At 37.4% G+C, this 72,089-nt stretch overlaps 1 protein-coding gene and 1 pseudogene across 1 annotated transcript; both read right to left on the bottom strand.

The window, feature by feature from the left end:
• Positions 1 to 13,194: 13,194 nt before the first annotated feature.
• LOC106982475 (cyclin-dependent kinase inhibitor 3-like) lies at positions 13,195 to 15,659 on the bottom strand (annotated as a pseudogene).
• A 22,641-nt stretch (positions 15,660 to 38,300) lies between these two features.
• Positions 38,301 to 46,708, bottom strand: NPY2R (neuropeptide Y receptor Y2). Its single transcript, XM_015080652.3, has 2 exons — positions 46,571 to 46,708; positions 38,301 to 41,441 (listed from the first exon to the last, which is right to left on the bottom strand). Exon 2 carries the CDS (start codon positions 41,430 to 41,432, stop codon positions 40,284 to 40,286), a length of 1,149 nt encoding a protein of 382 aa, XP_014936138.1. The 5' UTR covers positions 41,433 to 41,441; positions 46,571 to 46,708; the 3' UTR covers positions 38,301 to 40,283.
• Positions 46,709 to 72,089: the final 25,381 nt, after the last annotated feature.

Here is a 72,089-nt window from a genome sequence, read left to right on the forward strand (position 1 = left end):
TTACTGCTTTGATAAATTGAAAATTAAGAATATAAATGATTGAGCCTATACTTTAATGTTCTCTTGGTTTAAATAATTGGCAGGTAGCTTGAGGGCTGAAAAGCTCACTCACTGATAATAAACCAGTATTGTAAAACATATCGGAGATGAAACATAGATTTTCTATAGCATTGTGTAACTTTAATACTATACTGTTCATTTATCTATCATATAAAAACTAAAACATTACCTTTCTACTTTTTTCACTTTATACTGGGATAATGAATAAAACCTATTAAAATTAATATATTATGCTAAGCGAAATAAGTCAAAGACAAATATCATATGATTTACCTCATGTGTAATTTAAGAAACAAAACAGATGAGCATAGGGGAAGGGAAGGAAAAATAAAATAAAAACAGGGGAGCAAACCATAAGAGACTCTCAGAGAGTACAAACTAAAGGTTGCTGGAGAGGTGTTGGGTGGGGGATGGACTAAATGGGCGATGAGCATTAAGAAGGGCACTTGTTAGGATGAGCACTGAGCACTGGGGGTTATATGTAAGTGATGAATCACTAAATTCTAGTCTGAAAAAAAAATAAGTGGTAGCAAAAACACTAATGGTTTTCTGGCTTTTATTTCATTTAGTCTAAATATTCTATCATAGAAATAGATGTACAGAATAAAGATGTATTCTAACACAAACAAAAATCCAGAATACCATTTATTTTTGCCAAGAAGGATGTATGCATCTTTTGAAAATAGTATGTCCCTGAAACATGTACCTATAAAGCAAATTATTTTGAGCTAATCAGGCATATTTCACAAGTTGAAGTCTTTTCCAGACAAACATAACTCTATTAGACTGAAAGGCAGAATCAAAAGCATCAAATGAGCAAGTTGGTAAAAGCACAATTCAGAGTAGTTAAGGGCACATGCTTTAGAGTCAGATCTGTCTGGCTTACATATCAGCTGCATAAATTTGGAGAATTTACATAACATCTTCAAGACTCAAAGTCTTCACATGAATAGACATTTTTTCAAAGAGAAGACATGCAAATGGCCAACAGACACATGCAAAGATGTTCAACATCACTGATCATCAGGGAACTATAAATCAGAACTACAATGAGGTATTACCTCACACCTGTCAGAATGACTAATACCAACAACCCAAGAAACAACAGATGTTGATGAGGATGTGGAGAAAGGGGAACCCTTTTACACGGTTGGGAATGCAACAGTGTGAATGGAAATAAGTCAATGTACATTTATGAAATGACTATGTAAAAGCAACTAACCACTTGGGAAATGTGGACTGAGGTTATTTAGCCAAGACCTATCATTACAGCTAATGCAATATCCCTGTGGCTTCATTCACTCAAAAATCCAGCAACTGCACTAGTAGCTATTTACCCAAAGAATACAAAAAGAATACAAAAGAATAAAAAAAAAGGGATACATGCACCCTGATGTTTATATCAGCATTATCTACAATAGCTTAATTATGGAAACAGCCCAAGTGCCCATCAACTGATGAATGGGTAAAGAAAAGAAGATGTGTTGTGTAGATATCTATATAGATAGATATAGATATAGATATAGGTATAGATATATAGATATATAGATATAGATGATATAGATGATATAAATATAGTATGGTATATTTATGTGGTGTATATAATGGTATATATACACATGCTGTGTGTGTGTATATATATACACACACCCATCTTCTTTTCTTTATCCATATATATGATTATATATTACATATAATGGAATATTACTTAGCCATAAAAAGAATGAAATCTTGCTACTTTCAGTGACATGGATGGAGCTAGAAAATATGCTAAGTGAGTCAGTCAGAGAAAGACAAATACCATAAGATTTCACTCATATGTGGAATTTAGGCAACAAAAAAAATGAGCGAAAGGAAGACAGAGGGAGAGAGAGAGAAAGAGGGAGGCAAATCAAGAATCAGACTCTTAACTATAGAGAACAAACTGATGGTTACCAGAAGGGAGGTGGGGAGGGGGGATGGGTGAAATCGGTGATGGGGATTAAGGAGTGGACTTGTGATAAGCACCAGGTGATGTATGGAAGTGGCGAATCACTATATTGCACACCTGAAACTAATATTATACTGTATGTTAACTAACTGGAATTTAAATGTTTATTTATTGTGGAGAGAAAGAGAGCATGAACCAGGGAGGGGCAGAGAAAGGGGGGACAGAGGAGCTGAAGTGAGCTCTGCACTGACAGCAGCAAGTTCCATGTGGGGCTTGAACTCAGGAACCATGAGATCATGCCTGAACTGAAGTCATACACCCAACCCACCCAGGTGCCCCTAAACAAAAACTTTTTAAAAAGACTCAATGTCTTTATCTTTAAAGTTAGATAATAATTCTTACTTTATAGGTTTTTATAAAGAGTAAATTAATTTTATAAAGAACATAGCTTTGGGGGCACCAGACTGACTCAGTCCGTAGAGCATGCAACTCTTGATCTCGGGATGGTGAGTTTAAACCCCATACTGGGCATAGATCTTGATTTAAAATGAAAAACAGAACACAGCTTAGAGTTTTACACATAGTATATTTTTAATAATAAGTACCCATTAGAGGGCGCCTGGGTGACTCGGTTAAGCATGTGACTTGGACTCAGGTCATGATCTCACAGTTTATGAGTTCGAGCCTGACATTGGGCTCTGTGCTGACAGCTCAGAGCCTGAAGCCTGCTTCAGATTCTGTGTCTCCCTCTCTCTCTTTGCTCCTCCCCTGCTTGCACCTGTCTTTCCCTCTCTCTCTCTCTCCTTCTCTCTCTAAAATAAATAATAAGCATTAAAAAGAAAAATTTTTAAATTTTTTTAAATAATTAGTATCCATTATTTTATGCAGTCAAATTCACTAGACAAATACTTATTGAGGTCTTTTGTATGCTAGATAATATGTGCTAACTATTGAGGGGTAAACTGGTTAACAAAAGCAAGCATACTTTGTATTTTTTTAAAAAATGGCAAACATTGCTAACCCTCCTAGAGCTTCACAGTCTAATAGGGAACATGATCAATCAAATAATTCCACAAATAAATTTAAAATTATGATTGGAAACTACATGGCACTATACAAGTGTATAACAAGGAATATAAATGAAAGAATGGGCACACTTTCTTGGCGAAAGTGATGATTCAATTGAAATATGAAGAAAAAGTAGGAATCAAATAAGTAAGGCAAGAAGAGAAGGATTTTTCAGGCAGCGTTCATGACACCCTGCTGGATGAGGAATCACTGCTCTTTAGAGGAACTGAGAAAAGCTATTGTTACACAACTGCTAAGAGTGAGGCAGGAACAAGTAGCTGAGGTGAGGCTGCCCTAGGAAGGGTTGTTTCTACCCAAAGGTCTTGGAAGCCTTTAAACAGAGTGGCACCATAAACAAACTCGCATTCGAAAAGATCGTCCCAGCTGCAATGCTAAGAACGCACTGGTGAGGAGGAAGAGGGAACATGTATAAGCCAATTAGGAAGCCAATGAATGCGGTAGTTTAAGCAAGAGGCGGTGGTAATTTGGACAAGGGTTGTAGTGGAACGGAAAGAAGTGGATGGATTTGGGAATGATTTATTAGTTAAAATTGACGGATATATGCTTTCTTGCTAAAGGTTTATAATATAAATCATTCCTGGTCCGTTCACTCTTGTTCTTTTCTAGATGTCTATTTTATACCTTTTCCTTTATTTTCATGCCCTCTATACCTATCCCCTGTATCCTTATTCTCAATTGATATCCTTGTTCCTGAGTCACTAAGGAAATGGAAGTAATCAGAAGATAAGTTCTAGGGCCCCCAGACGGCACTCTCCTAGTCACCCACATACTCTGTGCATCAGCACCACATACTCTGTTCCCCTGCTGTCAGCCTGACTATACTATCCAAGCTCTGTCTCAAGCTGGTCTGTCCACATGTGTATCTGACTCTATCTGCTCTCAACTTCAGTAACTCTCCTCTTTCTGTCCTCCATCATCTCTCTCCTTGTGGGATCGTTCTCATTAGTGTGCCAAGATGCTCTTTCTTCTCCCATCTTTAGAAAAACTCTCTTGACTATGTTTTCCCCCATAGCTACTACTCTACTACTCTCTTTTTCAACCCACTGCAATCAGACCTGCACCATTCCACCAAAACTACGAGTTACCATAACCAATAAGGTTTAGTTATGCACAGCTATGGATGGTGGGCCCAGGAAAACACAAGAACAGGCTTAGAAGAAATGGAAAAGCATGGCCACATAAACTCATTGTTATTACAAACTAGCCCCCTAAACCTTTCATGTAAATTCACATTGACTGACCTTCTATCTGAAATATTTGGGGCATTAGGTGTTATGAACCAGGACCAACGTGAACATTTATTACCTGTTGCTGTGCCCCTTCTCTGTTGGCTTACTTCAGGCCTTTCTGTGATTCATAGCTATCTCAAAAATTTAATTGGTTGATTTTTCAATTATATTGCATTTAGGGTTATTTGTGAAATAACCATGCATGTAATTGTCATCATAGGATCATTGCAAATATGAAAAGTAAAAAAGATGCCATTATTAACCACCAGAACAGCAGAATTTAGAACATATCATAGGGGTGGGGGGAAGAGAGAGAGAACGCCTTGGAACTGATTTCTTGAAACTGTTTTTCTCAATCGATTTCTCTCATACTGAAAGAGCTGAAGGCAGAAAACAGTACCGTACATGAAGTGAAATCAACAAAACTTTTTTTAAATAAATGGGTTTGAAGATCAGAGTTATACATGTCACATAAATAAGTAGGCTGAAAGTGTACTTTACCTGTAAAATAATGCATTTAATAAAAGAAACTGTAAGACATCTTACATTTCTTCTATATAGACTCCCTCAGCATTTTCATTTGAATTCTGCATTAGACATTCAAGTTCTTATTTATACATCTGGCACAAATCAAAATTGATGCATTTGTAAAAACATTTTTCATTAGTGTTGCTATTTGAGCAAATGAGTTGATTCATAATACCTTATAACTTGCTTCGGATGGACGAAAAGCAATATTGTTATTTTGGCATTGAAGACTAATGAGGATCTCAGCATGAGAAACTGAAGATGTTTATATATCATTCAAAAAAACACTTCAACATAGCAACTAAGTTAGACTGAAAGATACGTACCAAAATATGTGCTAGAAAATGTTCTGTTGATCAAATTTTTATCGCATCTATGTACAGTTAACACTACAAATATGTTCAGGTTTATAAAAAAGTAATGGAGGTAAAGTATACATTTAGGATAATATGACATTTGCTTGACTTTTGCACACATAGAAAATACTAAGAACAATAACAAAAAACCTGAAAAAAATCTAAATATTTCACAACTTGTAAAATGAAGTATAATAATATCAGTTTAGGGCTGTCCAAAATGGAAGCCACCAACCGTATGTGGCTGTTGTGGTCTTAGGAAGTCCAGTTAATCCAAATCGAGATATTGTATAAGTGAAAAATTCACATCAGATTTTGAAGAACTGTTATTAAAAATATATGCAGATAAAATATTATATATATATATATATATATATATATATAATCTCCTTTCTTTTTGAAAGGTATGTTTTACTGATGGTAGACTCTTGGATTGATAATTTTGTTTTGTTCTTCAGTACATTAAAGATATTATTGCATTATTTCATGGTTCCTCATAAAAATTGAGCTACAATTTTCAACTGTTTCTCTGTAGCTAATGTGCCTTTTATTTCTGTTACCAAAATGTTCATTCTGACTTTTGTTTCCACTCATTTGAATATGATATACCTATGTATGTGGCTATGTTTTGTTTTGTTTGTCTTTTGGTATTTTCCTGCTGTTGTTCTTAGAGTTTTTGGATCCGCTGTTTGGCGTGTGTCAATTTTAGAAAATTCTTGGCCATGATTTTAAAAAATATTTCTTTTTGTTAATGTTTATTTATTTTGTTAATGTTTATTCTTTGAGAGAGAGAGAGAGAGAAAGAGCACGAGCAGGGGAGGGGCAGAGAGAGGGAGACAGAATCTGAAGCAGGCTCCAGGCTCTGAGCTGTCAGCACAGAGCCCAACTTGGGGCTCAAACTCCTCAACTGCAAGATCATGACCTGAGCCAAAGTCAGACGCTTAACCGACTGAGCCACCCCGGCGCGCCCCTAAAAAATATTCCTTCTGCCAAATTCTCTCTTTTCCTTCTGTGTTTCCAAATACACATATGTTATACTGTTTGATGTCTTAGCGCGTAGATCCTCTGTTCTATTTTTGTTTCACTCTTTTTTTTTGGGTAATTTCTATTGCCTTGCCTTAAGGTTCACTTATGTCTTCCTTGGATGTGTTGAGTGTACTTATGATCACATGAAAAGTGTTCATCTTTTTTGCTATTTTTCTCATTTGTAGTATTTCCATTTAATCATTTCTTAATGTCCCATCCCTGTTGAAGTTAACCATTTGATTTTGCATGCCATCTACCATTTTCATTAAAGACACAATAAACATTTTAAATACGCTGTCACACAGTCCCAACATCTGTGTCATTTCTGGGTGTGGTTCTGGTGATGACTTCATTTCCTGGGAGTGCATTTTCTCATAAGTATTTGTTTGGCCTGGAAATGCACACACATCCATCTGCTGGGTCTGCATGCGCATCTACATCTCAAGAGAGGGTCTCTGTACACACTATTGTTCCTCGAGGCTTGTTTGCTTGTTGGTTGTGAGTGGTGGTGGCTGTTGTCTGTTCTGATTCTCAGCCGTGGGCAGGAACCTTATCCCTGGGTGTCAGAGGTGTGGCCTTCTCAGTCCTTCTGCCCATATTCTGGCTGGATGGGCCCCACACGCTTTCTTACCTCTTTCTAAGAGTTTGGTTTCTCTGTTCCCTTCCCTCACCAATGTTCTAAAGGTGAAAGTGTTTGGTTTCTTCCCTCCTGCAGACATTTCTTTCTTATGAGGAGATGGGGGAAAGGGTCAGTGGAGCTCCCTGGCCTTCCGACAGAGGTGCTATTCCCCACCCCAGGGGTCTGCACCCAAACAATAATTTTTCGTCTCTCTGATCTTTTTTTGTGATTATATGTGGGATTCGTGGAGAAAATCTTGCAAGAGGGCATGCACTCCTCTAATTTCTAATGTCCCATGGGTTCTACACTCTCCTGCAAGTCAGCCCTGGACCTTCACCAATATGTCAACTATTATGGCTAGGTTCCTCTTATTAGTGTCTACTAATCTGGTAAGTATATGTTCATGTCTCTTCTCTCCTCGAAGGTGCTGGTCTCTCCTTAGTGTTTGGACAAGTGGTTGTTCTGGAACCTCAGTTCTCTAACAGATTGTTAACAGTCATGAATTTGAAGTTATGCCAGCTATTTTTTTTAGTATGTATTTATTTTTGAGAGAGAGATAGACAGAGTCAAGAAGGGGAGAGGCAGAGAGTGGGAAACAGAGAATCCAAAGCAGGCTCCAGGCTCTGAGCTGTCAGCACAGAGACCGATGCGGGCCTCAAACTCAACACACTGTGAGATCGTGACCTGAGCTGAAGTTGGATGCTTAACTGACTGAGCCACCCAGGCACCCCTCAAGTCTGTTTTTTTTTTTAATTTTTTTTAATGTTTATTTATTTTTGGGAGAGAGAGAGACAGAGCATGAGCGGGGGGGCAGAGACAGAGAGAGACACAGAATCCGAAGCAGGCTCCAGGGTCTGAGTTGTCAGCACAGAGCCCGACGTGGGGCTCGAACCCACGAGCTGTGAGATCATGACCTGAGCTGAAGTCGGATGCCTAACCGACTGAGCCACCCAGGTTCCCCTCAAGTCTGTTTTTTTTTTTTTTTTTTACATAAAGGTGGGAGTGATGTTCTTTCCTGCTCTTTACACTCTAGGAGAGTACAAGAAGTCCTCAATGAGATATTTTATATTCTTTTTTAAAATAACAGGTCTTCAAACTCTCATGTGAACTTTTCAGTTATAGCATATCTCAATTTGGATTAACTGTTTTACAAGATCACAATAGTCAATAGTTTCCATATTGGATATATATTTAAACTTATAATATATATGTATATATATGGGAATATATGCATATGTATGCATATATAAGCAATTTATGCATATATATGGGAATTCATCACTAGCAGACATGCACTATAAGAAATGTTTAATAAAGTCTTCAAGAGAAGAGATGCTGAGACAGGAAGTTGAACCTACAAAAGAAATGTAGAGGGCTGAGCTTGAATAAAGGTAAATTGCACTTTTATTTCTTAAACAAATCTAAAAAATAACAGACACTATAAAGCGGAAATAATAGCAATGTAGCTTGTACTTACAGCACACAAAAAAGTAAAATAAATGACACTGATAACGCAAAGGATGGGAGAGAAGAATCAGGAATATACTGTTGCGGATCTTCATGGTACCTGTGAAGTGGTAAAGCATTTGAATTTCTCTGATTATTTCTAATTTATAATTTATAAATTGTAATTTATAATTACAATTATATTGTAAATCCTAGGACATAAATGATAAATCAACGTGAGATAAAATGGAACCATAAAAAAAAAATCTCAATTAAACAAAAGTAAGACAAAGGAAGTGTAATAAGAAACAGAGGGAACAAATAGTGAAAGAATAACTGGGGAGATGGCTCTCAGTCATTCCAGACACCAACCCTTGAGTCAGCCCAAGTCAATCTAAATAAATTCAGGGCCCAGACATTATAGAACAGAGACCGGCCACACTTTTTGTGTGTCTTATTCAAATTGCTGACCAAAAGAATTGTGAGATGGCATAGTAACAAATTTTTGCTTTAAAACATTATGTTTTGGGGTAGGTTATTATATAATAATAAATAATACAAACAGTTGGGAAGTACTAAATTGCAAGAAATGAAAACATATCCAAATTAGCCCAAATAAAAATATATTTACGATAAGGATGTAGGTGTATCTCAAAACTTAATTTATTTTATTTTTATTTTTTAAAGTTTATTTATTTTTGAGACAGAGAGAGACAGAGCATGAACGGGGGAGGGACAGAGAGAGAGGGAGACATGGAATGGGAAGAGGCTCCAGGCTCTGAGCCATCAGCCCAGAGCCCGACGCGGGGTTCGAACTCATTGACTTCAGCTCGTGACCTGAGCTGAAGTCGGACGCTTAACCGACTGAGCCACCCAGGCGCCCCTCAAAACTTAATTTTAAGAAACAGATGTGGGGTGCCTGGGTGGCTCAGTTGGTTAAGAATTTGACTTCAGCTCAAGTCATGATCTCACAGTTCGTGAGTTCAAGGCCCCAATTGGGCTCTGTGCTCTCAGTGCAGAGCCTGCTGCAGATCCTCTGTCTCCTTTTCTCTCTGCTCTTCCTCATTCACACGCCCTCTCTCTCTCTCAAAAATAAATAAACGTTAAAAAAAAATAAAAGGAAACAGAGTTCTTCCTTGTAGGTCACCCAAAGTGTTGAGTCACCAACCCGCCTTGTACCTCTTTCTGGTGCCACAGGGGCCTTCTCTATACCCAGTGCAGGTCAATAGACTGGTATGTGAGTCACATTGCCATTGCCACTGATTGCTTTGTGGAGAGTAAGTATAAAAAGATAGTAAAAAAGACAGAGTCGATTTCTGTGAGGAAAAGGAAAGACTGATTTAAGGATTCTAGTTCAGCATGGCTATTCTATGACCAGAGGCTTAGGGCTCAGCCAAAGTGACTGAAATCCCAGCTACTCTATTTTCTAGCTGTGAGGCATATTTCTTAACTTGGCTAAGTCTCAATCTTCATATAATCATTTGTAATAATAACAATTTATAGATATACTTAAGGTTCAAATGACATGATGTCACTAATGTCCCTGGTTCTCAAATAAACCATTATTATTTTAAAACTTTTTGGATAACTGGACAGTCAGTGGGTGTAATTCACTAGACATAAGATGAATGAATTTAGAGGGCGGTGTGATATTGTAATGTATAAGAAATATATATTTGCTCTGTTTCTGACTCAGAGCTAGTAAAACCCTTGGAATTTCCTTGGCGAGGAGAGTGGCAAAGGTTTGTTATGTTCATGAGGTGACTTTTGGATCCCACCTAAGGATGGTGAAGGAGTTGTTTCATTTTGTGGATTAGTTTCATCAGTTTCTTGAGAAATCTTTGTTGAGATAAATTATAGGAGCGACTCTTTAGAAAACAGTGTCTGATTTCTAATGCTGCAGAGTGAGAGCATGGTTGGCCTGAAGGAAGACCGACAGCTTACTACGGAATAATCACAAATGACTATATGTGTTCCTGAGGGAACAGCCAGCCTGGTGAGGTGAATAAAAGCCACTGTAAGGTCTGTTTACTCTGAGAAGGTGAACTGTCTTTCGTGAATGCCAAAATGGAACACCCCCAGATGAAAGAGCTGATATGTTTTACACAAGAGCCATGCAGGGCTGGTTTTATAATAATCAGTATACCCACCCTCAGAATATAGCTCGTCACCCAGGCCATGGTAAACACTATGATTAAGGAAGCTCCTTTTACATGCACACCCCATCTAACTTTATTGTTGTAAAGCCATAAAACCAAACTTTATGGAATTTGCTCTCCCAGCTTCCCTTCATGGGTCTTACAAATGCTAATCAAAACATCCAGTTAGTTAATAAGGCAATGAGAAGAAGCAGAGGGAGAGTCAAGAGACTTGTCCAAACAAGGTAGTAATTTTTAAAGAGTTATTAAGAAATAAAGAGGAAACAGAGAGGGGAGAGTCACGGGACTTGTCTCAGCAGGGTAGAAATCTTTAGATGCTTATTAAGGAATGGAATGAATAAAATGAACATTGATTGCGTTAAAACAAAAATATTAACACAGCATAACCTTAAGTTGAGTGGGCCGAAGAGGTCCCTATGTTCTTCCAACATTAAAGGGTCCCAAACAAGTCCACTCTACTTAGCCCTGTTTGGAGAAATTTACGAAGCCATAAGGTGGAGATTTTAATGAGAAACTTGACCAAAACCAACAATCTCTTATGGCAGTAGTTAGGGTAATGAAGTTAAAGATTGACAGAAGAGCCAGAGTTCCTTGGTTCCATCTCTTACTGGGGACCCAAAGCCTTTTGCACATGTGTGGGTGAAATGAACACTGTGTGGATAAGAGAAATTTCCAGGATGTCTTGATATGGGAATCCCATGAAGTGGTACCAGAATCCATTGGTGACATCCTAACTTGGGCTACAATTAAACTGAAAGAAAAAAATATGTAATGGTTGATAAGATGATAGAAGTTGGAGTATTTAAGCAGGTATTAGGTAAAGAAGTTGTGTCTCCTTTACCTGAATGTCTTATGGGAATGGGTATTATATCTGGTGGGGAACACTTCCCCTACCTAGTATTATAAAACCAACATCTGTTGATGAAGTCCTAAGGAAGGCTACAGTTAGGAATGTAATTGCTAACAAAATTAAGGTATAATCAAGATTTAAACAGATTTAATGTGAAATGATTGCTTCTTTTTTTACCTGATTATATTTGGGAGATAGACATTGTATCTGACTGGAAAAGGTTTCCCCTACCTAATATTATATAACAGAAAGCATGTACATCCATGCTTCATGCCATATTCATTGACCATGCTAAATGAGAGCCAGTAAGATTGCCTGAGCCTGCGTGGTCCAAAATGGAACCCAGAATGCTGGTAGAGACCAGTTCTCTGTGCAATAGCCCTATGTGGAGTATTGACTGGGGCTTATAGCAAGAGTTATATCCTTTTATAATAAACCAGTAATCTAGTAAGTGAAATATTTCCCCTGAGGTCTGTGAGCCGCTCTAGCCAATTAATGGAATTCAAAGAGGGGTTGGGAACCTTTAATTCATAGCCAGCAGGTCAGAAGTGCAGGTAACATCCGGGCTGACATCTGAAGGGGGCTGTGGGAGCGGTCTTGTAAGACCAAGCCCTCAACTTACGGAATCTGACGTTATCTCCAGGTAAATAGTGTCAGAACTGGATTGAATTATAGGATATCTAGCTGGTGTCAAAGAATTACTTCTTGGTGTAGTCAACCTACCACTCCACTACTGCTTTGGAATTGGTACTACAACCTGTTGACTGTCGTCGAAGCTTTGCAAGAATTATTATCCAGGGAATGTGCGGAGGTGGATCTCAGTTGTAACCTGACACTACAGTTCAGCAAATTGGGGCAATGAAGTGACAAAAGCATCCTGATGAGTATACAAATCACCAGTACACTGTGCCTCACCCCCTTGCCCCAGGATGGTCACCTCCAGTTCTAACCAGTTGATCTCGTGTACCTTTCAATGTTGGGAGGGGAGTGCTTCTTATCATTAATATTCAGAACGTGTTTCAGAGTCAAGCTGGGCACAACTGACCGTTGGTCACCGGACGAAACATACATGGGTTACCTTGCTAAGGCCTTCGTGTAAGTCTTGCAAAGATTTGCTGAGATGAGAAGCGCAGAAAGCCATGTAACAGGGAGATGGTTGTCCTATTGCATACTGTCTGAATACGGACGACAATCCAGACGGAGAAACTTCTCAATACCAATAAAAGAAGAAACTCAGAAAGACTGAGCAGAAGGAGCTGGTAAGGCTAAGAACTTTGGAGCTGCCAATAAAATGGCACAATATTATCTTCTTGGATCTTCTATAAACGGTGACTAGCGATGGAGGCAGACTCTGTTAACTAAAAGCATTACAAAAGCATTTAAGGAATAGGACGTGTCATTTTTAATTTCCAACACCAAACATGACTCCTAGATCCTTGTTCAAATATCTATCTTCCTTTCTGTATTGCAGTCTCTTGGAGATTGCATATATGCAATTATTTATTTATTCATTTATTTATTCACTTTTTTTTTAATTTGTCATTAAATCTTTAGGAATATCCGCACATATACATTTACATTCAAGCCGATAACACTGGTAAGTTTCATTTCAATACAAATCATGTTAAATAGTTCTTAAATTTCAGACATGGTCGTATATATGTCATTTAAAATTCGGGGCGCCTGGGTGGCGCAGTCGGTTAAGCGTCCGACTTCAGCCAGGTCACGATCTCGCGGTCCGTGAGTTCGAGCCCTGCGTCGGGCTCTGGGCTGATGGCTCAGAGCCTGGAGCCTGTTTCCGATTCTGTGTCTCCCTCTCTCTCTGCCCCTCCCCTGTTCATGCTCTGTCTCTCTCTGTCCCAAAAATAAATAAACGTTGAAAAAATAAAATAAAATTCTTTTTTACCTAGATACAGATCTTGACAAATGACTCTCTTGATGCTAGGTGTACAGCTCGTTTGTCCCGAAACTCATGAAAATAATGATGTTGCTTTATAGTCTTGTTTTGCTCCAGATCCTCTTGGGTCTCCCAGGCTGTCTACAGCTTGCCGAGAGGAAGCTGCGTGAGACAGGAACAGTAGGAGACAAGTGGGTACGAGACAAGATCTCCCAAGTCCTCCATAACAGTGGATTAAGATTTTTCAGTTCTTTTTTAAAGCAGATTATAAGCTCCTCCATTATTTCACAGCAGATGGCTACATCGGGAGTCCCTCCGTCTGGGATTGGATGATCATGAGTGATAATTCCATAGTGATGGTAAAGGTCCACAAGGTTTGGGACGCAGTATTTTGACAGTTCCCCTCTGGGGCAGAAAATAAATACGCCTCGTATATCACAGCTCCTTAGTTCTTCTGTACCTTTTTGGGTATCTCTTCTAACATTTTTAAATTTACCATCTGGAAGAGCACATAACCCAAGAAACTAAGAACAATTTACTCGTGACAGGGGTAGTCACGGTATCTGAATTGGAGTCTGTTCATCTTCAATAGGCTCTTCTTCTGATGCGTCACATTCATTTGTTTGCAATGAACTGGGTGATTTCATCACGGGCCACCCCACATCACGACTGGCTACCACCTCCAATCACTTATTATTTTATGAACGCATTCATTAAGAATATACTACGTACTGAAGATTATCCTGAGTGTGAGGAATTAAATAACAAATAAGCTGTGGTTCCTGGACTCGAGCTGTTATCAATCTGGGCAAAGTCGGATGTCAGACAGATATATATACAAAAATTACAATATAGAAATATAAGAACAAAGGTGTTGTGTAAAGTGCCACGGGAGCATCAACCATGTAGTGCCCAACTACACCTAAGGTTGGGGAAGTCACCAGCAAAGGTCAAAAAAGGCTTCTGAAAAAGAATCAATGTGGTATTTAAATGTATTTATTGAAATAGTGTGAGCTTATTCAAATGGCAGGGGAAAGGTCATTTTACATACCAAGAATAGAGGTGCTGGATCAATTAGAAAGCTTTGAGCTGTGACTAACAAAAAATATGATTAAATGCAGCTTAAACAATAAGGGACTTCTAACACTTCTAACTTGGAATGGCTAGAGAATTGTGAAGAAATGGATAGAACACAATGTTTACAAGGTTCATAGTTACCAGATTATAAAGAGCTGTGTGTACCACATTAGATAATTTTCTTTTGCTTCCTCTACTTTTGTGTCATATTCAAGAATTTATTACCTAGGCCAACGTTATAAAGTTTCCCCCTGGGGCACCTGGGTGGCTCAGTCAGTTAAGTGTCCCACTCGATTTTAGCTCAGGTCGTGATCCCAGGGTTGTGAGATTGAGCCCCACTTTGGGCTCCACACTGAGCACAGAGCCTGCTTAAGATTCTCTCTCTTGCCCTCTGCCCCTCCTCCACTTGCACACACATGTGAGCCTTCTCTCTTTCTCTCTAAAATAAAATTTGAAAAATTAAAAAGATAACAGCTTTTCCCATATGTTTTTTTCTAGGAGATTTATAGCTTCAGGTCTTATGTATAAATCTTTAGTTCATATAGTTTATTTTTGTGTATGGTATAAGAAAATTGTCCAACTTCTTTCTTTTTTTTTTCTTTCATGTGTATATGCGGTTTTTCCACCACCTTTTGTTGAAGACACCATTTCCCGATTGTGTATTCTTGGCACTCTTGTGAAAGGTCAGTTAATTGTATATGCATGGGTTTATTTCTGGGTCTCTATTGTATCTATTGGTCTATATGTCTGCCTTCATGCCAGTATCATACCATTTTAATTACTGTAGCTTTGTAATATATTTTGAAATCAAGAAATGTGATGCTTCTAGCTTTGTTCTTTTTCAAAATTGTTTTAACTATTTAGGGTCCTCTGTAGTTCCATGTGAATTTAAGAATTATTTTTCCTATTTCTATAAAAAATGCTGTTGTGATTTAGATAGGGATTGCATTGAATTTATAGACTGATCACGTTAGTAGTATGGATATTTAACAATAAGTCGTTCAATCCAGGAGTATGAAATACTCTTCCATTTCTCTGTGTCTTTAATTTTGTTCATCAGTGATTTATAGTGTTCAGCGTACAGGTGTTTCATCTCTTTAGTAAGGTTTACCCTGAAATATTTTATTCTTTTGTGATGTTATTGTAAATGGGATTGTTTTTTAAATTTCTTTTTCAAACAATTCATTGCTAATGTATAGAAACACAACTTATTTATTGTATGTTGATTTTGTATCTACAACTTTACTGAATCCATTTATTTGTCCTAACGGTTTTCTTGTGGAGTCTCTAAGATCCAGAAATACCATTCCTGGGTATTTATCCAAAAGAATTGAGTATATGTGTTGCCAAAGCAAGCACTATCCAAAAGAATTTAAATCACATCTTGAAAAGATATTTGCAGTCCTGTGTTCATTACAGCCAAGATGTGAAAAACAGTAGCCAAGATGTGAAAAAAAAACCCAAATGCCCATCAGTGGATGAATGGATAAAGAAAATGTGGTATATACATACAATGAGCTATTATTCAGCCTTCAAAAAGAAGGAAATCCGGGGTGCCTGGTTGGCTCAGTTGGTTGGGCATCCAACTTCAGCTCAGGTCGTGATCTCGAAGTTCATGAGTTTAAGCCTCAAGTCAAGCTCTGTGCTGACAACTCAGGGCCTGGAGGCTGCTTCAGATTCTGTGTCTCCCTCTCTTTCTGCCCCTCCCCTGCTTGTGCTCTGTCTCTCTCTGTCTCAAAAATAAACATTAAAAATAAATAAAAAGAAGGAAATCCTACAATGTATGACATGGGTGAAGCTAGAAGACATTAAGCTAAGTAAAATAATACAGTGAATAACAAATTCTGTATAATTCCACCTATATTAAGGTATCCAGAATACTCAAATGCATAGAAGCAGAGGGTGGAATTTTAGGGCTAAAGGGAATTGGGGAGTTGTTATTCAATGGTTGTTACAGTTTCAGTTATACAAGATGAGTAAGTTCTAGAGATCTAGAGATCTCTAGATCTAGAGATCTAGAGATACAACACCATGCCTATAGTTACCAATATTATATTGTGCCCTTAAAATTTTGTTAAAAGAACATGTTAAATTACATTTTTTAAAATAATTTTTACTATAATTTTTAAAAAAGTAGGGCAGAAAAAAAAGGAATTTGAATTTCATCCTGAAAATAATAGAGAGTAGTTGAAAGATTTCAGCAGTGGACGGTATGATCAAAATCAAGTTTTTTAAGCTATTGTTAAAGAACACAATTCAATTGAGTGAATTGTAAAGATCTTATTGGCTTTATCCAGTGATTTGTGAATTGGGCAGTATCCCATCCAGCACGGAGAAAGGAGCTCCAAAAGCTGTACAAGGCAAGAGATTTTAGGGGCAGAAGGGAGAAGTAACAAGGAAGCAATGGTGGGCATTTGCTAACCGGTTAAAGCAGTTAGTTCCCTTATATGGAACAATGGGAAATCTCAGAGCTGCTGCATCAGGCAACTTGTGCTGAATAGGCATGTTGAGATTTGTTGCTGACATAGGGCTAAATTTGAATGACTCCATCTTGGGCCTGATCTGGGTTACTTCAACACTATCTTGGCAAAGAATGGAATATGCATTGGAGTGGGGCAAGGCTGGAACCAAAGGTCCAGTAATGAAGATAGATGGGCTCTTGGAAGGATTTTTATTGTAGAAGATAGGGTAATTCAAAATAGCTCTATGGTCCAAACTAGGGGTTGGATACCAGTACTATTAAATGTGATAGTAAATAGAACCAAGAGGACAAGATATGTGAAGGAAGTTGGAGTTTTGAATCTCTTGAGAGCAAGAAGAAAAGTTGACAAAATTTAGAAATTCTCTCTTCTACTTCTGGGTATCCTGTACCAAATATACCCTTGGTACCTATCACTGGCCATTACACATAGCTGAGGTTGATTAGTTATTTAATAATGAAGTCTGACAAATCTGGTCATTTGAAACTAAATTGTCATTAGTTAGAACTTAATAGTAAATGGTTAACTTTGAACGCATGGTTTCTAGCAATTTCTTTTTTTTTAATTTTTTTTTTTTTTTTTTTTTATGTTTGAGAGAGAGACAGAGTATGAGTGGGGGAGGGTCAGAGAGAGAGGGAGACAGAGAATCCTGAGCAGGCTCCAGACTATCAGCACAGAGCCCACGTGGGGCTCAAATTCACAAACCGTCATGATCTGAGGTCATGATCTGAGCATAAATCAAGACTCAGACGCTCAACCGAATGAGCCACCCAGCTACCCCTCTAGCAATTTCATGTATGAAAATTTCTTTATATGATCTTAAAAAAATTGCGCATCCCACTGGAGTAAAAGTATGCTTTTACGATTTGTTGATAAAATGCCTAATGGCAAAATGTTACCTGGAACCTCTATTAATCAAAACACAGTCTCATGCATTTAAAATGACTACAATTGTGTATGCCATGCATTATTTATTATTTATTCAATCAACAGTGATTAGTGTACATATGGAGTTACAGACCTCTTGATATAACTCCAACTTCCAAGAGGCCCCAGCACACCATGTGGTGCTTGATTGTTTTGGTTTAATTGTCACATCATAGAAATAAAAGCAGGAAAATCTTAGAAAGTCAGATAGAACCATCTAACTTCTGATAATTGAAATGCTCTATAAACTTCAAAATCCAATCCATTTAATTTTTTTTTAATCAATGTAATTTTGACATTTCATTGGGAAGAATGTTGCTCCTTATAAAAACCCATATAAGTGGCGTCTGGGTGGCTCAGTCAGCTGGGCGTCCGACTTCGGCTCAGGTCATGATCTCGCGGTCCGTGAGTTTGAGCCCTGCATCGGACTCTGTGCTGATAGCTCGGAGCCCGGAGCCTGTTTCGGATTCTGTGTCTCCCTCTCTCTCTGACCCTCCCCTGCTTATGCTCTGTCTCTCTCTGTCTCAAAAATAAATAAATGTTTAAAAAATTTTTTTTTAAAAACCCATATAATAAATCCTGATAATCCAGAGTTTTCTTGGCTCCAGGATAAATCACAATTATTGTGATCTTCTCATTTTATTAATCTCTGGGTTTACTTGCTTTCAGTGTCTTACATTACAAGACAATCTTAACACTATGCTGCATCTGGGCTACATATATTGCCATGCAATTTAAATTTTCTTTCATTATTAAAAGCATAAAAATTTTAAATCCTTGACACTATTTATAGAAGTCTCCCCTTCTCATTAGCAAATCCTTATTAATCCTATAAACTGGTGCTGATATGTATTTAGTACATAAAATATTCATTCTCCAACTTAACAGTTAATTGCAGCTTCCTAAAATGTGTTTCTAGATTGTGTTAAAGAGATATCTGGATTAATAGATAGCAGAGCTGAGAATAACAGTGATTTCTAAGTCAGCTGCTAGGTACACATATTAACCTGCCCCCGCCCCCAGTGCTATTTAATATTTAAATTCACTGCTGTATAACAAATTCTGAATAAAATACTTTTTAAAATCTCACCTTATTTGATGATCTATAGTTCAAACATACATGAAGTCAGGCATACATGATTTGTAATTTTTTAATGTTTATTTTTGAGAGAGGGAGAGAGAGAGTGTGTGTGAGCAGAGGAAGGGCAGAGAAGAGAGGGAGACACAGAATCCGAAGCAGGCTCCAGGCTCAGAGCTGTCAACACAGAGCCCTATGTGGGGTTCAAACCCATGAACTGTGAGATCATGACCCGAGCTGAAGTCAGATGCTTAACCTACTGAGCCACCCAGGCACCCCAGGCATACGTGATTTATAAAGCCAAAGGAATTATATAAGCAAATGTCTTCTAATGGTTATCATTGGATTAATTTCACCAAAATAATTAATTTATATTGCTTCATATACTCTCTAAAAGGAACCTGATGTTTGTAAACATTTCCTCAAATATAAGCACATGCTTTGCTAATAGAATTTTTTGCAGAATGAAGACAGCAACTTGGATTATAAAGGTCAATGACAGTGCAAGACTTGAGCTTTACAGATCATCAAGATGCTGTCTTGTTTGGCCAATATCCCCAGCAGCTTTTGCCCAGGTTAGGACTCTGAGCACCCAAAGAAATGCCAAATGTGTTCCTGTCCTGCTCCATCTTTAGCTAAATAAGTTTGTAATGTAGTATCTATGTATGTATGTTTCCTTCCCAGAAGTCTATAACCTACTGAAAAGCCAAATTATCCCTACACTATTTGTTGCAAAATTATTTCCCTATCACTGATTTGAAATCTCACACTTATCAAATGTTGAATGTAATAAGGTCCTTCACTGAACCCTCTACCAATTCCATTGATGCCTCAACCTAGTAATTAGACAATGTGTAATAGTTCTAAATGGTATTGCTTCATACAATGGGTAATATCTGATAGAAAAAGGGTTTGTCATTCTTTTCCATAACATTTCAGGTTATAGATATTTTGTTTTCCAAATGAAATTTAAAATTGTTGTTATCAAGATTCTCCAATCTAATTGGAATTTAAGGAGAATTCATTTTGATTTTGAGTATTTTTCTCTGTGAGTAAAATATATCTTCATTTTAAAATTCATTCAATTCATTCTGTTGAATTTTAAAATGTTCTTCATATAGTTCCTGTGTATTGTCATTTAACATATTAATAGGCTATCTACTTTTCATGGTGTTTTTTTTTCTCTTTTATATTTTAGTTCTATATTAGTTACATTATTATTGCTAGCCAAGCTACTGATTTTTTTGTCTTAAATCTGTACCAAACAATTGTCTCTTCCTTTTTTATGTTAAATATCTGGGGTTTATGTGTATAATTAAATTGTCTACAAATCAAACTGTTTTGGCCCTATTTTTCATTGTCTACTTGGTTTTACCTTTCGTTGGCTAATTGCATAGCTAGCACATACAGAATAATATTAAAATTACTGTTCTTCCATGTCTTGTTCCTAACCATAATGAAAATATTTCTAGCATCACATGGTTAAGCCTGATCCCAGAATTTTATTTAAAATATTTTTAATTTTTTTAATGTAAGTATTCTAAATCCTAAAATCCATTCAAATCCTACAGTACATTAAAATAATAATGCACCATGACCAAATGGCATTTTTTCCAGACATGTTTCCAAATTGGAAAACTTTAATAATTAACTTTGTAAAACACTAATATCCCAGGAGAATAGCCATGATGATATCATAGCTGATGCTGGAAAAGAACTGACAAAATTGCCCAGGTATTTTTCAGTTTAAAAACTTTCAAATACTTGTAACCATGTTGTGCTAGCTTTGAAAAAAGAAAAAAAATATGAAGGCTCTTCTTTTGTTCATTGTATCATGAAGCCTCGTCTGAATCCACTTATGAAACCAACTGGGACCTAGGCAGGAATGGGATTCACAATATGAACAATTAATAGGGCAAGCACACTGGTGAATCAGAATGGACATAGTCTTTACTATGTAATTTTGGGGACACATCTACTGGATAAGACCTTTTCTGGGAAGGTAGAGGGTACAGAATGGCTCTTGTTAACTTTCTCAATTTTTTCCCCCTTTGGCCTATTGATTTCTGTTTGGATTCTATATCATTATTGAGGCAAATGTTGGCAATGAATATTTGCTAGAGTACCACTTATTTCATTTTTTCGAGTTTACTGTGTGTAAAGTATTGCATGAAAATTGTTTGGAAAATTAATTCAAACTTGTATGTGGCTATTGGCCCAACTGTTATAATTTTGCTTAGTTGAAATTTACCTTTTTTTCGTGATTAGGATATCTATTATCCATCCTAATTGAGGTTTTAGCCAAATATTATTTCTTGATATTATTTGTTGTTTTGCCTTTTTTTGTATTAATTTTATTCTGTTATTATTATCATCATCATTATCTCCTTGGTTCTGGTAACTTGGGTTTAGTTTTTTCTGATTTCTTGGGTTGAATTCTTAGATTACTTATCTTCTTTGTTCTTTCCTTTTTATCTATTTTCTGTTATTATATATATTTAGACATTCTTTAATTTTAGTTAATTCAGAAAAATCTAGAAAATACACGAGATAAATGACTGAAACATTCAGCAATTATAGATAGTTACCTTTAATATTTTGAGGTATACTATCCAGATAAGTTTTTATAGTCCTCTAAGCTTATAAGTAGATGAGATTATATCATATTACTTTCTGTTACCAGCAATTTTCCTAAACAATTAAGTAATAAACAGTTTATGTTCAGATGTGCACACACACACCATAATAATAATCATCATTATCATTATTTTTAATGACTCCAGATAATTTTATTTAACCTACATCCCGTATGTGAACTAATAATTACTTTCAAATTTTTACCTTCATTAAAAAAATACACAGATCTTTATGATCAAATTATTTTCTTTCTCCCCATTACCTCTTTCCCATCAGGTAAACAATCTTAATAATCTGGTATATATTGAAATCCATATTTGAATACATTTGTGTGTATTTTGCTTTAGACATCTCTCAGTTAATAACACATCATGGAAATTCTTATAGTTCATCAGTTAAATATAAAACACATTTTATTTAATAGCTGCATAATACACCTGAATATATTCAACCATATTCCTAATTATGGATTTTAGAATTGTTTCCAGTTCTTGGCCACTTCAAAAATATTTTTATGTAGCCTTCTGTAATGCTGTTTTTTTCCCCATAAACAGATTCTCAAAAGTGGGTTGCTGGTTCAAATTTTGTATTTATGTTACATTTTATTAGCAATTGCTAGGTTGCTTTCTAAAATTATTGTAGCAATTGGCATTTCCTGCATCAATGTAAGAAGAGCCTACCACATGGCTTTCCAGGGGAATTCTACCAAACATTTAAGGAAGAGTTAACACCAATTCTCTTGAAACTGTTCCAAAAAATAGAAATGGAAAGAAAACGTCCAAACTCTTTCTGTGAAGCCAGCATTACCTTGATTCCAAAACCAGACAGAGACCCAGACACTAAAAAGGAGAACTATAGACCAATGTTTCCCTGATGAACATGGATGCAAAAATCCTCAACAAGATATTAGCCAACCAGATCCAACAATACATTAAAAAAATTATTCACCACGACCAAGTGGGATTTATACATGGGATGCAGGGCTGGCTCAATATCCACAAAACAATTATTGTGATTCATCACATCAATAAAAGAAAGGACAAGAACCATATGATACTCTCAATAGATGGAGAGAAAGCAATTGACAAAATACAGCAACCTTTCTTCATAAAAACCTTCAAGAAAGTAGGGATAGAAGGATCATACCTCGAGATCATAAAAGCCAAATATGAACGACCCAACGCTAATATCATACTCAATGGGGAAAAACTGAGAGCTTTCCCCCTAAGGTCAGGAACAAGACAGGGATGTCCACTCTCGCCACTGTTATTCAACATAGTATTGGAAGTCTTAGCCTCTGCAATCAGACAACACAAAGAAATAAAAGGCATCTAAATCGGCCAGGAGGAGGTCAAACTTTCACTCTTCACAGATGACATGACATTCTACATGGAAAACCCAAAAGATTCCACCAAAAAACTGCTAGAACTGATCCATGAATTCAGCAAAGTTGCAGGATATAAAATCAATGCACAAAAATCGGTTGCACTCCTACACACCAGCAATGAAGCGACAGAAAGAGAAATCAAGGAATTGATCCCATTTACAGTTGCATCAAAAACCATAAAATACCTAGGAATAAATCTAACCAAAGAGGTTAAAAATCTATACACTGAAAACTATAGAAAGCTTATGAACGAAATTGAAGAAGACAAAGAAATGGAAAAAGATTCCATGCTCCTGGATAGGAAGAACAAATATTGTTAAAATGTCGATACTACCCAAAGCAATCTACATATTCAACGCAATCCCTATCAAAGTAACACCAGCATTCTTCACAGAGCTAGAACAAATAATCCTAAAATTTGTATGGAACCAGAAATGACCCCAAATAGCCAAAGCAATCTTGAAAAAGAAAACCATAGCAGGAGGCATCACAATCCCAGACTTCAAGCTATACTACAAAGCTGTAATCATCAAGACAGTATGGTACTGGCACAAGAACAGACACTCAGATCAATGGAATAGAATAGAGAACCCAGAAAGGGGCCCACAAACATATGGCCAACTAATCTTTGACAAAGCAGGAAAGAATATCCAATGGAATAAAGACAGTCCCTTTAGCAAGTGCTGCTGGGAAAACTGGACAGCAACATGCAGAAGAATGAACCTGGAACACTTTCTTACACCATACACAAAAATAAACTCAAAATGGATGAAAGACCTCAATGTAAGACAGGAAGCCATCAAAATTGTCGATGAGAAAGCAGGCAAAAACCTTTGATCTTGGTTGCAGCAACTTCTTACCCAACACATCTCTGGAGGCAAGGGAAACAAAAGCAAAAATGAACTACTGGGACCTCATCAGAATAAAAAGCGTGTGCACAGTGAAGGAAACAATCAGCAAAACTAAAAGGCAACTGATGGAATGGGAGAAGGTATTTGCAAATGGCATATCAGATAAAGGGTTAGTATCCAAAATCTACAAATAACTTATCAAACTCAACATGAAAAAACAAACAATCCAGTGAAGAAATGGGCAAAAGACATGAATAGACACTTCTCCAAAGAAGACATCCAGATGGCCAACCGACACATGAAAAAATGCTCAACATCACTCATTACCAGGGAAATACAAATCAAAACCACAATGAGATACCACCTTACACCTGTCAGAATGGCTAATATTAACAACTCAGGCAACAACAGATGTTGGTGAGGATGCGGAGAAAGAGGATCTCTTTTGCATTGTTGGTGGGAATGCAAGCTGGTGCAGCCACTCTGGAAAACAGTATGGAGTTTCCTCAAGAAATTAAAAATAGAACTACCCTACAACCAGCAATTGCACTACTAGGCATTTATCCACGGGATATAGGTGTGCTGTTTCGAGGGGACATACGTACCCCCATGTTTATAGCAGCACTATCAACAATAGCCAAAGTATGGAAAGAGCCCAAATGTCCATCGATGGATGAATGGATAAAGAAGATGTGGTGTATATATATATATATATATATATATATATATGTATATATATATATAATATATATATAATATATATATATATATATACATATATATATGGTGGAGTATTACTCGGCAATCAAAAAGAATGAAATCTTGCCATTTGCATCTACGTGGATGGAACTGGAGGGTACTATGCTAAGTGAAATTAGTCAGAGAAAGACAAAAATCATATGACTTCACTCATATGAGGACTTTAAGAGACAAAACAGATGAACATAAGGGAAAGGAAACAAAAATAATATAAAAACAGGAAGGGGAACAAAACAGAAGAGACTCGTAAATATGGAGAACAAACTGAGGGTTGCTGGAGGGGCTGTGGGAGGGGGGGATGGCCTAAATGGGTAAGGAATCTACTCCTGAAATCATTGTTTCACTATATGCTAACTAATTTGGATGTAAATTTTAAAAAATAAAAAATACAGTTAAAAAAAAAGAACCACCCCCAAAAAAATAAACATTAAAAAAAATTTTTAATAAATAAATCAATTAATTGGGCATGAAGACAAAATTTAATGCACATTTTATTAAACGTCATATGAAGAAAGAATGTATAAAAGTTATAAGAGCTAGAACACATGATAGAACTGAAAGACATAAAATTAAATTAACTCAATAGTGTGTTCACCTCCATTTTGTCATCCATTTTGGATAAACTGGCCTATTATTTGATTCCATAAATTAACCTCAACAACTCCTTAAAATCAGGGATCACGTAAACAAATGAAGTGGCCATAAGGCTCTGGAGAGATCTGGTAGATTACTTGTAGCAATAATTTCTCACCAACTGTACTTTTGAAGCGTGGCTTTGTGTTTGAATAGTCACAATTTAAAGCTGATCATCACCTCTGTATGTCATTTCTTTATGCTATTCACCTCTGTCACCCTAAGAGAATACAGCATTTTTTTTGTCTCCTCATAAAAAAAAAAAAAAAAGAAAAGCCTAGTACTCCTGATCTCACCAGCACTGAATGTTGGTAGCTTTGAAACATTTTTCCTGCTTAGCGAAGCTTACCCATGTATGCACATCCAATCAAGAGACGGAACATTAAAAACATTTCAGAACCTTCCCTTTTGCCTGCTTCCAAAAAACTACCTCACCACCAAGGTAGCCATTATCTTGACTTCTAACAAGATAGATTCATTCTGAGTACTTATTAGCTTTATACAAAAATACTTATATGGTATATAATCCATTGTGTTTGGTTTCTTATGCTTTCATGATGTTTTTGAAATTCATTCCAGTTGTTGCACGTGGCAAGAGTTTATTCCTTCCGACAGAAGGAAACTTTTGCAGGTGACGGGTATGTTTATTACTTTGATTGTAGTGATGGTAGTATGAGTATGTGCATATGTTATAACTCATCAAATTGTATACATTAAATATAAGCAGATTTGTGTATCAGTAATAATAACTCAACAAAGCTGAAAAATTACTCCCCAGTACTTAATTCCATGAATATGCAACTATTTATCTAATCCACTGTTAGGGCACATTGAGGTTACATTTCAGCTTTCGGCTACTACAAATGGTGCATGTGAACACATGAATATTCTTGTCATGTGTATTGGTGAACATATACATGCATTTCTTTTGGGTATGTAAGTAGAAATGGAATTGCTTAGTAATAGGGTAGGACTATTGAGCTATGGCAGCCAAACTTCTTTCTTTTAGTGACTTGACCAATTTATATGCCCATTCATGCATAAGATTTCTAGTTGCTTTAAATCCTCCTTAAAACCAATCTTAATATTAGTATTTTCTTCCTTTTCTTCTTAACCATTTGGCATGTGTAGTTGTACCACACCGTTTAAAATTGATGTCCTTAATCTTTCACAGTGGGGAGTCAATAGATATGCTCTAAAATTGGTAAATCAAGAGATAGTGATTTAAAAACACTGGAAAACTTAAAAACAGAATAGAAATCTTAGAAAATATCAAAAATATACCACATGCATTGCCACCACTGTCACCATCACTGCGACTTCAACCAACAAATTAAGGAAAGCACAGACCATATAGTTATAGTTAAAAAAAAAAAAAGGTACATTCAATGTCGCAAAATGTATAACATACAGACTTAGTGAGTTAGCATGTCTGCAAATCAATTGATACAAGAAGGATAAACTGAATTGAAAAATAGTGAGACTTATATAGGAGTAAATTCAAAGCCCAATCATATTCTATACAAAATAAACATGTTTCAAAAAGGAAAATCGAGATATTAAAAGTAAAAAAAAAAGATGGACAAATACGTAACAAAAAGATGCAAATTAAATTTAAATGAGTTTTGTGTTAGTATGACCAAAGAAAGCAAATTCAAGGTAAAAATAGAGATTCAACTCTCATACTGGGTTTTCTTTTCTTTTTTTTTGTTTGCACAAAGTAATATCAAAATTAATTTTGAAAAATCTATAAAATATTCAAGAGATCTAGACAAAAATTAGTCATAAAATATTTATAGGAAAATTTTAATTTAATTCTCTCAATAGGTGAGATATAAAGTTGGTAAATAATAAATAGAAGATGAAAATTATATACTTCATAATATTGATTTTTTTTATCAGAAATGAATATTTTGTTTTGTTACATGTTTTATATGTGTTTATTAAAATGATTTTCTTTTTTAGTTTGTTAATATAATAAATAATGTATATTGAATATCTAATGTGAACTCAAATAAACCCCACTAGATCATTAAGTATTTTTTTTTTTATACATTATCGGATACTATTGCTAAAGTTTTGTTTAGGATGATTTCACCTATCCTCATAAAGGACATTAATCTGTGGTTTTCTTTTAAAGGACTTACCCTTACTCCCACCTTCCATCTTTCCCCACTATCACATTTTGGCTTGAGTTTAATTATTATTAAATCTGCATATTACTTTTTAATGTGACACAAACACACCACTTACATACCAATTATACCCAAGATAATTGCTTAAAAGGCATACTTCTGAGTCCAGACCACAAGCCTGAAACAGAATCTGTGGAAATAAGATCTGAGAATTCAAAAGCATTTAAAAAGGATCAGAGAGGGTGCCTGGGTGTCTCAGTTGAGCATCAAACTCTTGATTTTAGCTCAGGGCTCAGTCTCACAGTCCTGAGACTGAGCCCAAGTTGAACTCGACACTGGGCGTGGAGCCTTCTTAAGATTCTCCATCTCCTTCTACCCCTCTCTGGCTTGCTCTCTCTTTCTCTCTCTCTCTCTCTCAAAAATAAATAAACAAACAAGCAAATTAATAAATAAACGTCAGACACTTATACACACTAATATTTGGCCATACTTACATCTTTATTTATATGTTTAATTATTATATTTGAACTTTTATAGATTGATTTAGTAGCTTTTAAAAACATCAATTGAGATACTAATAAAATTAATCAGTGTGTGTCCAGTTTTTCCTACCGTGCCTTCACATCCTCTCCCAGCTACTGCATAATAGCATTATTCCCATATTAACAAGAGTTATAATATTTGCATTCTGAGCTCTAATGAGAGCTTTCATATTTTGTTGAATTCCTTCTGTATTTAAAATAGTTTAATATCGTACAGTTAGGTCTTGCTTTTATATCCAATATGTCAATCTCTGCCTTTTAAATTATAGTGTTCAGACTATTTACATTTAACATGATTGCTGGTAAGATTAGATAGAAGTTATTTTGCCATTTGTTTTCTGTTCTTCCCAATGGTTTTGTTCCTCTTCTATCTTTGTCATCTTTTGGGTTCTTGAGTATTTTTGTGAATTCATATTAACTCTTTTGTTGGGTTATTATCTATCTATAACTTATGAAAACTTTTCAGCCATTACATCAAATATGTTGTCGCTACTTCATTCCTTTGCTGACTCCAATTACACATATTTAAGGCCGCTTGAAGTTGTCTCACTGATCACTGATGTTCTTCACATGTTTATAATTTTTTCTTTGTGTGTTTCCTTTTGGATAATTTTTATTGCTATGCCTTCAAGTTCACTAATTTGTCCTACTGCAATTCCTAATTGTCCTTGCATTATCTCATACATAATTTTCATTTCCAGAAATTTGGTTTGGATAATTTTTTATACTTTCCAGTCTATAAATAAAAATATTGAATATATTGAATAGTTATAATAAGAGTTTCAATGTTCTTATCGGCTGATTCTAACATCTATGTCAGTTCTTGGTCAGTTTAGTTTGATTTATTTTTCCTCTTATTATGGGTCATATTTTCTTGATTTTTGTGTACCTGAAAATCTTGATCAGAAGAAGGAATTTCTCAATTTTACTTAATGGAGATCTGTATATATATTTTTATAACTACAAACATTTTTGAGCTGCATTTTGTAATACAGTTAAGCTATTTGGAAACAGTTTAGTCCTTTCAGGTCTCGCTTTTGAGATTTCTTGAGAAGAACAAGAGAAGAATTTTGTCAGGTCTAATGATTCCTCACTACTGTGGCAAGAACATTTTAGGTACTCTGCCCAACCCCCAGTGAATTACAAGGTTTTTCAGTATATTAAATTTTCTACCCTTGCATGTTCTCTGGATACTATAACTCTAACATTCTAAGGTAGCTTCTTTCTATAATCAGGAATATTCTTTTTTTAATTTTATTTAAATCCAAGCTAGTTAACATATAGTGTAGTAATGGTTTCAGGAATAGAATTTAGTGATTCATCAATTACATATAACACTCAGTGCTCGTCTCAATAAGTGCTGTCTTTAATGCCCATCACTCATTTAGCTCAACACCCCACCCAACACCTCTCTATCAACCCTCAGTTTGTTCTCTTTATTTAAGACTCTCTTATGGTTTGCCTCCCTCTCTGTTTTTATCTTATTTTTCCTTTCCTTTCCCTATGTTCATTTGTTTTGTTTCTTAAATTCCACATCTAAGTGAAATAATATAATATTTATCTTTCTCTGACAGACTTATTTCACTTACACTCCAGTTCCAAACACGTAGTTGCAAATGGCAGGATTTCATTCATTTTGATTACTGAATAATATTCCACTGTGTATATATACCACATTTTCTTCATCCATTCTTCAATCAATGGACACTTGGATTTTTGCATAATTTGGCTATTGCTGATAGTGCTACTATAAACATTGGGTGCATGTGTGACTTTGAATCAGCATTTTTGCATACTTTGGATAAATGCCTAGTAATGCTGGGTTGTATGCTAGTTCCATTTTTAATTTTTTGAGAAAACTTCATACTGTTTTCCAGAGTGGCTTCACTATTTTTCATGCCCACCAGCAGTGCAAAAGTGTTCCCCTTTCTCCACATCCTCACCAACATCTCTTGTTCCCTGATAATGAGTGATGTTGAAAAATTTTTTACGTGTTTGTTAGCCATCTGGATGTCTTCTTTGGAAAAATGTCTGTTCATTTCTTTTGCCCATTTCTTCACTGGATTACTTGTTCTTTTGGGGTTGAGTTTGATAAGTTCTTTATGGATTTTGGATACTAACCCTTTATCTGATATGTCATTTGCAAATATCTTCTCCCATTCTATCAGTTGCCTTATAATCTTGGATATATTCTTAACATATAGGTAGCTCTACACTTTGATGAATACTCAAAGGAAATGCCCTGTGGTTCTCTGCAGATCATTATCCTTGAAGTTTTCTTTTTCTTTTTTTTTTTTTTTGTACTCTGACTTGCAAACTCTATCCTCCTTTTTCTCCTCCAACTTCCAACTTTATTTCCTGAACTCAAGGATTTTGCTGGACTCTATCTGTGTTCCCTCTCTATGTGCTGAATGCTGAGGATACTCTAAGTAAGACAATTTGGGAAAATTTTAGTACTAATCTTAAGGTTTTTTTCCCCTCTCAGAGATTATTATTTAATGTGTGGTGTAAATCGAAATCATACAGAATATGTTTTCTGATAACTAAGGTATTAAATTAGAAATCAGTATCAATAATATGTCTAGAAAAGTCCCAAATATTTGAAGATTAACACACTCCCCAGGTGCACAGATCAAGAAGAAATCATAAAAGAAAACAGGAGATAATCTAAGTGAGTAACAGTGAAAATACCATACACAGGAATTTAGGAGGGGAATATAGCTGAAAAAGATTTAAAGGAAAATTTACACATCTAAAAGCTTACATTACAAATAAGAAATTTAAAAAAAATAATTTAAGCTTCAGTTTTGAGAAGGTAGAAAAATTTCCAATTAAACCCAAAGTATATAAGAGAAAAAAAATAGCATAAATCAGTGAAATAGAAACATGAAAACAATAGAAAAATTATCAAAGCCAAAGGTTAGGTTTTTTTAAAAGATGAATAAAATTGGTAAACCTTGACAGAAATAATCAAGGAGAAGGAAAAGAGAAATCTAATTACCAAAATCAAGAATTAAAGAAAAGATATCAATATACCTCTAACAGAAACTGAAAGGTTAAGGGAATATTACAATAAAATTATTTTATTTTATATTTTATTTTATTTATTTGATTTAATGTTTATTTTTGAGAAAGAGAGAGAGACAGACAGACAGACAGACAGAACAAGAGTGGGGGAGGGGCAGAGACAGAGAGAGACACACACACAGAATCCAAAGCTGGCTCCAAGCTCTGAGCTGTCAGCACAGAGCCCTGACGTGGGACTCCAACTTATGAACCATGAGATCATGACCTGAGCTGAAGTCAGGTGCTCTATTGACTGAGCCACCTAGGTGCCCCTACAATCAATTTAATGTAAAAAAATTTCAATAGCTTGGATGAAAGGAACAAATTCCTTGGGAGATATCATATACCAATACCAACCTAAGGAAAAAAAAGAGAAAATCTGTAGAGTCCAGTATTTACTATACACATTGAATTTGAAATTTGAAGAAAACCTTCCCACAAGGAAAACTCTAAGCCCAGATGATTCCATTGGTGAATTTTAGCAAACACTTAAGAAAGAAATAATATTAATCCCATGCAAAATCATTCATAAAATATAAGAGAAAGAAATACTACCTAAAATGTTTTATGAGGTCACCTTTATACTGATATGCAAACTTGATAGAGTTTACAAGAAAATAATTATGTAGACCAATATTCCTTATGAGCATAGATGCAAAACTCTTCAACAAAGTATTAACAAAGTGGTTTTAAGAATATATTTTTAAAAAGATAATACATCAAACTCATGTGTGAGTTATACCAGGAACCTAAGGTTTGTTTCCCATTAAAAATTCAATCAGTAGGGGCACCTGGGTGGCTCAGTCAGTTAAACTTCTGACTTCAGCTCAGGTCATGATCTCATGGTTCTGCAAGTTCAAGCCCCATGTCAGGCTCTGTGCTGTCAGTGCAGATCAGATCCTCGTAGATCAGATCCTTGTTCTCACTCTCTGCTCCTCCCCTATGTGCACTCTCTCTCACTCTGTCTCTCTCTCTCTCAAAAATAAATAAACTTAAAAAATCAATACAATTCAAATTCATACATTAAAATACAAAGGTATTTCATAGTTGCAGAAAAATTGAGAAAATGCAAAACTCATACGTAATTTTTAAAAAAGAACTTCAGCAAACTAAAACAAGAATATAACTTCCTTAATCTGATAAAAATTATCCACAAAAAAACCTATGGTTATCGTACTTAATGGACAAATATCAAATGTTCCACCTAATCATCCCCAGAGGTTAAAAACAAACCAAAGATATCATCCCTTCTATTCACCATTTTACTAGAAGTCCTAGCCAGTGCAAATAATTCAAGAAAATGAAATAATAGCATTCAGATTTGGCAAGAAGGATGAAAACTATCTTCATTCACAAAAGGCATAATTGTTTACACAGAAAACCTTAAGAAACTTGCAACGCATTGCTAGCATTAATAAGTGAAGTTTCAAAGTTTAGAAAAAAATTAACTGTATATAACAATACCTAGTTGGGACATGATATTAAAAAACAATTCCAATTTTAATAGCATCTAAAAGCACAAAATACTTGATTAATTTAACAAAAGATATATTAGACAGCTATGCTGAGAAGAACAGAATATTAAGACAAATTAAAGAATACAAACAAATGAAGAGATATACCGTGTTTGGGTATTAAAAGAAAATATTGTTAGGATGACAATTCTCCTTAAATTGATCTATATAATTAATATCACCTCAATCATAATGCCAGAGTATTTTTCTACAGAAATTGACAAGCTACTTCTAAATTTTATATGGAAATACAAAGACCTGAGAATAGTCAAACTAATATTGCAAAACAAGACCAATCTGACAGACATAATTACGATATTTTTAAGATATTGGTATAGGTATCAGGATAAACAAATAGAGCAAACAGATAAAATAGCCAGAAATAGTTCTAAACAGTCAACTAAATTTTAGCAAAGATGTCAGGGTAATGCACTGTGGCAAAATAAAGCCTTTCAAATGATAGGTGTCGGGAGAATTGAATAAATATATGAAAAGTAAATAAACCCAAATACAAACATTAATTGAGACAAATCATAGATGTGAAAGCTAAAACTCTAAAGCTTCTTGGAAAACACACAATATCTTTCTGGCCCATGGGTAATGGCCAATTGATATAAACAGACACTTCTCTGCAGAAGACATATGAGTGATGAATAAGCATATCAAGAAGTGATCGACATCATTAGTCATCAGAGGAATGCAAGTCACAATAGGATTTCTACTACAACGGAAAAAAAAACAGAAGCACTACCAACACCAAGTGTTACAAAAGTGTGGAACAACTAGATCTGTCAAACTTTTCAAGTGGGACAGTGACCATTTGGGAAATGCACTGGCTATTTCTCAATAAGTTCACTATATATCTATGCTATGACCTAGTAATTCATCTATTTTTTTTTAATTTTCTTGAGGAATATAAAAATATAGCTCTACAAAAGGACTTAGGGAAGAATATTTATAGCAAATTTAGCCATAAAGGAAGGCCAAAAACTTGAAATAATCCAAACATATATTAAAAGAATGGATAAATAAATTGTGGTGTATTCACACAAATGAATGTGACCCAGCAATAAAATAAGAATGAATTAATGATATACACAGCAACATGGATGAATCTCCCAATCATTGTATTATGTAAAAGGCACCACATACCAAACGATACATATTCTATGGCTCCAAGAGTATAAAGTTGAAGAAGAGACAAACTGAATCTATGACAACAAAAATCAGCACAATGGTTGCTATGAGGATGGGGCAGAGACTGACTGGAAGTGGACATAAAGTGATGAAAAGCCTGCTTCTTGACTGAGGTAAGTGATCACGTGTATATACCAGTCGAAACTCATAAAATCATATATATAAATCTGTGCATAGAACTGTAAATTTTATTTTAATTAAAATATAAAATATAAAAATAGAGGATTTATTCCAAGTGCAGGGGCTGGTTGGGATCTCAGCAATGCTGCAGACATTCAGGGAATCTTCCAGTGAGTCGGTACCCATTTGATCTACTCAATGCAGAGAAACAGAACTGGCGGTCTTCTGCCCCATTTCTTTAAAATGTTGCTGCTCTTTCCCCACCATTCTTACTTTCCCCTCCATATCTCCCTCTCCCCACAGGAAAAACAGCAAAAACAACAACAACAACAACAAACCACTCGCTAGAGCACGCTCTCACATACATTTCATCCCTACCTGGTAAAAAGCAGGAACCAATTATCACAAGAATTTGCTATGTTAAGGCTCAAAAAACTTATGTAATTATTTACTGAATGAATGAACTTCCAGCTATTAAAAAAAATCAATGACTAAATTAAAATATGTTTCCTTCCAGAGAATAATGAGAGCTTGCAGGTGATTTTAATTAAAAAGAGTCCGTGTTGGTCTCACAAGTACACACAATCCAGGTAAGGAGATGCTTGTCGAAGATTTTCCGCTTTGCTCAGCATTACAGACCCTGTGGTGCAGCCATTACTTTGCTCCTGCCTCCCTCTCTTTTCAGCATTCCTTGTTTCTGGTTCAATCCAATCCCTGCCCAGATGCGGCCACTTAGTTCCATGGACACGGCTCCCTTGGACTTGGCTGTTGCTCTGACCTTCCTAGATTCAGTTCTAAGCTTTGTCTGATGTAGATTGACTTGTGGGCCTCTCCTGCATTATGGAATTCATTACCTGCTCCTGGGATTTCCATTGCATTGCCTGTTCTTGTAGCCAGTCTCTGGCAATGGAAAACAGAACCAGGGAGGAGGATGATAGGAGAGAGAAGCTATGAGAAGGACATGGGCTTGGGAGTAACAGAACCTATGATAAGAAATAATGAATTCTCTGCAAGAATGACATAATTGCACATTCATGCAACTGTCTTTAAGAATGTGCTGGTGGGCAAAGTGTATTTAGTAAGACATGGTGAATATATTAGTACAAACGATTAGTACCAGTAGCACAACTGTTCAAGATACATGCTCAGGTATGCTTTGCACAAAAGTAGCAGCACATCACAATATTTACAGTTTCATAATTCCACTTGTACTCTCTAATTATATCCACTAAAAAAGTAGCTGTTGGGACCTGTTTGTTTTTTTTTAAGTATAAAACTCATGACTCTAATTATCTGTTTCATGTCTGAGAGTATAATGACAAAAACTATTCACTTGGGTTTTTTTTTTCCTTTATTTTTTGAGAAGATAATGCAGCATTTTAAAATTTTAATGTGATAACATACGCCTGTATCATGACAAGCTATGTGGTGTTTGGCAAGTAATTTGTTAAAATGTTAAGTCTTGGCAGTGATAGGTCATCTGGATGACTCAGTAGGTTGAGCATCTGACTCTTGATTACAGCCCAGGTCACGATCTCACGGTTGTGGGATCAAGCCCCACATCGTACTCAGCATGGAGCCTGCTTGGGATTCTCTCTCTCTCTCTCTCTCTCTCTCTGCCCTTCCCCTGCTCACTCTCTCTTTCTCTCTCTCTTTCAAATTAAATAAATAAGCATTAAAGAAAAAACTTTGACAATGATTTATTCATAAAGGACAGTAGATTCAGAGTGAGTCATTTTCACTTACTTCCATTCAGTTACATATTCATGGACTAAGAAGAAAGAGTTGGAGTTACAGATAACATGTGAATTGTCTAACCCATATTCCATCTTTCCTATAAGTTCACCCATTGACTGTTAGGTCAATGATCTAACAGATGTCTTTTATAAATCCTCACAAGTCAATCTTTAGTGACCCTTTGTTTAATAAAATTCCTACCTTTGATGTCATAAAACATAATCATGAAGATGTCTGCATTCTTTACTCTTGTGTTGTTTCTTTAGGTTCTCTGTTTTCCTATGGAAAAGTAAATCCATTGTTTTTTTGCAGCCATATATATTAATATTTCATCCCTTTATCAACTTGAAAATGTCAAAGATTATTTTCTCTATAAGGCATCACGTCTTTTGCTCATCCCAGGAAGTTAATTGAGAATTTATATTCTTCTGTGGATTTTAGATCATTAAATCTTGATGTAATTCTTTACTCCTCCATTCCAAGCAACATACCACAGGAAGAAAATGGTCCTTCCTTATACTTTCCTCCTCAGTCCATCTGTACTAATGGGGAAGTTTTAAAGAGAATCTTTAACACACTGGCCTTGATTACAGAAAAAAAAAGAAAATATACAGTCAACATGCATCATTGTAACTCTGAAGAACCTGGGATGAGGCTGAAACTAGAAATTACACCATTTGGGCAATTCTTAAGATTGCCAGATTGTCTGATAGCAATTAGGCACCGTATTTTCCCTTCCATGCTCTCCCTATATCTTAGGGGCTAGAAACCTAAGAACTACATTTTCCCCAAATCCCCGACAGCAAGGCTAGAGTTATAGTCCACAAATGAGAGATACTCACATGAATTCTGAGATGCAAAAGAGAAGCAAAAGACATTATTGATTCTATGGCAGGGGTGGGCAGGAGTGTGGGCTTATCCGGAAGCAATAAGATTTTTTTTTTATTGAAATATAGTGGGCACACATTACATTAGTTTCAGGCTCAAAACATAGAGATTTGACAAGTCTATATGTTATGCTGTGCTCTCCACAAGTGTAGCTACTATCTGTCATTGTACAGTCCTATTACAAAACCATTGACCATATTTCCTATACTATATGTTTTATCCTCTTGACTTATTCATTCCATAACTGGAAGCCTGTACCTTTCACTCCCCTTCACCCATTTTGTCCATTCCCCTACCCACATCCCTTCTGGGAACCATCAGTTTGTTCCCTGTAGTTATGGGTTTGCTCCTGCTTTTTGTTTGTTCATTTGTTTTGTTTTCTAGATTCCATATATAAGTAAAATCAGATGGTATTTGTCTTTCTTTGTCTGACTTATTTCACTTAACATAATAATACCCTCCAGGTCCATCCATGTTGTCACAAGTGGCAAAAATCTCATCAATTTTCATGGCTGAATAATATTCCATTGTGTGTTTGTGTGTGTTTGTGCGTGTGTATCCATTCATCTATCAATAGATATTAACAGGCAATATGATAATAAACCTGAACTCTTTCCTGTGTATCATCCGCTCTCTGTTGTAGGCATTAGCAGTGGTTTCATACAATTATGTGCTTCCTGGTTTCTTCAATGCCGGTGGAAGCTTTTCTTAACCTTCACTTCTCCAGTTCTTCCAGTGATTTTCCAAGACTTTAATTTCCTGTATTAAATGACTTTTTGCTTTAAATACCTAGCATGGCTTCTCTTTAGCTATCTGAATCATGACTAGTACAGTTTACTGGCCCTTCCATGCTTCCCTTGTGCAACGTTCTAGATAAGTTTTAGTGAACCCTAAATTATATGTATGTATAGAGCCCTTTCTAATTATGCAAGTGTCTATACTTAATGGTCTTCAAAAAAACCTAATCCTGAACAAATATACATCTTTACTTGACTCCTGTATGGCTAAAACTCTACTCTCCTGCGAGTTGTATAATAAAACTGGGAAAAGTTTATGGTTTACAATCTTAAAAATCTTTCTTCAAATCTCGGCTTTAGTATTTCCTTGACTCATTGACTTAGTTTCCTTTTACTGACCACAAACTTGATGCCAGAAGCTGCAAGTACCTGTGATACCACAATGATTAAACCAGTCCCTGTCCTCTGCCCTCATATGCTTAAAATATAGCAGCAAAGATTAGAGAAACAGAATTTGCAAGGGATAAAACATAGAGGTAGAGTCAGGTACTAAATAGCTTTCCAGGTCATAAAAAGATTTTGACTTTATCATAACTATGATGAGGAGACATTGAAGAGTTTTTATCAGAAAAGTGATTTGATAAAATTTCAGGTTCTGAAAAATCACTCTGGCTAGTGGGTGAAAGTTGGATTTGATAGGAAGATGACTGGATATAGAGACCAATTAGGAAGCTGCAACATTAAACCAGAGGCGAGATAATACAGGTCTGAGAAGATAATCACAACTTGTACTATGGTGGGGAGCATAGGGATGAAGAAAAATGAATTGATTCAAGGAACATCTAGAAATTAGAACAAAATGTGGGAATTGTTTGGACATGTGTACTAAAGAGACCCAAGAGTCAAGGGTGACCCCAAAGTATAAGACCTTGGGGAACTAGATGAGTAGCAGTGTCATGATTAGGACAGAGGACAGAAATACAGGAAAACAAAGTGGAGGTGAGGTGGGGTGTGGATCAAAATGGCAGGTTCTGTTGTAGACATGTTGGATTTAATTTGCTGATGAGATACACATGTAGATGTGTCCAGTCAGCTGATAGGGATACATACAGGTTTGAAGTTAGTTTAGAAGAAAGGTCTGGTCTTAAAGATTCAAACATTGTCAAAATACGGACTATAACTGCAGCCATAGGAGTGAATCCATTCACTCACGTTCAAGTACAGGAAAGAAAGAAAGCTAAACTGCCTAGAAGCCACCATTATTTTCCTTCTTTTGGTTGTGTCAGAGGCTTACGATTTCGCTTTGGACAGAAACTTCAATATAAAATATGACGCAATTTCTCTAATTTCCCAATGTCTTTTATTTCAACAGATAAAATCACAACATAAAAAGATTAATTACATCACAAGTATTAACTGGATCATTAAATGATTCTAATAATTTACTACTACAACTGGTAATACAGTGGCATACGCATTCCTTACAGGGTAAGAATTCTCCAAGAGGGAAAACAAAACAAAACATTGTAACCACAATTATCTATTAGCATCTTAAGCAAACTAATTGCTTTTTAAAGGACAAAAAGTTTTTTCTTGAACAGTTATGTAGAGTCCCACAAAAAAAAGTGAATTTGTCTGTTACATGGTACATTACATATATATATTATTTTTTGTTTGCTTCTTAATTAGTCTTCCACTGTTTTCATTCTCTTTCAGTATTCCAGAGGTACAGCCCACTTCGAGATCTTTACTTCTACATCAGAAATAATTCAACAAGAGCCACAGTATGACTTTTAAATATATCCGTAAAGTTGAACTCTCTCCGTTCATGAAGCTCATGTTTGTACCTAAACGTAATATTCATGCTGAAGTTTTTTAAACTTTAAGAAATCTATTCCCAAATTCAGTCATACTGACAAAAATATGATTGCAATGAAACTTCTTTAACAGAATCCAAAGAAGTACAACTATTTTCACATCTCAGTGTGTTTTCATAAACATACTAGGGTTTTAAGCATCTTTGACTGGGTACTATTGAAATAAAAATAGTATTCACAAAATCATTCAATGAAGAGTACTATAGCGTCTACACTCCACTATTTATAGGTAAAATTTTCTTATGTATATATTCATAAGTTATCCAATAATACATAGCTAATTATTTTGAGAAGAGGATACTTTATGTTGAAAATGGTCCAAATAGAACATTTGCAAAGTGGAATGCATGCAGTGTTTTTAATATTTCTTACCAGATGGGTTCCATTTTGATGAAATTATATTGTTTTATTAATCATGAACCATGGAAAATGAATTCCACGTCCATGGAAGATGAATTTCAAAAAAGAACACTACAGTGTTCTGTAAACACAATAGAGCTATGTATCTGTGCAAAAACTGTTTACCAATAATCACAAAATGTGGCAAAATGCCACAACAATTATTTTTTAATCTGAATCAATTTTAGTGAAGACAAATTCAACTCCAACATAGGAATAATACATGTTCAGAAAGTTATAACAGTTAGCAATGGTTAAAAGTATTGAGCTGTATGTTCATTTATTGTCACATAAATAGTATTTACAAAGCAGCCACAACTTGAAATGAGAAGCTAAATGATGGGTTACATTTCTAAAACTGAGAATTTCAGCCTTCAATTTTGAGTTGGAGAAACTTTTCACTAAATGTGTATTTGGTTTTAAGAACACCTGGTGAACTCAGTGTTAAAGATTTCCCTCATCACTCGCCAAAATACTAATTATATAGCAAATTTCAGTTTATCACCTGGAAGTCATTCAAATAGCTGGTAACGTTCCCTGAAGGATTGGTCCATAGGAGGAATAATTTAAAAAAAAAAAAAAAAACAATACAGAAGAGCCTGCAGCTCCCTAGGGAAATTGGTGTTGGGTAGTCCTTTCATCAGATGAGGGGGCAGTGAGCAGCACATCACCCCCAGTCCATGCCCTAATATGATTTGAAAGGCAATTTATTTAGCCAACCACTTCTAGCAATGCTGATGTCATGTTGATTCCTTGTTCAGGTTTCCTTCACTCTGAGAAATAGTCAAAAGCATTCCTCTGCTTTTACTCATAATTTGACCTACCATCCAAGCAACTATAAGCAAACTGTTCACTGCCCTATCTTTGAATAGGAGTATTTTCACGGAGGCTCTGCCAACCAGGTTTCTTTCCACAGATCACACTGCAATTGCTTCCACTCGGATCCTCTTCTCCTGCCTTAAAATGGGAAATCAGGATGCACCCGGGAGCCCTTCTCAACCGATTTATACCTCTGGTCGGAATTCATCAACATATTTTCACACCAGAGCTTACTTACACATTGGTAGCCTCTGTGAAAGAGTCATTGGGACCATTGTTCTTTTTTACCTCCAGGTTCTTTTTAGTCTTGAACGTCACAGACACCTCAGAGTGAATGGCATCCAACCTCTGCTCACAGCGGAAGGCTGCTAGGAAAGCCTTTCTATAGTTGCTGTTCATCCAGCCATAGAGAAAGGGGTTGGCAAAGGTGGAGCACATGGCGATAATGTGGAACACAGTGAAGATGAGTTTGTACTCCTTCAGGTCTAGGACTTGGTTGTCAATGTCAACAGCGAGTTGGAAAGCATGGAGAGGCAACCAGCTGACTGCAAACACCACTACCACACACACCAGCATTTTGGTCGTTTTCTGCCTTCGCTGATGGTAGTGATCATTAGCAGCTCCAGGGCTGACATGGTTCTTAAGTTTACTCCAGATACGAGTGTAGGAAAAAGATATGATGCCCAGAGGCAAAACGTATAGGATCAACAAGGAAGAAAGACTGTAGATGGTGCCATAGATGTTCTTCTCCTCACCAGGCCACTTCTCAGTGCAGACCACAATCTCAAAGTCAGGAATAATCTCAATCAGCGAGTACTCGCGGAAGATGGCCAGGGGGCTTGCAAGCAAGGCACTGATGCCCCAGGCCAGGCCAATAATCAGGAAGCTGATTCTCTTGGAGATCTTGCTTTCCAGGTGGTAGACAATGCAACGATGCCGGTCCAGGGCAATTACCGTCAAGGTGATCGTGGACACTTGCACTGCCAGGCCCTGGGCATAGGGTACCAGGTGGCACAGGACAGGACCCATTTTCCACTCCCCCATTAAGGTGTAGGTAAGAGTGAATGGCAAGCACAGGGTGTTCACCAGAAGATCCGCCACAGCCAGATTGGCAATGAAAAAGTTGGTTACTGTGCGCATGCTCTTGAATTTGATCACTACGTGAATCACCAGAGAGTTTCCAATTACCCCGAGCAAGATGATAGAGCAATAAGCTAATATGAGGATAATCTGCACCTCAATCAGCATGGTGCTGTCTAGAAGCTCTGGCTCAGGGTCAGGGGCCAGCTCACCTCTAGGAGTGGTTTGCCGTGGATGGTACTTCTCCACCTTCATTTCTTCCACTGTCTGGTTCTCATCAGCCTCTGCACCTACTGGGCCCATTTTCAGCACCTAGCACAAGAATATACAATTAGAAGAAGAAGGAGAAGAAGAAGAAGAAGAAGAAGGAGGAGGAAGAGGAGGAAGAGGAGGGGGAAGGGGAGGAGGGGGAGGAGGAGAGGGAAGGGGAGGAAGGGGAGGAGGAGGGGGAAGGGGAGGAGGGGGAGGAGGAGGGGGAAGGGGAGGAGGGGGAAGGGGAGGAGGGGGAAGGGGAGGAGGGGGAGGAGGAGGGGAAAGGGGAGGAGGGGGAGGAGGAGGGGGAAGGGGAGGAGGGGGAGGAGGAGGGGGAAGGGGAGGAGGGGGAAGGGGAGGAGGGGGAGGAGGAGGGGGAAGGGGAGGAGGGGGAGGAGGAGGGGGAAGGGGAGGAGGGGGAGGAGGAGGGGGAAGGGGAGGAGGGGAAGGGGAGGAGGGGGAGGAGGAGGGGGAAGGGGAGGAGGGGGAGGAGGAGGGGGAAGGGGAGGAGGGGGAGGAGGAGGAAGAGGGGAAGAAGAAATAACATGGAGCAAGGAAAACACAAGGGTGACGCAAAGGAATATCACAAATGGATTGGTTTCATTTTGGTTAGGGCTCAAAATACATGTCCCCTGATCCCTGTAACTGCGCATAGTGTAACATTTTAATAAAGCAGGACCATTATAATAGTTTATTCACAAATATGGATGAATTAAACCAGGTCCCTGAAATGTATATTACAACAGTAAAATGTAATACCTATAGTGTAGACATAAATCCAGTGTGAATGCTACCAAATTGAGTCAATCTATTTTGAGTGGGATAAATGTTACAAACTTTACCGATTAATTTTATAACTTCTATTAAGTCTTCAAATTTATTTTAAGGTAGACAAAGAAAATTACCCTCAATATCTTAACTGCTTCAAATTTATAATTATAGCAACAAATTTCACAGAAAAGAGAAAAATATTAAAGCCCTTTGAGTGGGGCCTGGACTTTGGAAGTATAGCATAGAACACATAAATATAAACTGAGCATATTCCATTTTATAGCCATTTTTTCTAGTGTTTGGGTTAGTGTTAAAACTAGGTAGCCTGTGTAAAACGGTTGCTTTTTTTGAAGATCTGAAATAAACTTCCTACTGACACACAGCAGAATCCCACACAGGATCTACATGAAAAAAAAAATATGTCCAAATCTGAAGCATCTCTCTCTCTAACCTCTAAATATAAAAGTTTTGACGCTTTTCTTCTCCAATCACACGCCCTCAAGACTTTTCTTTCTGCATGCCCTACTTCAGTCAATGTTATCCCCATTGATTACACCATGGGGAAGGTTAAAAAGCAGGTAACCATTCTAGACTTTGTCAACTCATTTAGTCTCCACATTTAAGAGAACCCTCGACTGACTTTTTTTATCTATTTATTTTGAGAGAGAAAGAGAGTGCAAGCAGGGGAGGGGCAGAAAGAGATGGGTGGGGAGAGAGAGAATCCCAAACAAATTAATGAAATCATATATGCATGGTATCCGCAGATCGTGCAAAACAGAACCTATTCAAGAATGTAAGGGAGGGAAAATTAAACGCAGAGTACCTTGTGACCAGGGCTATCCACTGGAAATAGAATCACTATGGACTAGTCCTGTGGGAACAAGATCCAGAGAGAGGCTACTGAGGCATTGCCCAGAAGAGAGAGGGAAGGAGAAGAATACAGGGGATTCTCCATTCCTCTGCCCTCTAATTACCTGCCAATGCCTCCTATAACCAAACTCAGCCAAGTGCCCAGTGACTTGGGAGCCTGAAAATCTAGTCTGCAGGAGTCAGCCCTCTAGAGGAAGGGTAAGGAATGGAGCTGAGGGCCCAACTAGGCGCTGTCTGTGGGCTGAACAAATATGACTCACCTACCAATGTAGGTAGATGCTATTATGATTACTAAAAACCAATTTTATTTAAAAGAGGTTCAGAATTAATGACAGCAGCCTTTTGTCATTGTGAATTCAAAAATTACTAAGATGTTGAGCTCTGGATGTTTTTACAAACTTGAAAAAAGAATTTCACATTAGAAACCAACATATGACATTGTTTTCAGCAATCTGGAGACATGGGGGAAATGATATGATCACATTCGAATTTCAGAAAGACCATTTTAATGTCAGAGTAGGCTCTTTCTAGTAAAAGGCAAGAGCCTGAGAGTGGAGGCACTACCCCGTTGTTATTCCTCCCCTCTCCCCGCACAAATCCTGGTTCCTGGCATAGGTTTTAAAATGCTTGCTAAATGCATGTTATAATAAGTGTAAGCATCATGAGGGTGAAGCCATGCCTGGCATTTTGCACATGCTCAATTATTATTGCTAAGTGAATGAATGAATGAATGAGAAGAGGAAGTGAGATAAGTCACAAGACTATTAGAGTAACTGTGGTAAGAAATCAAGGACAAAGCCAATGTGGTAGGAATGATGAGGACCCATGAGAAAGGTGTATAAAATCAGTCTAAGGGGCACCTGGGTGGCTCAGTCAATTAAGCATCTGACTTGGTTTCAGCTCAGGTCATGATATCACAGTTCGTGAGTTCGAGCCCCACACTAGGCTCTGTGCCATCCTAGTGATTCTATTTCCAGGGGTTGGCCCTGGTCCCTGGGCTTTGGTCACACCACCTACTCCCTGTGTCTCTCTGGCTGGAGGTACTAATGACTCTGTGTTCTTGCTAATCCTTGAGTGACTTCAATATCCTCTGTTTGGCTTCCATCACTTGCATAATCAATTCTCCACATTTAATTTTCCCTCCCTCACATTCCTGAATAGGTTCTGTTCTGCATGATCTGCTGATACCAGGCATACATGATTTCATTAATTTGCTCTCCCACTAATGGTTCTGCACCAGCCTACAGAAGATAATCCCAGCTCCATTATATGACATTCAAAGCTCTTCTTGAACCCATTCCTGCCTACCTACCCTCTGGCTTCATCTCTCCTGACACGCCAATAGGTATCTTATGCTTCTGTCATACTAAACTACTTCGGATTCCTTCAATACATCAGCTTTTCTCATGCCTCTCTGCTTTCTCGTTCTGACCTGGGAAGCCTCTCGGTTACCCAACAATCTGTGCTGACTTCTAATACTACAAGAAGCACAAGTCCCAATGCAATCATTCCCCCACCACAGCAATCTCTTTAAGGACAGAAACTGAATCTTTTCCATCCATTGTGTAATCCTTAGCACACTAACATGTTAACAGCACCCAGTAATTTGGCAAAACAAATAAGAAGCTACAGGAAAGCATAATTCCTTGTTCTGATATGACATCCTTGAGCTTATTTTCTTGTTCTTAGGTAACCACCCCTGCAAGAAAATTGTTCCAAGATCGCTCTTAAATCAATCCCTGATTAGAGCATTAAAAACTGCCAGTCAGTATAGACCACAAGGAAACTTTCTATCTGAGGGGCCTACCACACACACACACACACACACACACACACACACACACACAACCTTTCAAGGAGCCTTACTGCAGAGAGAGAGAGAATTCCATATACTCAGATTTTGCTTTACTGATATTTCCTAGTTCTGTCTGCATAAATTTCAAATAGCATGTTCCAGGGAGCCTTGACTCTCTTTTGTATTTGCCTCCATTCTTTAGAAATTAGGGGGAAAAGTGCAACTAATTATCTAAATCTCGGAGTGTATATTTAATAGGCTACACCTTCTCCCTTAAACTAAAAGAGACTTTACAGAGTACAATTAATCAATGCTGACAAGTCATTAACAGGATTAACAAGACTCCATGAGGTCTGAGTTTGAGGTTTGCCCCAAGCTAAATTGAGAGTAAGCCTGAGATAGAAGGATATGAGTTTGTTTATTAACTTGTTTTCCTTTTTCTGTTCAGTTCCATTTTCTTCATTTCAAAGCCCCTTTATTTAAAACTTCTCTGCAGGAATGGTTATTGATCTACAGGCAATTAGCGTATGGATACCAATCACAGTTCTCAAGCACACTGTTGGCCCTCAGCCAGGGCAGAGGATTGCCCAGAGAATGCATCATTTCATGTTTAGGCTTCTGGAAACGTGGAAGAGGAAAAGAGATACATACAGGGAGCTGACTGATTTAAACTCAAAAGCACAAACATTAAAAGATAAGTAGGTGAGGGAAAAACCCTTTCTTTGAAACAAGACAATATGAAGCATTCACATCAGTCGGGTCTTTTAAGAACTGTGAATGGTGCAGTTTTCTTGAACAAGTGAATCTTTGGAGATTCTGTTACAGAAATATTTTCCTGTTTGTAGAATAGGAAAATGACTTCAAGTTTCTTTTTTTTTCTTCCAGAGATAAAGAACTTCAAATCACCCGAGTGACAAACCAGTTTATACTTTCACTGCATGTTTAAATTTGTGGGGCTTTTTTTTTTTTTTTGCAACAGTACCTTTATTGCCACAGATTGGCTTTAGTAAAACTTAACATCTGGTCAATCACAACACCTTCCAGGCATTTGTCCCAGGGAAAAATCCCAGAAATCATGCTACATACTCTATACTGGTTAGTCCTGGGGGAGGGGAGGGGACTCCAAGAATGCTGCATATAAGACAAGGCTGTTTGGTTCACAAGCAGAAAGTTGAAAATATTCACTGAAGAGTCTGGTAATAAATCACTTTCCCTATGTTTGGCCTTTCCTTGCAAATAGCATGGTCTATTTCATGTGCTTGCGTGTAAATGACATGCCCCTATTGCAAAACGTCTTAAAGCTTTTACTTTTGCCTCCTCCCTGTGCACCATATGCTCCTACCCAGTGGGTGAGCCCTTCTGGTGCAAAACCAGTGAGTGCTTAAATAAATGTATTCATTCTTGAACAGCTTTGGAGAATTCCAGATGACCTCTTGCTTTAGACAGGTGCTTGATTTTTTTTTTTTTTTTTAAGAGAAACAGTAACAACTTGCTGCTCTGGAAAGATGATAACCTCTCTCTAAGAAGGGTCAAGGAAATAGTGAAGAACCTTCAGCAGAAAGGGAAAATTCTAGCGAAAGTAGAAAATGGGGATGGCTATCACCCCAACCCCCACCTTCAGCCTAAATGAGAGAAAAAAAGTCCCCACACTCATGAGGACCTCCCCCATACCCTCTTCTCAGGACCAGAGCTCTTCTTTGGGGGTATTCTCGTTCGCCAGTGTGAATCAGAGTTAGGACTTACACTTACTTACCCGGTCTTGGCGTTTCTGCTGAGACGTGGAAGCAAGACGTGTACGGCCCGTCCGTGCAACGATTATCTAGCCCTCGGAGCTGAAGAGGGCACTGGAAGGTCCCCAGACGCAAGCCCAGTTCCGTCCGTTCCGATGGTGCAGGACCGCCAGCGGCGCGCGGAAGCGCGGCGGAGCGCGGCGTCCGCCGGGCAGTCAAGCCGCTGCGAGCTGGCGCTGCTCCGCTCTACCGCCGACCTCCGGGGCCAAGCGCGCTGGGGCACCGCGCTCAGCCGCACAGAGCAGTCGGCTGCGCTGGTGAGGATGCGAGGCTGGTGGGGGGCGGGGGCACGGGGGTGAGGGGAGAGGCAGCCCTTCCCTGGGAGAAACAACAACAACAACAACAACAACAACAACAACAGGTACAGAAGGGCTGGGGGCGAGGGTCCCGCCGCGCAGAAAGCTGGACGGGACGTTTCCGTGGCGAGGGAGGGGGACAGCGTCCACGGTGTCGCCGCTGTCTCCAGGTTTCGAAGCCCGTGCCGCGGGACCCGACTCAGCGCGGCGCCCCCTCGCGGATCCCAACTATCGCCTGCAACTGCTAGTTTCACCCCTGTCTCCGGCGACCCCCAATTGTGATATTTTGGCCGTTTACACCACTCCAACCTCCTTTCCCTTCCACGAACCCCTTCCTTTGCTCTCCGCTTCTCCGTTCCGCGAGAGATGGCCCTGCAAAAAGCTCCTAGATTCGGGGTTCACCAAATCAGGCAGGGAAAGTCGAGGGCGAAGGCGGAGCAGGGGGACTCAGGTTCGGGCGAGGGTGCTGAGGTCACGGCGCAGCGAGCAACAGGAGACCTCGAGCTGGAGGGAGGCAGACGTGGAGGCAGAGGGCCGTGCCTTGGAAGGGCTGAGAAAACCCCACAACTTCCAGCCAGGAGTTGCTTCTTGTTTTGCTTGTTTGTTTTTGTTTGTTTGTTTGCTCATAGGAGCAGAGTGGGGACCCGGACCCTTGCAGAGCCACAGAGGAGCGTCGCACAACTGCGCCAAGGACAAACCCAGGGCACTCACACCAGGGGCTGGAGCCGTCGCCGCGCTCCCACGGGAAGGTAAAACGAGTTCAGATGCCTGTTGCCCACCACTGACAATTCCCCTAACGGGTGTCTGCTGACAGTTTACACGTTGGGTATTGCGAGTTCAGATTCAAAAGCCGGCGGGCAGCGTGTGTGATGTGCACTCTGTCTTCCTGCAAAAGGTAGAATAGAAAGAGAAAACAATGGGTGACAAACAATCTTTCTCCAGTTAGTTGACTTCCTGATCCTTCGCTCTTTGATCGTGACCCAAGCCACTAATGCCAGGATGAGTGAGTGCCTGTGGAATACTCTAATCTTTTTGTGGGGAAGCCTTGTTAATGCCTTGAGCCATCAAGCTGAGTTAGTGGATCAGAGCAAAACAGGGTTATGGCATCAGTCCACGACGCTGAGGGGTCTGTTTCCTCGGGATTCCTCCCAGAAACTCTAGTTAGAACCATTCCTTATAGAAATTTGCAACCAGCCTCTCTGTCCCTTGTTCAGTTTTAGAGGGGGAAGCAGATCCTGCCAAGTTAGGAAAACAAAGGCCTGAAATTGGAAACCAAAGTCTTTCCTAACTAGCCCATGTTGAGGTTTTGCACACATTACTTTCCCTCTATTCATCAGTGTCTTTATTTCTGAAGTGACGATGGCCATTCTCAGTTCACTTGGAATTTCTCTTAAGTAGAAAAAAAAAACAGTTTAAACAACTCAAAATAATATTCTTTGCAAAAATATTAGTTATGGCTTCCCCTAAAGAAGATTGGATTTTCAGTCTTTTCTGGGCTTGCCCACACCTTCATAATACTGCATGTATAAGTATCTTTATACAGCTTAATCTGAAATTGATTATCTGGTTAATGTAAAATTATGCCTACAGGAGCATAGACATTATTTATAAAACAAAGCAGCTTGGGCTTCTCAGTTACCATGAAAGAAAAGTAAACTGAACTGGAAATATACAAGATGTTCCATATAATTCTACTTAAAATATTTTTGTAAATATTTCTTAACTTGGGGAAATATTCCTTGTCACGCCTGTGTTTTGTGCAACAGGTTCCATGCTTCCTAATATATTTGCACCTGTGAATAGTGAACTCTGTACCCAGGAGTTGTAATTTTAGAAGAGTAGGAGTGGCTTGAAACAACAACCACAAAAACATATAGAAAGCACAGAAGAGCAATCAGATTAATTGCTTCGGAGGGTTTGACTGACTTCGATGACATTGATTCTACAAACATTTTTGCCTCCCATACAACTGCCTTTTAAAAGCAGCCTAGCAGTCTTATACAAATATTTATCTTATTCCCTTACAGACATGCGTGTCTTAGGAAACACCCATAGTTCCACAGACATCTCGTCAGCAACTTTGAGAAGACTAAATGACCTCTCTCTCTCACAATAAAGTACAGAATTGGATGAAAAAATGGATTTATTGAAATTAAAGTTGCTTTATTGTGTGTCATATTATCAAGGATAGCTTTGGCAATGAACTCATGACATTTTTGTGCATTCAAGTCTGACTGATACCTTTTGATGTGCATACACTGTGAGCTATCATAACAATGAACCACTCTGATGAATGCCAATAAAACCTATCAAGACACTGGTAGAAGTTTGTGGAAGGAGTAGTGAAATATGGATTGATCCATAGGGAGACAGGACAGGATTATTGCTGCCTGATTTCTCTTGTGTCAAATCACGGAATTTCTCAGGCAAGTTCCACAGCTAAGAAGAATATACGTTGGTTGTTCCTCAGATAGGGAACAGACTCAAACTCAGATGCCTACCTGGGCTGGGCCAGTGACATAAATGCCCAGCTAAGTTGTGGGAGACGGTGGGGAGTGGTGGGCACTGCCACACCCGTGAGAGCACAAAAGTACAAGCCTTTTCTGAAGGAGGAGGCTGCTGATTCCACTGAGCTGCCCTGCAGAAATCTCAATCCAGTATTGTCAGATCTGACATTTTAAGAGAACAAAAATGCATATTCTTAAAAATCTTTCCAATTTTAAATGAAGGAAACTAATTTTTAAAAAAGTCAAACCCTTTGGATGCCTGGATGGCTCAGTAGGTTGAACGTCCAACTCTTGATTTTGGCTCAGGTCATTGATCCCAGGGTTGTGGGATCGAGCCCCTCTCTCTCTCACTCTCTCTCCCTCTCCATCTGCCTCTCTCCTCTGCTCATGTTCTTTCTCTCTAAAATTAAAATATTGAAAGAAAAGCTTTTTTAAAAATAAAAGTCAAACCCCCAGGTGGGCCAAAATAAATAGACACGGATAGATAGAGCAAAACCTGCAGCCTGGCCTGTGGGCCTCCAATATCTGATATTAGTATGTGAGGTTTGATAAACCTCCTAAAATACCTAAAACATAACTCTATTATCATTTCCCCTACCCCACAGACCATTCCTCAGTGCACATGAATATAAAAGGAATACAACCAAAGATTAATTGCCAAGTAAGTGTTTTTCTTTTCCACTTCTGATTGAATAGATATTCCCAATGAGACTCTGAAGTAAAGGACCTGGTCAATAACTGAACAATCAGTATTTATATAGTTACAATGAAGAAATTTCGGACAAACTCTTTGTCAAAAAAGAAAGATAACATCAGTAGAGAAAACCACTTGTGATGCACTTACTTTAGATAAAGTACATGATGATATGGATTTCCTTCCATCTAAATTTATTTTGAAAGCAAGGAAGCTTCCCCCAAGTTGTAAATAATTTCATTGTTTACCCTAGAAAAAGAGAAAACAGAAAAAAAGCAAAGAAACGAATACACATCATCTAAAACATCACTGTCCAATAGAACTTTCTGCTGATGGTAATGGTGATGGTAATGTTCTATCTCTGCATTGCCCAGTAAGGTAGCCACCCAATCACACGTGGCTATTGGGCACTTGAAATGTGGCTAGTACAACTTAGAGAGTGAATTTTACATTTAAAAATTTTTCAAAAACACCAAGAAGAATAAGTATGTTTTGGTTCCTAATGGAAAGTCCTCCTGGGGTCATTTCTGCCAGAAAGCTAGTTTGTTTGTTTGTTTTCTCACCTTAATGTCAAGTTTCCCTGAAAGACTATTAAGTAACTCTCAACTCATACCAAACCAACCTAAATCACAGAACAAAACAGTATGGTGCAGCTGATTCCAGAAGAAGAAAGAAAGAAGCTCCATAAGTCAGGACAGCAGCCTAGGAAAGGAAGAAGATTATAGCACCAAAAGAGAGTAGCAAGCCCAAGCAAGGAATTCTCTAAACCCCAGTAATGGAAGAAAAGCTCAATGAAGCTAATAAAATAATGTACTTAACACAGACTAAACAAACAGAGCCTAGTGACAAGTCCCTAGTAAGGGAATAATAATCACATTAACTTAACAGTTAGTTACAGTGTTTAGTATATTTGAAAATGATTCTGTCTTGCTTTATTTAAACGTTCAATAGGGGCACCTAGGTGGCTCAGTCGATTAAGCGTTCGACTTCAGCTGAGGTCGTGATCTCTCAGTTTGTGAGTTGGAGCCCTGCATTGGGCTCTGTGCTGACAGCTCAGAGCCTGGAGCCTGCTTCAGATTCTCTGTCTCCTCTCTGTCTGCCCCTCCCCTGCTCACACTGTGTGTGTGTCTCTCTCTCAAAAATAAATAAACCTTAAAAAAAATGCTCATAAATTTATTTATTTATTTATTTATTTATTTATTTATCCTCAGGTTTATTAGGTCCTTACAGAAACTCTTTGTAAAGTTTCAATAATACTCCCTTGTAGTAAAAATTATGGAACCTAGATATCCTAATGGCCATTTGGTTATAATAATGATGTGCATTTGGTTGTAAATAGATTTCTGATTGGATGTGTGTCCACCTTTCCTTTCAGGGAGGAAAAAAGCACAGTGGGAGTGAAGTTAATAACTGATCAGATATGATGGAAGTTGCATCAACTTGACATAGAAAAAAGAGACCAGTTTATATGAATGGAGCTGGAAGTGTGTTAACTTTTTAAATAAGTCTTTGAACAAACTAAGTTTTTAAAAACTGGTCAGTCTAATCTCACTTGTGATGAAAAGGCTGTACTTCCTTCTACATCCTTACAAACTTGGTTCATTTGTAACAAGTGGACCAGTAAACATGTGAATGGATAAGAAGTGGTCAACAAATAGTTTCACAAAGCTGATGGGCTAGATTTTCTTAAAAATTTTGTGGGCAGCAGTATGTTATGAAGACAGGTGTCTCATTCAAGAAAAGCAACTAGTCATTCAAAGTGAAATGTATGCTAAATCCTAAGTTGAGCATAAATATCATTTGCTATGATTTGTATTTCTATGGATTTGGAGTTATTTTTGTTTTGAATTTTTAATTGCAGATTCAACGTGATTAAACAGGATTGTAAGCACTATATGCAGCATTTTGCTGAGATTTTTATCTTTCAGTGATCATCCAAAGTATACTGAGACTGGTAAGGAACCAAATCTAAAAGAATATTTAAATGCAAATGATTCACAGTTCAAATTTTAACATAGAACAAAGGAAGGGAGATTTTTATGTGGAATTCAGAATTTAATCAATGCAAATTTTCATTTGATTATCTGAAACATGCACAGAAGGCCCGTGGCTAGAGAGGAAACATGCACCCTCTTAGAAATTTCAATTTTATTTAATAAGTGTTTATCCTTGTAGCATATAGAGACATAATTTGATATGTATTTTTTTAGTCATACCCTCAAAACAAATTTAATTTTTAATTTTTTCTCAAAAAACTCCAAGCAAAATTAAAGCTCTCTCTCATATGAAATTATTATTGGTATCTCTTGACAGATGAGAAACCAAAGATTTCTATATAATTTTTACATATCATTTTGGAGATGGTAAAATGGCTATTCAAAGTAAAATTTTTAAAACATTAATTGTATACTGCAAGTAAGACTTAGCTTAGGACTCACTACTCTTTATTATAAAAATGAATTATATACAATCCATATAAATGTTTTATTACTCACAACTCCTACCAATAAATCTTTATTGAGTATCTAATTTGTTACAGACACTATACTAGACAATGTCCATACCACCATGAATTACAGACCTGCCACTGATTGTCTCTAGTCCATTAAAGGTGTACAGACTTTTAAATAAAAAAGTTCCATAGGAGTGCCTGGGTGGTTCAGTTGGTTAAGTGTCTGGCTTCGGCTCAGGTCATGACCCCATGGTTTGTAGGTTTGAGCCCCGCATCGGGCCCTGTGCTAACATCTCTGTGTCTCCCTCTCTCTCTGCCCCTCCCCCTATCATGCTCTGTCTCTCTCTCTCTCAAAAATAAATAAACATTAAAAAATTTTAAAAAAAGGGGCTCCTGGGTGGCTCAGTCGGTTAAGCGGCCGACTTCAGCTCAGGTCATGATCTCGTGGTCCGTGAGTTCCAGCCCCGCGTCGGGCTCTGTGCTGACAGCTCAGAGCCTGGAGCCTCTTTCAGATTCTGTGTCTCCCTCTCTCTGACTCTCCCCGTTCATGCTCTGTCTCTCTCTGTCTCAAAAATAAATAAACGTTAAAAAAAATTTTAAAAAAAAATTAAAAAAAAAAAAAAGAAGTACCATAAACAGAGTAAGATTCTCTAGTAGATTCAGACATTATAGATTCGGGGCCACAAGGAAGGAATGGTCAGTTTTTTGTTTGTTTTTTATAAGAGTTATTTGTTGGGAGAATAAGGAAATGCTTTGTTGGGGAGGTGACTCAACTCAGTGTAAACCTGGATAGAAACGATTCTTGGCTTTACCCAGCACTGGGATGCCATTTTCTTCTCCACTGCATTAACTTGGATGTGTGCTACTGAGACAATGCGGAACTTTCTGAGGAAGAACAATCACTTACACATGTCAAAGTGAAGTTTTCAAAGTTAAAAGCATTATTCTCAAACAAAATATATAGTGAGCACATATCAAATATTTAATTGATTAATAAGAGCACCAGCACAATGGTAAAGCTGGATTAAAGTAGGATCGCAAAGGTAGATGCCTATATCTAGCCAGTGTAAGACAAAGTCTTGCATAGAATTAAGATCTTAGATATAAAACAAGTTGATCGGGGTGCCTGGGTGGCCTGGTTGGTTTAAGTGCCCGACTCTTGATTTCAGCTCAGGTCATGATCCCACGGTTTGTGAGTTCGAGCCCCACATCGGACCCTGCATTGAGCCTGTCCCCTCTCTCACTGCCCCTCCCCTGCTCACACTGTCTCTCTCAAAAATAAATATTTTTAAATAAACACGTTGATAGCCTGCTGTGCAATAAAGCAATAAGTTACAAACTTATATTTTCCACCAGACAGAAATCATTTGCATCTCTACTGGACAATAATCAAACTCAATTTTCTAAAAATTTGTATCAAACTTAATTTTCTGTAAGTTTGCAGCAAACTTATAGAGCCTGGGCTCTAATCAATAGTAAATAATAAGTCAAATTAAGTAAGTTACCATCACCTGACAAGTCAACTGATCTTCAGGCTCCTAAGGCAATGCTCCAATCTGACATTGAAAAAGCATACAATCGTTTCACTCTGCTTTTTCATTGCCTGACCACCCCAAAACCTAGTGACATAAAACAGTTATTTTATGCTGCTCCATTGTGGGTCAGAAATTTGGGAAATGCTTAGTTAGGTAATTCATCTCCGACCGACATGGCCTCAGCTGGAGACATAGGATTCTCTTCTAAGATGGTACCTTCACTCACATGCCTGGATCTGGACTGGCTTTGCCATAGTAGCTGGAGGATGCCTCATATGTATCTCTCTTCACACATGGCAATCTCAGAGTTGCCAGACTTAATGCATAGCTTTTGGCTTCCCCTAGAGAGGACTTTCTAAAAGAGAGTATTCTACGAGACCCAGGCAGAAACTGCAAGGCTTCTTATGATCAAATCTCCCAAGTCTTAGAACATCTCTTTGGTTACATTCTTTTGCTGAAGCAAGTCTCTTGGGTCAGCTTATAAAATGGGAGAAGAGGCATATACTCCACCTCTGCATGAGAGAAAGGCATGTGTGCACCAGGAGGAAAGGAATTGATAATGACCTGAGAGAAATGTCATCACACATCCCTTTGCCTTATACTATTTTGGATGTATTTGTGTGTATGTGCGTGCACACACATGTGTGTGTGCATGCATGTGTGTGCAATACGTCCATTAAAGAGAGGCTTTTCTGGGAAAAGAACAGCAGCCTCAGAAATTCCACAGTGAATTTTTCTGTTTTGGCTTGCAATTCATAAATTATCCGAGATCTTAGACTGCAAAATCTGAGATCATCTCTGCCAATGGAAGCCCTAAGGCAAGAATATATGATAGAAATAGAAGAGGTGCTTCCAACATCTGCACTTAAGTGAACACAGTGATTGTGATAGGTACAAATAAATAACTTTAGGTAGGTTTCCCCCATAATGATTTACTTAATGCAAATAGTACTCAAACTTGTTCTCAGAAACCCCAGGTAATATGACAGCATAACATTGCCTGATAGCCAATCCCAACATTTAACTACCACATTCTCAACACTGCTTTCATTGACCAATATAGCCCAGGAGAGACTGGAGACCTCTATTCTCTACATGGCCTTATTGCTCAGTAATGCACACAAGTTGGTCTTGGAGAAGTATATTCAAGAGTGAACACATATTACATTCTTTCAATTTATGCGCAATTTCTTCTTGCAAAAGGCTATTAAACTTTTAGAACATACAAGCTTATAAAGTTATTTGTACCTAACTACCTGATAAATGGCACTGTTAGCTGTGTTTTGGCCTAGAAGTCATCATGAAATTTCTGCCCTTGGGCCTTGTCTATCTGGGAGTAACATTTTGTTCATGTAGGAGGAGTTCATTTAATTTAGTTAATCATGTTAGTTTCATAATACTTGAAACATTTGATTTGAAAGCTATTTTTCAGTGAAAGATACTATTGGGAAACTATTCGTTCACTTACAGAAAAAGGAATTAATAAAAGCTTGTGTGCAGGTGTAGGAATGCAGCGCCTATGTTTTACAGAGCTCTTGGAATTGTTCTGCTTCATCCCACCCTAGCATGGACAACAGAGAGCTCCTCCTAGACAGGAAAGTAGGAAGGAGGGCAAGAAGAGACATAGGCACATAAAAGAAAGTAGAGAGGGTACACTTCATAACAGAAATCATAAGTAGCATGTATGTATGTATGATATTGTAGTAAGAACATTTAATTTAGGTCTATTTTCTTAGGTATATGATACATGATTGTTGACTATAGGTACAATGTTGTACAGTAGAGTTATATAGCTTATTCATCCTGGTTGACTAAAACTTTGTCTGGTGAGTACTAAATCATGCATAGTACTTAAACTCCAAGTTGTGACTAGGTTTATCCAGTAATATGATATCTATACAATATAATAATAACACAAGTATTATAGTTCTACTAAAATCATTACCAGGAAAACCATATAATAACGTGGAAAATTTTAGTGCAAACAAATATTTATTTTTAAATGCAAAAAATGCACTTGGGTGACTCAGTGGGTTAAGCGCCCTACTCTTAGTTTGGGCTCACGTTATGACCTGACACTTGGTGGGTTTGAGCCCCACATCAGGCTCTGCGCTGACAGTGTGCAGCCTGCTTGGGATTCTCTCTCTGCCCCTCCCGTGCGCATGCATGCTGTCTCTCTCCTCTCTCTCATGAAATAAATAAAATTTAAAATATAAAAATAAAATAAATGCAAAAAATCTGTCTTTAAAGTATAACCACATATTTTAATCATGACTATGAAAAATGACTGGAGGAAAATATACTCCAAAGCTAACTATATTTATGCCATACAAACTATATGTGGTTTTTTTCTTTTGTCTTCCTTCTCGCATTTTCTTTCTTTTTTTTTAAGAATTTTTTTTCTAATGTTTATTTATTTTTGAGAGAGACAGAGACAGAATGTAAGTGGGTTAGGGGCAGAGAGAGAGGGAGGCACAGAATCCAAAGCAGGCTCCAGGCTCTGAGCTGTCAGCACAGAACCCGACGTGGGGCTCGAACTCACGAGCTGTGAGATCATGACCTGAGCCAAAGTCGGACACTCAACCGACTGAGCCACCCAGGCGCCCCTCTTCTCGCATTTTCTTAAGTTAACCTTATTATTTTGAATAATGAAAATATGTATCATATAAAGTTTATTTTAACAGAGGTGGTTCTGGCAAAGTGAAACATATAGCATCTGTTTTTCAGATATTCATGAAATCTCTCAAGGTTAATAGATTTACTGTTCTGTCCACAGAGTGCTCTTCAAACACCACAGCCCACGGTAGCTCTTCTCAACAGGAAGCCCACATTAGAATCGCACATGGAACTTTATAAATACAAAGATGAGAGGGTCTGATCTAGTGGCGTGGTTACCTTTGTCTCTTCCCTAATTCAAACTACTACTCCAAACTCGAATCTAGAACCAATTACAATCACACACTAAAAGGCCATAGACACCTTTCTCTCAGACTCCTCTTTATTTTCAGTCACTCCAGCCATTCCAAACTCCCCTGAATTCAATCTATAATCTCCCTCGATTTCATTTTCTTTGAGGCCGCGATTGTGCAACTTCTGTTCAAGATAATTATGTTAGTGTATGTCCTTTCTCTTCACTGTCTTTCTTTCCCTCTTCCACAACCCCTTAAAAGTTTAAAAGATAAAAGATGTGAATTTTCTCTTTGGTGTTTTTTTCCTTCTCTTTCCTTCCATCATAACCTACTCTCAGGAAAGCCTTAGAGGTAATTCGTGTTGGGTTGCCTGCCATCTTACCAGAAAGGTGCAGCAGAGAGAAAGGTGCTCTAATGGTGGAATGGTGAGCACCAGCCAGTGTGTAGAAGGGATGTGCTTCTGCTTTTGTTTCTATTTGGAGATTTTAGCAGCAGAACCTCCTGACCTTCTGAAAATCACATGGTCACGTGTGGGTGATCATTCAGGATTTTGCGTTAACTCTTAGAAATAGTTACTAAGATGTTCAATGTTCAATTCAATCCTTTAACATTTAGACCACACTTGAGTGAATATTCCATTTCCTGGGATTTAATCTATGTTTTCTTTATCACCACTGAGTTATTCCCTCAACACTACTAATAAGCAAGAGCAAATATTACAGAGTATTATACTCTTCTAGCCGATCTGTCCTCTGGCATTTTTTAAAATGTTTTCTCTTATGTGGCAGTATAAAAAATAGCTCTAATAAGGGTTTTGACTGATTCATTCATCTTGCTCTTGGTTTGTGAGCACATCAAATCTGATAAAGAAATTGTTTTGTTTGGAGATGCCAATTACTTACTTAAGTTTACCTGTCACAGTGAAAGCATACAGAAAATGCAAATATGCCTTCTGTTGAGTGGATTATATAGGTATAATACTAAGATTACGATTGGATGAGCATAGTGGAGACAATACAGATGTGGAATACAATTACATAAACCAGGGCTATGTTTGTCAAACCATGGTGCTAGGCTTCCCTTCATCAAAGTCATCTGAGGTCCCTCACAGCAATGCAGATTCCCAGACCTCACCCCAGACTCTGCAGCCAGTGAATCTCTTGGAGTGAGGGATACGATCAGCAATCAGCAGGCTTCCCAGATCATGGGAACGTATATCTAGCTTTGACCAGCGCTAATCTAGAGGAGCATCTTGTTAATATGCAAATAAGTAAGGGAACAAAGAAATGAATAAGTAATAATGGCAGAGAGAGAGATAGAATTGTAGTACCTGAATTATTTAGACTTTTCTGTTCTTCAGAGATTGCTGGGAAATGCTTCACTTCCCATGGCTCATATAGATTTAATGTGTCAATGCATCTTGTTTCCATAGAGAAAATTATTTGTAGATATAAATTATCCGGTGTAAATTCGTGGGAATACATCTCTTTGCTTAATTAATTCTCTAGCTAGAAGTCACGAACTAGAAGTTACTTCCTTAGGGAAATAGTACCTCACCAAGCCTCGCAGGTCAAATATTTCTGTCAGAGAGCAATTACCCACTTGTGTCTCTCTCCCGACACTTGGAATACCTTCAGTTTTACATTTTATGTGATTATTTCACTCCCTGATGAACACCTGTCTTCCCACCTTGAAACCCTGAAGGAAACAAAAATCAAACAATACTCATTTTTAATGCTTTTTGTGTAAAAAAACTAAAGAACTAAAATGGGGGGAAAATACCAATTTGCTTTATTTCCTCTAAGTAAGTGGCTTGGATATTGACCCACCTGTTTGTTCATTTGATCAATGTAGATGTAACCTTGTATCTTAAAGTTCTGAATGAACACTCAGATAAATTCCAGGTAAATTGCCATTGATATTTGGCAATCCTGACTTAGGTCATTCAATGAATTTCTGGGTTAATTATGCATGGAATGTTCATTTACATTTTCCCAATTCCTATACCGTATGTACCCTTTTGTACAGATAGCACAAGTTACAAGTGTTTAATTTAAAAATTACATAGGAATATCTGCGAAGACAACGGGAATATATGACAAGCGTCTTCATTTGATTAACCATCTGTCCCCTCCTCACCAATAGGAGACAGAGGCAGGGTAAGGCCACAAATAATAGGAAAGTGGCAGAGAAATTGTTGCCTGTTGGTTCTTGAGTAGCTCTCCTTTATTTAATCCACTTCATGATTACAAAATGTGTTTTCAATACCTTGCTTTTCTTAAAAGCTTAAAACTGAATAGCCATGTTCTTGACCCTTTCACTTAAAGGACCTAATACTTGAAAATGGGCATCTAAGCCACTTTCAAGTACTAGAATCATTGTATAATCTTCTAGGTATTTTCCTGGTTAGGGGCAGCAGAAAGATGGCTTTTTCTATCGCTTGAAATTGGAATTTTTAAAATTTTTATTTGCATTCAAATGTGACCCATGCAATTCTTGTATTGTCATTGCCTCATTTTCAAAACTCATCTAAAATCAGTTTCTGTACGAGCTTGAGCTGCATCTTCTCCTCTGGGGATCTAAAAACCAAGGTATTAGTCCTGATGTGTATTCAGAGACTAACACAGAGGAAAAAAGCCTTTGTTCAGATATACAATTTGAAAGGCAAAATTCAGATGAGCTCTGCTTTAGAGACAACTCAGTATAACTTAAGAGCAAGAAAGACTAAAGTATATAGATAATAACTTTGTGCTTTCAAAAGGATTCTTTGCTTAACAAAATATTTGCTAAAGAATTCCTTTTGGTAGTGAAAGTCAACCATATTATTTGATTTATAAAAACTTGAATTACCAGGAAAAATGCATATGTTAAGGATAAGGGCAACAGCAAGACGGTGGGTCTGGTAGTTTATAAGCAACTGGGGCTGAACACATATTTTTTATTCTTTCTGGATTTCACTGAGCAACGAGTTTGTGGCATGAATTTTACTATGTGCCTACGATTGAGATCTAATCTTTAACAATGCTGCTATAAACAGAGATTAATGAAATCAGGCCTCGGCCATACAAAAGCTGACAATCTGGTGCACAAGAGACAAATTATTAAAGTTAATTGTATTGCAAGGTGATAAGTCCTATAATAGATGTGTGATTCACAGAGGAGATGAAATTTTATTTGTAACCTGCATATACAAATGAATAGTTTGCTATTTGACGGAAGCTGGGATAGAGGATGGAAATTCTAAGCAGTTGAAACAGCAGTCACAAACCTATGGAGATATGAAAGGATCTGACAGGAAGTTTGGTATGTTTTTATAGGAGTGGCTAGGAAATTATAGGGGGAAACATGTAGTAGCCACGTAATTGAAGGCTTTGTACTCTATGCTAGATAGTTGCATTTTATCGTGTTGGTAATCTGTGGTCACTGAGAGATTTAAAACACACAAAAAGTGTTGTTATTTTCTGAGTTTTGATAAGAACATTCTGGTAGCTATGTGAAAGTTTTTTGGAAGGGTTGGGTATGTCTTAGAGCAGTGATTTACAATAGAGACAGATTCTAAGAAAAGAATTACATGGAGAATTTCAAAGTACTCTACAGATTTCTGGTTTTCATCCAAACTTAAAGAATCACATGGGACTAGGTCCTGTAGTTTTTAAAAGTGCCCTTATTGTTATACCTTGTTGCATAACAAATTAGTACAAGCTTCTCAGCTAAAACAACAGTTACTATCTCAGAGTTTCGGTGGATCAAGAACTGGAGAGTGGTTTAGCCAGGTTTTCCGCTTTCAAGTCACTTACAAAGCTGCCATCAAGATGTTGGCCAAGGCTAGGGTGTCATGTGAGGCTCTCCTGGGGGAGGATCTGCTTCTAAACTCAGATGGCTGTTAGCAAGACTCAGTTCCTTGTGGGTTGTTGGACTGATTGCCCAGCTCCTTGCTAGTTGTTGCCTGGAAGCTTCTCTCTTTCTCTCCTTTTTATGGGCCTCTTTACATGGAGGCTTACTTCCTCAAAGCCACCAAGGGAGGGAGAGAGTCTACTAGCAAGAGGGAAGTTACAATTTTATGTAACATAATCATTGAGGGGACCTTCCAACACCCTTGCCTTCTTCTACTGGTAAGAAATAATCCACATGGTGCCCATACTCAAGAGTAGGACATTTCACAGAGCTTGAATACCAGGATTCAGGGAAAATGAGAGACACCTTAGAGTCTGTCTTTGACACTCTCCACGTGATTCTGATACTCATTCAGGTTTGAAAACAGTGACCTAGAGACTTAGGTAATACACACAAAAGCATGGCAAGGATGAAACTTCGAGGGGAGATCTCAAAAGGTTGGAAAAGAAATATCTAGGGTTGCCTGGGTGACTCAGGCAGTTAGGTGTCAAACTCTTGATTTTGGCTCAGGTTCTGATCTCATCAGTTCATGGGTTCAAGCCCCACATTGGGCTCTGCATTGACAGTGTGGAGCCCCCTTGGGATTCTCTCTCTCTCCCTCTCTCTCTGCCCCTACCCCACTCTCTCAAAAAGAAAGAAAGACCAAAAATAAAGAAAGAAGAAAGAAAGAAAGAAAGAAAGAAAGAAAGAAAGAAAGAAAGAAAGAAAGAAAGAATTAGAGAGTAGGTGATTATTTGTAGGGATGTAGGGGATAGCTTGATTATCAAGCTTTGAACTTGATGATTGAGGATATAGTGATGGCTTTAATCAAAATAAGAAGTAAAAAAAAAAAAAGAAAGAAATCTGTCTTGAAAGAATGACAGTTGAGTTAGTTTTAGATCTGTTGGAGTTGATGTGCCCATCAGTTGATGCTATGAAAAAGTATTTACAACTGTGAAATATGGCCAGAAAAAAAAGTGAGTAGCATGTGTTTTCAATGATATACAGTGGCATTGTTTACCAGGCCCTCCAAAGGTTTAATTTATTACCTAGGAAAATGTTCTTTGTTCAACTCTCTATTTACAACTGATTAAAGTTCCCAGACTTAGTTAGGTTACACGTTAACTTATATATTTTTGACCGGTAGAGTTGCAAATGATTTCTTTCTGGTACAAGAGATAACCCAAAGGTTGTAGCTTATTTTGCTGTAGGACGTTAAGTGCTTTCTTTACCAAATTAGAAATCTTATGTTAATATTTCTTCATCAACTTGTCTATAAATAACTAGATCCTCAAATGCTTTCTGAATCAACCCTATCATCTCACTGTTTCGGCCATTTTTAATAAGTTGAATAAAATATTTGACACGTTTGTATTTGTGTGATTCATGTTTCTTATTTTAGTTTGACTTTTTGAAATTTATACTTTAGTGATTGTGGAGGTACCACCAAGATGTCCAAGTACACTCTTTTTTTTTAAATTTTTTTTTAACATTTATTTATTTTTGAGAGACAGAGACAGAGCATGAGCAGGGGAGGGGCACAGAGAGAGGGAGACGCAGAATCTGAAGCAGGCTCCAGGCTCTGAGCCGTCAGCACAGAGCCAACACGGGGCCTGAACCCACGAGCCATGAGATCATGACCTGAGCCAAAGCCAGGTGCTCAACCGACTGAGCCACACAGACGCCCCCCAACCAAACTCTTAATGGAGCCAATTACACTGTACTGGCCAACCAAGAGATCTCTCTCTCTCTCTTTCTGTCACTTCCTCTCCTTCTGAAATTATTTTAACTTGCAATCAAACTTTACCTTTGCTGACTCTTTGATACCCTAGGTTTTATTATTTCTACTGATTTTTTGTTTGTTTGTTTCCGGTTCTTGTCTTTTATAGATTCTGGTTTCAGTTTGCACATAGCAAATGTTATTCCTCAATAATGGCAACAATGAACAGAAAACAATGATCTGGCCATTGGATGATCCCTACCAAGATGATGGGGATCTATTCTCTGTTGCATGATAAGTGACAGGGAATTCACTTTCTTATTATTTTGTGATCATTTATCTACGTGTATACACGAATCAACTAAGGAATCATTCTGTGCCCACTAGAAAAGAGAACATCTTTTTGAGGTCTGGAATAGTGTATTTTTGTGTTTCTGTGTTCACTTTACCCATAGCTGAGGTTATGGGAGTGAAGTTGAAAGTTGTGTACTTAGATGTCAATAATAAGGCAAAGTCTTTATCTTTTGTAAGAGTGTAAAATATTTCCCATTTCCATTAGGTAGTAATTAATTAGATTTTGAAGTTCCTCTAATTAAAGGAGCTTTGTTGTAACTGGTTTTCAGAGAATAATAAGACTAATAAGAATAATAATGTAAATCTCATATTTCCCCATGTTTGTACAAAATAAAGATGCTGAACTATTCATATTTCCATATGTTAGACTTTTAGGAAAAAATTTCCTTTTCACTGAAACCTAAGAAATATTTTTATGTAAGAATCCAAGTTCAGGGGTACCTGGGTAGCTCAGTGGGTTGAACATTGACTCTTGATTTCAGCTCAGGTCATAATCACAGGGTTGTGCGATTGAGACCCTGGGTGGGGCTCCATGCTGAATGTGGAACCTGCTTAAGATTCTCTCTCTCTCCCCCTGCTCCTCTCCTCTCCCCCAATCACATCTCTCTCTCAAAAAAAAAAAAAAGAAAGAAAGAAAAAAAGAAAAATGAAAAAATAAGAGTAAAGCCAGTATTTAAAAAAATAAGAATCCAAGTTCATGTAATCAAGGTAAATCCTGAGATAGATCAGATTACTTAAATAAGTGTGATTTAAAAGCACAGTTATATGACTTTTCCCTGATGTGATTACCAGATTTGTCTTTGTTTTGATACTAGTTTATACTAGCTCATCTAAACTGCCTAGATTTCTTATACTGCTTCAGTGATCAAAAACAAAATATTTATAATTATGGATAATGTAAAAATCGTGTCCCTCTAAATTGGATCACAGGGCTAAAAAATTGTTTTGTATCAGCAGTCATAGTGTTTTCTAATGTGTAAGCTTAAAACATGATATCCAGGATTGTTAGTTAACTTTACAACCTCAGACTAATATTAAACTTAGTTAATAAATAATCTTTGAATTCCTAGATAACTTTTTAAGTAAGAAGGAATATTGATATCTTGGTCATAAAGCATAGTCTTTAGTATACAAAACTTTTGTCCTTAGTTCAGTATATTACAGAGTGGCTATCTTCTTGGGTCTTGTTCATAAATATATACTGTTATTTTTGTCACATTTCAGAGATATAAAAGTGATGTGTGGGGCTCTAGTTGGTGAGTTTTGCTTGTTTGCTGAATGGCCTGTATGTGATAAATGATCATCCATTATGTACTTCCCAGTTAAATAGAAGTTAATTTGGTTAAATTTTGTAGTTTTTATGGGTAATTTGAGCCTAGGGCAGGAGCATATATGTATATGAAATAGAATAGTGTATGAAATATGAGGTTCTTCTCTTGTTTTCAATGGGAAAGTTTTGTCCTAAAATAAAGTATAAGATTGTCCTAAAACCTGAAAGAACATACTGAAAGGCAAAACTTAATTTTGTACAGTAAGTTGAAGAAGGTTTGAGAGAAGTGAAATTTATTTACTTTGATTATATTATATTACCTGAGATATAAAAGAATTATGTTCAACTCTTGGCAAAATTCACCCAGATTGATGGGCTTATTCAGGTGTTATTTATTTATTTATTTATTTATTTATTTATTTATTTTGAGGATCTTATAACCTTTTTATTCCCAGATATTGTATGAACACATCTAGAACAGTTTCCTTTCTGGTAGGAAAACTTTGTTTAAAGTATTTAGTCTGCCCATAACAATGTATAGTAAAAGTATGTTTGTTTTACTTTCTATGCAATCCACCCAGATGGTAAATAATATTTTGTGTTCCATATTGTATCATGCCTTTGATTAGTTAAAAACAAAAAAAAGAAGATGAGAATATTAATTTGCATTTTTAAAAATAGGATCTAGGGGTGCCCGGCTGGTTCAATTGGTTACACGTTAGACTTGTGTTGGAACCTTGTGTCAGGTTCCATACTGACAGCACGAGGCCTGCTTGGGATTCTCTCTCTCCCTCTTTCTGCCCCTCCCCCAATCATGCGCTCACTCGCTCTCTCTCTCTGTCTCTGTCTCTCAGTTAGACACCTAACTAACTGAGCTACCCAGGCACCCCAGGCTCACCCAGGGTGAGCTACCCAGGCACCTTGCCCTATAAGTAAGTAGACTTTAACAATCATCATCATCGTCATCATCATCTGTCCCACATTTTACCAGGGCACAACTGGAAAAATTGGTTATGCAGTGAAGGCCATCACACAGTACAATATTTGAGAATGAATCTCATTTGTTCGAGTATGGCAGGCTCAACAGTAAGAAGTAAGGATTGTACTTTATATGTGGAGCCAGTACCTACAAAGCCAACTGAGTAGTACAGATCTGGTAACTCTTTTATGGCTTAGGGGGGGTCCCTACTTCACAGTTTAATGAAAGTCATTTCTGAAAGTATATGTTGTAGGATCTATAAGAGGGAGAAATGTACTCAAATTTATTTATAGGTTGAGAAGGTTTACTGGGCTTTGTTTCTTAGCCTTGACATGAAAGCAAATAGCATGGGCTTTTCAAAGTCCAACATGAAATACCCTAAAACATTTCCAAGTAGAAATTATTTCTCTGGCACCAGTAATTATTCTACATGGCTCTTATCCAGTAAGATTTGGTTCAAAGGATGACCTTTGGATCTGCAGGGTAAGGGAGACTTGAGACAGTGATGATAGATGAGTTAGGCACTCTGTCATAAGACTTAGCTGGGTATGAAATACCAAATACATTTACAAGGCAAGTATTTGTATTACCAAATACAAATACATTTGTAGGCAGAGAGTGGAATTTACTAAAGATGTACGTTAACTGCTGTTATTTTATAGATTTTTTTAAGTTTATAGATTTTTAATAAGTTTATTTATTTATTTATTTTGAGAGAGTGGGGGAGGGATAGACAGAGAGAGAGAGAGAATCCTAAGCAGGCTCTGTGCTGTCAGTGCAGAGCCTGATGCGGAGCTCCATCTCACAAACCCTGAGATCCTGACCTGAGCCGAAATCAAGAGTCAGGTGCTCAACCCACTAAGCCCCCCAGGTTCCCAATAGTTGTTATGTTAATTATGAAGTAGACATCATGTTGGCTTGTTTAATGTGGGTTTGGGATTCAGTTAGGGGCTTTGGGAGAGGTTTGGGCTTTGCAGAGGTAGTCTATGTGGTTGAGTCCCTGTGTAACTTCTATCCCATCACTGTTGGTGCTTTGCTCATGCACCCAGTAAGGAATTGCTCTACAGAGTAGGTCCTCTTATCCACCTGATTACTGAGTACTTTTAGTCTTGGAGCAAGCATTGACATGGTTCACAAGTGTCCTCACTCTAGGACATCTCTCAGATATCCACGATCCCTTCCTCCTGCAAGCCTGCTTCTTTCTATTCCTTTAATCCTTTCAAATAATCATTGGAAATTTCCTGTAAATGTATGTAAACCCATGCTTCTGGCCATCTCCTCTTCCAGAAAATCTTGGGAAAACCAGAGGTTCCATTTGAAATTATGCCCAACTTGAAGTAATTCCTCCTAGACTGTCTCTCAGGGCCACCCCTTAGCTGGTGAATGCTACAGTTTTTCACTCCTGGATGGAGCCAGTTTATTATGCAAAAGAATTTGGAAATTAAACTCACATTTTTCATCACTGTGTCAGAGAGAACTCTCCCAGAGATTATAAATATGTACTGAAAGAGAGGCATTCAGGGGCGCTTGGATGGCTCAGTTGGTTGAGCATCCGACTTCGGCTCAGGTCATGATCTCATAGTCTGTGGGTTCGAGCCCCATATCAGGTTCTGTACTGACAGCTCAGAGCCTGGAGCCTGCCTATCTCCCTTTGTCTCTGCCCCTCCCCTGCTCATGTTCTGTCTCTCTCTGTCTCAAAAATAAATTAAAAAAAAACATTAAAAAACATTTAAAAAAAAAAGAGGCATCCATTGGCAAAGTAGGCACAACACATAAAGAATGTGAGCCAATTGCTTATGCAACTTGTAGATTCATGAATTTTTCAGGCCATGGAATTGCTCTTAATACATTTATTTGGGGATGGAATGCCACTAGGGGTACTCAAGTTTATGGTTTAGCAGATTAGTTAAACCCAAATAGTCATGATGGGAAACGGATTGCATGTTCTCCTGGTGTCCTGTGTCACTCTCTTCAAAGCTCCTATTGAAAACCAACAGCAGTATCTCAAAATAATATTTCTAACCAAGAAGACTTTACTTTAAAGCCCAAGGGGCTGTCATTGTGATTCTCCTGTTGGGGCCTCGGAGAGGCTTTGCATAACACACATACATAAAGCATCATTATCTGTTGGATCAAATTGCCAAGTGACATTAGCTTACACTTCTCTGCCATCCAGTCACAAATGCTTCTCTTTCTCTAGGATATATTCAAATTTAATGGTTTCTAGGTTGTTGGTAAATTAGTTGGGTGACTCTGACCAAATGTTTTTTGTTATCCCTAAACTCCAAAGATATCCACCAAGTGACTGATGTACATCACTTTTAGCGGTAGTTAATGCAACTAATCTTACATTCCGATGGGGTATTTCTACATAACCAAGACCACTACTGCCCCCCCCCAAACATTACTAAAGTAACAGACCCTGAATTTTCATGGGATTTATTTCTCATTCTTACTAGAACATTTAGGGTACATCATGTTGTTTCTCAGTAGGTCCTGTCGGTATGAAGTCAACACATGTATAATCCTGTAGTATGATGAAATAATCAAAGTTTCTATTGATTTACTTATGGCCCAGAGTCAGGGACCTGACACAGTCTTGAAAGGCCAGAGGGTAATGGGGCCTGGCTGTATCTGCCAGGCAAAAGCAAACCTCTTCTGATGTTTTCTACTCACTGTGATTAAATTATGAAATATGTGATATCGAAAGCTGAATTCCAGGTGCCAGGAACTGTTTTGGTTTACTAAACCAAATAGTAAATGAAATATACCTTGATCACCTTTAAGGAGTTACTGCCTTATTGAATTTCTGTATAGACTAAATAGGGGAGTTAAGGGGGGAAATACAAGAATCACTCCTTCTGAATCTGTGTTTGATGGTGACACTAACATCTGTGATTTCCTAAGACTTCCTTTTCTTCATTTTTGGCAAGGAAAGAGGGTCCCACAAACTATTACTTGGTACTTCACGAGATCTCTCATTTCACAGAAGAGACAAGCAATGTGGCTGCCATGAGAGTTGCCAAGTAGATCAACACGAACCATACATTCAGAAATTGGGATGATTGCTACATTCTGGAGTCACAGACTATGACCCAAACTCCTTAAACCAAATCACTCTAATTACCCTTTACTGTGATTAATGAAGCACAGTGGTTTCTGGCTCCTGAGCCCCAGGAATTACTAATTTGCTCTTCACTGAAGAATTATGGGTCTTTGAACTGATTCAGACCCAAGAGTTGAGTGACGTTCCATGGTTTTCCCTCATGACAACTCAAATAAGTTCCGGTTTTCTTTTCCTGTTTCTTTTCTTTTTGTGGTCGGGGGTGGGAAGCAGAGCAATGTGGCAGAGATTAAAAAGTTATATAATTTAACTTAGGCAATAACTGAGAGGGACAACAACTCTTTTGGCCCTAGGGATCCCATACTGATTAGCCATTAGTTATTAGGTGGATAAAAACATTCTACTTACTCTTCTAGGACTAATGCCATAGTTTCCACAATAATGGAAATCACACCCACCTTAAATGGTTAAATTCTATTCTTTGGCTTCTTCCATTGGGAATCCCATCATCCCCTACTGAAACCAGGAAGCCTATTTTAGTGGCAGCCTCTCCATGTTTCGCTGGAGATGATAAACTCTACGAAGAATAGCCTCCACCATGTTTCTCAAGGGAGTTTGTGCTGTTCTCACCAGTGTTTTTCTCAGTGTTCTGGTTAGGAGACTGTTCTCCATTCTCTTTTAGAGAAGATACTTAAAGGGACAGATAAATGGTTGGTGCATTATAAATACCAAGATTTATTTCTTCCTAACTCTTTGAATAATATTTCAATCTACAGGTGATGCCATCCTAAAGAATACACTTAAAAATGTTGTGAGGGGTATTTAGAGGCCACAAGGATGGGGATTGAGAAGGTACTACTGCCATTTATTGGGTGAGATCAAGGGATTCTAGGCGTCTTCATGTATCAGGACAAATCCTCACTACAAATACCCTGTGTACAATATAATTTCTGAATGTACCGTGAAGTAATTGTGCAAGTGAAAACTTAGATGAGCCTAGGAATTAATTTCCTTGTCTTATAAAAAGTGCGAAGTATTTTTTCATAGTTTTAAAACATTCTGACTTTTCTAGTAATACAGAGACATATAAATTGAGGGGGTACTGTAATTTGTTTAAATGCTTAACTTTACTAAGAGTCTTTCACCATTTTGGTAAATCTCATCACTAGTAGGCTACTTATATTATTTGAATTACCACAAAATAATTTCATGAGTCCAAATTTATAGGTGTTGCTATCACAGAGAATCTATCTATTCATCTGTCCATGCTTCTATCTATTTGTCTATCTATATCACATAGTTTTAAACGTGTCAATATTCAAGTAAATATTTAATATTAAATTTTTGAATTTTTCATAAAAATGGACAGTTACCAACATTCCTACTCTAATACAGGAACTACGAAAACAAAAAGCTTAACATTTTGCAAAGAAAAAATACGAAAAATCAAATATATAAATTAGAGTTCCCAGGTTTAAAGGAAGATTGTTTTTCCCTAGAATATTAAAAATAATCTAGGCATAAAGGTAAGGATTTCATTGTTTCTTACAAAATAACAGAAAGAATCACAAACTTTATAAGCCATACAAATTGCTGAAAAATCAATCTAGCCAGCTGTATGAGTAATACAACGATGAAAGAAAATCCAAATTAAAATCATTCTGTGTATTCCACTGAGCAGCTATATTGTTTCAAGATGAGGAAAAATGTAGAAAATCATCTGTGTAATGAATTTCATTCAAGCAAATTTTTAGGACAAGTAGATATGAGCACCTTTTGTGTTAAAGAAAACCACTTCCCCAATTGCACACGTAGGGCTTATAAGCAATTTAAAAAAAAATCACAGAGGAAATGTTATTTTTAAAATCACTGATGGCAGCATTTCCTTCCATGTGGAAGTAACAGAGTTTGGAATTACCTTCCTGCTGTAAACAACTAGAAAACTGAACAAGATATAGAAAACAGCTATCCTTACAGATAAGAGAATAGTGCAGGACCATGGTCCCTGGCACAAAATAAACAAATGAGATGACGTCTATAATTCAACCAGCTTTCTTCCCAGAGAACATTTCAAGAGAAGAGTATGAAATTCTAAATATGGCTCATTTATCTCATTGAGTTGAGAAGACAGTGATCAGAGTTTGGAGAGGTCATAAGGTCAAGGATTTACAGGACAGAATATAAAAAAAAAAAAGAACTATAAAACCTGTCCTTTGAATTTTTGATTGAACACTAATCTGTGAATGCATAGGGGAGGTCCTCATGAGACTAGAAAAATAACACTTCCTTGGAAAGAACAATTACTAGAGAAATGTGAGATAGAAACTCTCCAAGAGCTCATACAGGGGCTGAAAATCTTTTGAATTCTCACTATTTAGAGTTGAGAGGGCTCACCTGATATACAGGGCAATAAGTAGAGATTTAAAAAATGGTCATGGCTACGAAATAGAGCTAAATAAACCCAAGGTTAGAGGATACTAGAAAAACTACCCTGAAAAAAGCTTAAAAGCAAACCTTAAATAGATCAGACTGTCCCACAAGTTAGTCATCTACCTACCAGAACAAATTCCAACACTATTCAAAGGAATACAATAAAATCAAGTACTCAACCATGTAAAAATTATAATATCTGGCATCCAGTCAAAAATAAATAAATAAGCAAAGAGGTTGGAAAACGTGGCTCATAACAAAGAGAAAAATCAGATAATAGAAACAGACACCAAAATGGCAACTATAATAAAATTAGCAGATTAAGAACATTAACACAGTTACCCTAAGTGTTTGAATATACTCAGATACGTAAATGGGTACATCTTAATGCTCATAATTAAGAGGGAGATGGAATATATGAAAAAAGAAACTTCTAGATAGGAAAAATACAGTATTGGAAATAAAAATCTTACTAGATGAACTTACCAGCAAGTTAGAGCCTATAAGGGGTGGGGTAGGGAAAGAACAGTGAGTTTGAAGTTAAAGCAAGCAAAACTAGCCAAAAGGAAGAAAAATACTTATATGTATATGTATTTATGTATGTATATGTAGTATATGCATATACATACACATACACACACCCACATATTTGAAGAAATGATGTCTGAAAATTTTCCAAAGTTAATGAAAACTAAGACCAAGCAGACTTTAGAACACAAAATATTAGCATAGACAAGAGGGACTTCTAAAATAAGTATGTCAAGTGTTCTATTTACCAAGAAGTTATGATAATCCTAAATGAATAATATGCTTCAAACATTCTTCAAAAGATGTGAAACAAAAACTTAAAGAACTAAGATGAGACAGTTGAACTGACAGAAAGAACTAAATGAAAAATACAGTTATAGTTGCCTATTTCAACCTCATTCTCAGTACTTACAGAACAAGTAGAGAGACAACCAATAAATTTATAGAAGACTCAAACAACATCAACCAGCTTGTTTTTATTGACATTTATTGACAGCTCAGAGCCTGGAGTCAGCTTCAGATTCTGTGTCTCCCTCTCTCTCTCTCCCACGCATGTTCTCTCTGTCTCTCAAAAGTAAATAAACATTAAAAAATTAAAAAAAAATAAAGTATACATGTAACATACATCAAGATAGTCCATACACTGGTCAATAAAGCAAGTCTCAATTAGCTTAAAAGAATTAAAATACTCTCTGAAAAAAATGAAATTATATTTGAAAACAAAAGAAATATATAGCTACTGCCACTTTTTTGCTGTCTCGAAGCTGATACTTTACCACCCTGTCTCTTCTGGTAGAGCTGCTACTCACACAGACCCATCTCCCCCATCACAAAAATAAGTATATGACCTAGACTGACCATCAAATTAGCC

The sequence above is a fragment of the Acinonyx jubatus genome, chromosome B1 (genome assembly GCF_027475565.1).
Source record: "Acinonyx jubatus isolate Ajub_Pintada_27869175 chromosome B1, VMU_Ajub_asm_v1.0, whole genome shotgun sequence".
Lineage (NCBI taxonomy): Eukaryota > Metazoa > Chordata > Mammalia > Carnivora > Felidae > Acinonyx > Acinonyx jubatus.

Bases quoted from the DNA above. Each gene is read 5' to 3' on its own strand.
- NPY2R (XM_015080652.3), bottom strand. From the start codon at position 41,432: ATGGGCCCAGTAGGTGCAGAGGCTGATGAGAACCAGACAGTGGAAGAA.